This window comes from Hemiscyllium ocellatum, chromosome 45, assembly GCF_020745735.1.
Source record: "Hemiscyllium ocellatum isolate sHemOce1 chromosome 45, sHemOce1.pat.X.cur, whole genome shotgun sequence".
Classification (NCBI taxonomy): Eukaryota; Metazoa; Chordata; class Chondrichthyes; order Orectolobiformes; family Hemiscylliidae; genus Hemiscyllium; species Hemiscyllium ocellatum.
The window spans coordinates 16,159,292-16,226,347 of record NC_083445.1 but is presented as its reverse complement, the minus strand read 5'-3'; the positions used below and the strand labels follow the sequence as shown (position 1 = coordinate 16,226,347).

At 41.9% G+C, this 67,056-nt stretch overlaps 1 protein-coding gene and 1 long non-coding RNA gene across 2 annotated transcripts; both read left to right on the top strand.

Annotated features, from left to right (window-relative positions):
- The first annotated feature begins 7,333 nt into the window (after nt 1-7,333).
- Nucleotides 7,334-46,774, top strand: LOC132835873 (adhesion G protein-coupled receptor L4-like). The gene is made up of 9 exons (XM_060854971.1): nt 7,334-7,412; nt 12,966-13,043; nt 15,224-15,282; nt 18,648-18,813; nt 21,332-21,400; nt 29,117-29,298; nt 32,035-32,196; nt 35,990-36,172; nt 46,766-46,774. Exons 1-9 carry the CDS (start codon nt 7,364-7,366, stop codon nt 46,772-46,774), a joined length of 957 nt encoding a protein of 318 aa, XP_060710954.1. The 5' UTR covers nt 7,334-7,363.
- A 7,102-nt stretch (nt 46,775-53,876) lies between these two features.
- On the top strand, nt 53,877-58,829 carry LOC132836042 (uncharacterized). Its single transcript, XR_009647320.1, has 3 exons — nt 53,877-53,958; nt 58,291-58,399; nt 58,709-58,829. It is a non-coding gene; the product is annotated as an uncharacterized LOC132836042 (long non-coding RNA).
- Nucleotides 58,830-67,056: the final 8,227 nt, after the last annotated feature.

Here is a 67,056-nt window from a genome sequence, read left to right as displayed (position 1 = left end):
TATGTGTTGTTCTGCTGTAGGTTTGCATGTTACAAACACAGAAATCTGTTGGTTTGTAGTGATGTCTGCTTCATAACTTATACTGTGTTTCAACTAAACTGGTCCACAAAGTAAATCAGTCTCTAATGAGTGACTGACTGTTAGACCATTACCATAAACACGATAAATCTGCCATACATTTGGAACAATATCGCATTCCTTTCCTGTTGCTAGGTCAAACCCTACATCTCCTCTCCTAACAGCACTGTGGCTGTACCTATCCCCAAAGGATCGCAATGGTTCAAGAAGATAGCTCAAACCACATTCTCAAAGGCAATAAATGCTGCCCTAGCTAATGATGCCAACATCCCATGAACATATAATTTTTAAAAACTCTCGTCTGGCCTACATGTGATTCCAGACCCACAGCAATGTGGTTGACTTTTAACTGCCCTCTGAAATAATCTGGAAAGCCACTCAGTTAAAGGCAATTGTGACTAGCACAAAATTCTAGCCTTACCAGCGATGCTCACATCCCACAAAAGAATTGCTTAAGAAGTGAGAACTGGAGGTCAAATTAGGTAGGTCAAGACATGGCATTAGGAATTGGGTAGCTTCATCCACTGAAGTCAATGATAGGACATCAAGCAAGCTGTCTAAATGCCAGTTGATCAGCCAATGCCTGTTTTGTGCCCCCAGCAATATTGAAATTAACACACATTACACAACTCATCTGGACTGGCTTTTATACATCAACACTAACAAATTCATCAAACAAGTGAGCAGCTGACTTATATTTGCTCTAGACGTTCAGCAAAACTGCAAACTTAAAATTCTTATCCTTATTTTCAACCCCTTCCATGAACTTGCTCCTCCCTATATCTGTAAGTTACTCCTGTCCAACAATTCTCAGAATCTCTGCTCTCCTCTCGCTGAACTTTCTTGGCATTCACAGATTTAATCACATCACCACTGACAGCTGTACCTCCAGGTGCCTGAGAACTAAGCTCAAGATATCCTTCAGTGGCCTTCTGCATGCTTTCTCCTTAAAGCCTTTCTCTTCATTGAAGCATTTGGTCATGACTCATTAGGTAATGACTTATTAGGACTCACACTAATGAGTCATTACCTGCCTCTATCAATTTTTTAAAAATTCATTCACAAGATGAGGGTATCACTGCTTAGGTCAGCATTTATTGTAGGAACATAAAAACAGGAGGCTGCTTGTGAGCTCTTAGATCCTGTTCCTCCATTCAATGAGATCATGGCTGATCTTCGGTGTAGCTCCATATACCTGCCTTTGAACCATACCCTTTAATGTCTTTGCCTAACAAGAATTTATCTATTAGGAGAAAGTGAGGACTGCAGATGCTGGAGATCAGAGCTGAAAATGTGTTGCTGGAAAAGCACAGCAGGTCAGGCAGCATCCAAGGAACAGGAGAATCGACGTTTCGGGCATGTGCCCTTCTTCAGGAATGAGGAAAGTGTGCCAAGCAGGCTAAGATAAAAGGTAGGGAGGAGGGGCATTGGAAATGCGATAGGTGGAAGGAGGTTAAGGTGAGGGTGATAAGGTGAGGGTGATAGGCCGGAGTGGGGGTGGGGGCGGAGAGGTCAGGAAGAAGATTGCAGGTTAGGAAGGTGATTCTGAGTTTGAGGGTTGGGACTGAGACAAGGTGGGGGGGAGGGGAAATGAGGAAACTGGAGAAATCTGAGTTCATCCCTTGTGGTTGGAGGGTTCCTAGGCGGAAGACGAGGCGCTCTTCCTCCAGCCGTCGTGTTGCTATGGTTTGGCGATGGAGGAGTCCAAGGACCTGCATGTCCTTGACAGAGTGGGAGGGAGCTCCTCCCCCCACCTTGTCTCAGTCCCAACCCTCAAACTCAGCACCACCTTCCTAACCTGCAATCTTCTTCCTGACCTCTCCGCCCCCACCCCCACTCCAGCCTATCACCCTCATCTTAACCTCCTTCTACCTATCGCATTTCCAACGCTCCTTCCCCAAGTCCCTCCTCCCTACCTTTTATCTTAGCCTGTTTGGCACACTTTCCTCATTCCTGAAGAAGGGCTCATGCCCGAAACGTCGATTCTCCTGCTCCTGGATGCTGCCTGACATGCTGTGTTTTTCCAGCAACACATTTTCAGCAAGAATTTATCTACCTCAAATTTACAATTAACAACTGATCCAGCATCCATTGTCATTTGTGTAAAAGAGCTCCAAACCTGTACCACCTTTTGTACATAGAACTGCTTCTTAACATCTCTTAACACTCTTGCCTAATTCGCAGACTATTCTCCCTAGATCAAGAATTTCCAAACAGTGGAAAAGCTATTTTTATCTGCCTTGTCTTTCCCTGTTAATATCTTGAAGACTTCGATCAGATCACCCCTAAACCTTCTAAATACTACAGAAAATAGGCCTAATTTGTATAATTTTTCCTCATAACTTAACTCCTGAAGTTTGGGTATCATTCTTGAAAATTGTCCACCCCTAATTGTTCTTGAAGAAGCACTGGCGAGCTGCCTTGCATTAAAAGAATGACTTGATTTAGTCATGATCCCAGCTAATGGTAAGTCAGACTGTGAAACCTGACTTAAAAGATCATAAGATTTATTTTTGCTCCTTGGTTACAATGGTAGCCCATCATTGCACATATTCGCACAATACTGTCAATTTAGTTTTTAAAAAAAAGAACAAATAAAAAAACTATATATGTGCATGTATGACAATTTGTAAAGAACTTACCACAAATGGAAAATGAAAGAGTCAACACTTTCTCTCAGCAATATCCTTTACAAACACTCAAACCCAGTGAAGTGTCATTTCTATTTTCATTGTAATCTTACTGAACTGACAAGGTTGCAAACTTTTTTATTTGGTACCTTTATACATATCAGCTAGATGTGATTCTTCCCATTACTTTCTGTCCACGAGACACAAAGATGGGCTAACTAATCGACTTTGACCACTTGGAGGCTGTTAAAATGGCTTAGGACTTCTTTCTAGCTCTGAGGCCTGAAGGGATCTACAAACTCAAAATTGCTCTTCTGCTGGAATGAATTTTTCTTCTGAACTCAATTTCCTTGTGGCTTTGGTCAACTATTTTTTTGTCTAGGGTCATAAAACTCAAGCAGCAGCAATTAGCTCAACAAGTAGCTTATTGAGCCATTTAGCTCAAGTCACATGATTCCTTGGAAAGGCTGTCTTTAGCTTAATGTTTCAAATAATTTTATGATTATTAAAAAAAATAAATCAGACTCCACAGCACTGAAAATCAAAAATACATTGACTTAAAATAAAGAATCAAGTTCTCAAACAATAACCACACATCATAAACTTTCATTACACTATATTTTTCATAAAATAGTTAAGAATTAACAACATTGCTGTGCGTCTGGAGTCACATATTGGCCAGATTTGATAAGGAAGGCAGATTTTCTTCCCTGAAGTACATTACTGCTTTCATGGTCATCATTATTACTACAAGCTTTGTTAATTTCAGCTTTACAGTTAATCAGATTTATTTAATTCCCCAGCTGCCATGGTAGGATTAAAATTCATGTCTTCAGATTTTTGGTCCAGGGCCATGGGATTCTACTGAAATACCTAAGGAAATACTGCATCATTGAAAAGATAAGCATTAAGCAAACTCTTAAAGGAGGATTGTGGAGTTGGAAAGATTTGTGCTTCTTCCAGAAATAGATAATTTCTCTTTCCTTTTCCCAAAAATTTTGTCAGGTCTTAACTCAAATTTCTTTATTCCCACCAGACAGAACAATCTCATATTAAGTTGGCAATTATTGACAACTTTTCAACTTCCAACTAAAAGCACAGCTTTTGTTTCTTTTGGCATTCCTGATAGAATGATGAAAGTACATTAGGCTCAGGATATAGACTGTAGGGAAATAGATGGTGACATCTTGCAAAATGTCCAAATTACAGAGGAGGAAGTGCTGGACGTCTTGAAATGGGTAAAGATAGATAAATCCCCAGGACCTAATCAGGTGTACCCGAGAACTCTGTGGGAAGCTAGAGAAGTGATTGCTGGGCCTCTTGCTGAGATATTTGTATCATCGATAGTCACAGGTGAGGTGCCGGAAGACTGAAGGTTGGCAAACGTGGTGCCACTGTTTAAGAAGGGTGGTAAGGACAAGCCAGGGAACTATAGACCAGTGAGCCTGACCTCGGTGGTGGGCAAGTTGTTGGAGGGAATCCTGAAGGACAGGATGTACATTTATTTGGAAAGGCAAGGACTGATTCAGAATAGTCAACATGGTTTTGTGCGTGCAAAATCATGTCTCACAAACTTGATTGAGTTTTTTGATGAAGTAACGAAGAAGATTGATGAGGGCAGAGCAGTAGATGTGATCTATATGGACTTCAGTAAGGCATTTGACAAGGTTCCCCATGGGAGACTGATTAGCAAGGTTAGGTCTCATGGAATACAGGGAGAACTAGCCATTTGGATACAGAACTGGCTCAAAAGGTAGAAGACAGAGGGTGGTGGTGGAGGGTTGTTTTTCACACTGGAGGAGGGTTGTTTTTCACACTGGAGGCCTGTGACCAATGGAGTGCCACAAGGTTTGGTGCTGGGCCCTCTACTTTTTGTCATTTACATAAATGATTTGGATGAGAGCATAAGAAGTACAGTTAGTAAGTTTGCAGATGACACCAAAATTGGAGGTGTAGTGGACAGCGAAGAGGGTTACCTCAGATTACAACAGGATCTTGACCAGATGGGCCAATGGGCTGAGAAGTGGCAGATGGAGTTTAATTCAGATAAATGCGAGGTGCTGCATTTTGGGAAAGCAAATCTTAGCAGGACTTAGACACTTAATGGTAAGGGCCTAGGGAGTGTTACTGAACAAAGAGACCTTGGAGTGCTTCTTGAAAGTGGAGTCGCAGGTAGATAGGATAGTGAAGAAGGCATTTGGTATGCTTTCCTTTATTGGTCAGAGTATTGAATACAGAAGTTGGGAGGTCATGTTGCGGCTGTACAGGACATTGGTTAGGCCACTGTTGGAATATTGCATGCAATTCTGGTCTCCTTCCTATCGGAAAGATGTTGTGAAACTTGAAAGGGTTCAGAAAAGATTTACAAGGATGTTGCCAGGGTTGGAGGATCTGAGCTACAGGGAGAGGCTGAACAGGCTGGGGCTGCTTTCCCTGGAGTGTCGGAGGCTGAGGGGTGACCTTGTAGAGGTTTACAAAATTATGAGGGTCATGGATAGGATAAATAGGCAAAGTCTTTTCCCTGGGGTCGGAGAGTCCAGAACTAAAGGGCATAGGTTTAGGGTGAGAGGGGAAAGATATAAAAAAAGAGCTAAGGGGCAAATTTTTCACGCAGAGGGCGGTACGTGTATGGAATGAGCTGCCAAAGGATGTGATGGAGGCTGTTACAATTGCAACATTTAAGAGGCATTTGGATGGGTATATGAATAGGAAGGGCTTGGAGGGATATGGGCCGGGTGCTGGCAGGTGGGACTAGATTGGGTTGGGATATCTGGTCAGCATGGACGGGTTGGACCAAAGGTTCTGTATCCATGCTGTACATTTCTATGACTCTATGACTCATGGTGCATGGGATTTTACATGCGATTTAAATAATTTATTTGCATAAGAAACAACTTCAAATTTCGTGTTTTCAGATTCAGCCATTGTTTTTATACTAAGATCCTAAAGAGCAAATAAAACCCCTCTCTGCAAATATAACTCCAATTATATCATGTTGATATTTTATTCTGAAACCTATGACATTAGATAAATTACATTTTCCTAGAATTGCCTGCTTTTTTCCAGGGGATTTTGGAGAGATTATGTAAGTCAATTATCATAATGTACATTACACTAGAATTAACATCCCAGAGACCTTTAAGACCTGGCATGAGCCTACTGCATCACACATAACCAACTTTAGATGTCCATTGCAAATCTTGAAAGCCATTTCCACCAATGTCTCAAAGGAACTCAAAAATATTATCACTGTTAGACTAAGTGCAAATGAGAAATAATAAAATATCCCTGAAGTGGGTATCACAAAGTACAACACATTCAACAGCAATAACTATTGCCAAATGTCCCTTTGTCAAAACCCCGAGTGCTGCTACTGACCAAAGTCACAACTGGACCACTCATTTAAGAACAATAGCTATAACAGTGGAAAGAGGCTGACAGTGAATACAGGTAGTTCTCTTAGAATGTGGTAGTTGCATTCCTGTGCAAAACCGTATTATAGAAAATCGTGCAATATAAATAATGGCATCTATGGGAAAAACAGAGTTAGGGACAAACCACCAAAAGTATCAGTAAAAGTCAAAGCAAAGAAAAAGTTATTAGCCTAACACAAACAAAAGCACAGTCAAGTTAATCTTTCTACAATTCCCAGTTTCAAGCTAAGTTTCAAGGCTTGCAGTGCTGATTGTATTCCTGCTTTAGCTGAACACACTTAATTTGCATTTTGCAAACAGAGAATCCTAAGACTGGGTTTTGCTGTTCTGGTAGTGCCAGGGATGGAATCAGATAACAGTGAATGGGAGTTCACTTTATAAAAAAAAAGTTCACAATTCACAAATTGCGTCATAGCCAAATGCATTTAATAAGCATGCTTTGTAGGAGAACTACCTATAACTGTTTCCCCTCACTCTCCAAAACCTGTCTATCATTTACAAGGCACAGGAAGCATAATCAAATATGAACATATGAAGTTGGAGCAATAAAGCATCTTGTGGCACAGAGGTAGTGTCCCTACCACTGAGGCAGGAGACCTCAGTTCAAGTCCATCTAATTCAAGGGTTGTGTTGGAACATCTCTAAACATGGTGAGTAAAAACATCTGACGTTGAGCAGTGGTCCTTCTGGTGTCATGAAAATGTCCCTAACTCTCAGCCAAGAGGCCTAGAGTCAAGTTCCACCTGCACCAGCAATGTGCAATAACATTTCTGAACAGGTTGACTTCAAACAAAAACGGAAGTTGGAGCAGGTGAGAGTTCTTGTGACACAGTAGCAGGGTCCCTACCTTGAGGGAGGAGACCTGGGTTCAAGTCTCATGTGCTCCAGAATTGTGTCATAATACATCTGAACAGGTTGTTGAAAAATATCTGAAGTAGGAGCCTGAACCATTTAGCCCCTTGAGCCTGCACCATCACTCAACAAGATCAAGGCTGATCTGATTTGTCCTTATTCCTGCCTATCCAAAAATCTTTCAACCACTTGCATATCATGAATCTAGTTCCACTGGCTTAACAATATTAAAAGTCTCTGCTTCTACTACCCTTTGAGGAAGAGAGTTTCAAATTTGTGGGGTGTGTCCTGGTGTCATATTTATCAGTTGCTCTGTAGTTAAAGAGAATATCAAGTACAATGTGCAGTTATAATCAGTGAGTGCCAAAGATGCAGGGTGAGGTAACCATGAAGTCTCTATACCTTTCTGTGATACTGGGTAAGTGATAATATTTAGCAAGTCATGGCAAGTGTATCATTCTTAACCTTTCAGACGGATGGTTCTCAATTGGCAGGGCATCAACACAAACTAAACATCAAAATGAACTTTTCCAAAGGTTTAATCGAGAAAGTCTGCATGAAAAAGGAAGTGTGGCTTCAAGGTGAAAAGCTAATGTGATCTACGAAGCTTTCCCATATTTCCAGAGACACAGAATATGTGAAATTTGAATTCAATTTTTAAAAACCTGAAATTAAAAGCGAGCCTAATGATGACCGTTTAACCATTGTTGATTGTCATAAAAACTAATCTGGTTCACTCATGTCCTTTAGAGAAGGAAATCAACTGTGCTGAACTGGTTTGGCATACAGATCACTCCGGTTCCCCAGTATTATGGTTGACTCTTGATTGCCCTCTGAAATGGCCCTAGAAAGCCATTCAGTTCAACGGCAACTAGGGATGGGCAACAGAGGCCAGCCTTGCCAGTGACCCCCACATCTAGACAGAAATAATTCAAAACGGCAGAATGGGAAAAGGTAATATGTGGCTTCACTTGAAGAGCTAATATCGGTTTAAGTCTGAAATGTTCCTATACTCCCAGTGGGATAGTGGGGAGGAAAGGGTATGGGATAGAAGATCAGGCATGATCTGTTTGAAATGCAGTATGATTGACTTAATAGCTTACTACTGCTCCTATTTCCTTCAAGGAATTAACATACCTCCTTCTGTTGTTCTGTGTAAGGGCCCTTGGATTATCTGTTAAAGCAAATATTGATGATTCCCGAAACAAGAAACAAAAGTAGAAACTGCTATACAGGGAGTAAACCATTTTTATGATTGGAAAAAACAAGTACTGCAACAGAAATGAATGAGGGCTCATATAACCCTCCTTACTGATCTAAAATGGACACTTGTTGAGAAGTATTCATAATGACATTCCACCTGTGTGAATACTGGAACATAGACAGCATCAGTAAAACCAGGGAAAGTCTAAAACTACCAGAGTTGCCAGTTCTTCAGGATTGTGCTGGGGTCTCCATGGATTAAAGAATGGCCTTCAAACCCTGCTGCTAGCAATAGCCAGGAGGAATAAAAGGGTAGTAAATCAAAATAAAAGTGCATTGCTATTTTAACTTTTTTTGAACGGCTATATTTACTAGTCATAGAAACATTTGAATTTGAGTAGGAAATGTGAGAGAAAAGGGCTGTTTGGTTGGGTAAAGCAGTTGAAAGCAGGAGTCATGTGTTTGGACCTTCAGGAATGCTAGATGTCCAATGAGATATGGTGACTGTGGTGCCCAAGACAGGAGAAAAGCAGAGGACATCGAAAATGAGATTTTAAAAATAATTTAAGTTTCACTGGCTAAGTTTCTGTAATTTCCTCTAGATTGTTTTTGGCTTTTGGTTCTATTGTTCCAACATTATTTCTCATTGAAGTTGTTGTTGGTTTGCCGAGCTGGTTGATTTTCTTCCAAACATTTCACCTCCGTACTGGGTGACATCTTCAGTGCTGACATCTTCATCTCCAGATGAAGTGCTGTCATTGTGATCTGCCCAGAATTTTTGCGGTTCTATCTGTCATGGCGAGTGGTTCTATTTCCAGTTTTGTATTGTAATGGTCTGTAGGTGAGGTCTATTTCAACATGTTTGTTTATGACACCTGTGGATGAATACCAGGCCTCCAGGAATTTCCAAGCTTGTCTTTATTTTGGCTGTCCCAGTACCGTAACGTTGTCCCAGTTGAATTGATGTCTTCATTGTCAGTGTGTATTGACAATGGCAGAGAACTAGTTGTGTTGCTTTGTTGCAAGCTGCTGCTCATGAATTCTGGTAGCGAATTTCCTGCCCATTTGTCCTATGTAATGTTTCTCGCAGTTGCTGCATGGTATTTTGTATATCACATTCGTCCTGCATGTTGTGGGCTTGGGGTCTTTTGTCTTCGATAGTAGCTGGCGAAGTATGGCTATTGGTGTGTGTACTGTCCTTATTCCCAGAGAACACAGGAGTCTTGTAGTCAGTTCTGAGACATTTCTCATATACAGTAGGCTGGTCAGTGTGTTGAGGCACGCACACACACTCGTTCACACTCTCTCTCAAGCACACACACTCACAGAAATGCTCTCATACTCAGTGTCTTCTTGGTGTTGTTTGTATGCCAGGATGAAGCTGTTGGGGTACCCATTATTGGCAAAGACTTTGTACAGGTGTTCCTCTTCTTTTTGTGGAGGTCTGGGGTATTTAAACAGAGTTTTGGCACAGCTCTTTTTGTGGACATTGGGGTGGTTACTGTTGTAATTAATAATCTAGTCTGGATGTGTAACCTTTCTGTACACTCTGGTAAGGAATTAACAGCCACCAAAATACATGAGCATCAGCTTTTAACAAAACGACATGACCAGTTCTTCCTCATGTCAGTACATACTGACAATGAAAGACACCAATTCAACTGAGACAACGTTACGATACAGGTACAGCCAAAACAAAGACAACCTCAGCAATTGCTGGAGGCCTGGTATTCAGCTACGTGTACCATTAACAAACATGCTGAAATACATCCCATCTATAGACCATTACAGTACAAAACTGGAAATAAAACCACCTGCCAGGACAGAGAGAACCGTATAAATTCTGGGCAGATCACAGTAACAGTGCTTCATCCAAAGGCTACAGAACAACTGAAGATGTCATCCCGTAGGGAGATAAAACATTTGCAAGAAAATTAACTAGCTCAGTGAACCAGCCAACAACTTCAATCACAACCTGAACTATAAATTTTCACTAAAACATTGTTACTCATTGATTCATCTAGTCTTTGGCTGCAGTTTGCCCTGTGGAGAGGGACATTCCCTGACGGGTGGTGAGAAGCATTTTGTTTGTCATTGCAACTGGAAAACTGCAAGTTTCCGAACAGAAATATGCACACATTTTCTGTCCAATACGGGGAACTTAAGTTAGCACCTAAAAGAATAAAGTCAAAAATCACATGACACCAGGTTATACTCCAATAGGTTTATTTGAAACCGCAAGCTTTCAGACCGATGATCCTTCCTCAGGCAGCTGGTGAGAGAGAGTACATCCAACGCAGAATTTATAGTAAAATATCACTGGGTCATACAATTTATGCAAATGTACTGAACAAACCTAGATGGCTATTAAGTCTTTAAGCAGTTAGAATGGAGGTGCAGGTTTCGATTGATTAATATGTAAATCCCTGCCCCAAGATAACTTCACGTTTTATCAGAATAAAGGTGACACCTTAGGCCAGACAATGCACTTTAGGTGTGATGCCATGTTTCAAGTCAGTTTGTATCTCATCCTGGACCCTCTCTCAAACACACACACTCGCAACTCACAAAAGCACAAAATCTGTAGACAGTCAGTCAATGTGGCATTTTATAAATGCCTATTTTGGAAATAAAACCAGTCTGGCTCTGATACAAACAGACTTGAAACATGGCATCACACCTAAATGCTTTGTCTGGCCTTAAGATGTCACCTTTATTCTGATAAAAACTGAAGTTATCTTGAGGCAGGAATTTACATATTAATCAATCGAAACCTGCACCTCCATTTTAATTGTTTAAAAACTTAACATCTACGTTTGTTCAATACATTCACTTAACCCTTTGATCTTTTACAAAAAATTCTGTGTCCGATCTATTCTTTCTCTCTAGCTTCTTGAGGAATGAGTCGGGGGCTCTGAAAGTTTGCAATTTCAAATAAACCTGTTGGACTATATCTCGGCGTCATGTGAGTTTTGACTTCGTTCACCCCCCGTCGAAAACCAGCACCTCCACATACAGTCATACAGTCACAGTGATGTACAGCATGGAAACAGACTCTTCGGTCCAACTCGTCCATGCTGACCAGATATCCCAACCCATTCTAGTCCCACCTGCCAGCACCCAGAACATATCCCTCCAAACCCTTCCTATTCATATACCCATTCAAATGCCTTTTAAATGTTGCAATTGTTCTAGCCTACTTCCTCTGGCAGCCCATTCCACACATGCACCTCCTGCATGAAAATTATGCCTAAAAGAATAGGCATTCCATCGCTGAACTTATAGCTTCATTTATTACTCAGCTGAATTGTGAACATCACTAAAAAGGTAGCATTTAGTGCTCATATGTACCTGCCATTGACAAGGCAGTGGTGAACTGTCATATTGAACTGCTGCAGTCCATGTAACGTAGGAATACCCACATGCTGTTAAGGAGGAAGTTCCAGGATTCTGACTCAGTGATAGTAAAAAAAAACAGATGCTATAGTTCCAAGTCAGAATGATCTATGGCTTGGAGGAAACTTGCACATTGTAATGTTCATGCCTCGTCTTTCTTGTTAGTTGAGGTTGTAGGTTTGAAAGATGCTGACATAGAACATATAGAACATAGAAACATAGAACATAGAAAAATACAGCGCAGTACAGGCCCTTCGGTCCTCGATGTTGTGCCGACCGAAGCCTACCTAACCTACACTAGCCCAATAACCTCCATATGCTTGTCCAATGCCCGCTTAAATGACCATAAAGAGGAAGAGTCCACCACTGCTACTGGCAAGGCATTCCATGAACTCACAACCCACTGAGTAAAAAATCTACCCCTAACATCTGTCCTATACCTACCACCCCTTAATTTAAAGCTGTGTCCCCTAGTAACAGCTGACTTCATTAGCGGAAAAAGGTTCTCACTGTCAACCCTATCTAAACCCCTAATCATCTTGTACACCTCTATCAAATCTCCCCTAAACCTTCTTTTCTCCAATGAGAGAAGCCCCAAGTGCCTCAGTCTTTCCTCATACGATCTTCCTACCATGCCAGGCAACATCCTGGTAAACCTCCTCTGCACTCGTTCCAATGCCTCCACATCCTTCCTATAGTATGGCGACCAAAACTGCACACAATACTCCAGATGAGGCCGCACCAGAGTCTTATACAACTGCAACATGACCTCAGGATTCCGGAACTCAATTCCTCTACCAATAAAGCCCAGTACACCATATGCCTTCTTCACAGCACTATTTACTTGGGTGGCAACTTTCAGAGATCTGTGTACATGGACACCAAGATCCCTCTGCTCATCCACACTACCAAGTAGTCTACTATTAGCCCAGTAATCCATCTGACGAAGGAAGTTTGAACTTTTCTTGCACTGTATCTTGTAAATGGTACACACACTGCCACCAATGTGCACTGGTAATGGATTCAGTAGTGCTAATGCCATTGGATTTCAACAGGAGATGGTTAGATTCTCTCTTACTTGAGGTGGTTATTTTCTTGTGTGAATGGTACATGACACCAGTCAGACAGAGACTATTCTCTATTAATGTCTACTTGATCTGTGATCCATCTCATGAACAAAATTCTTCTGGAGTCTCCTTCACAAAAATTGAAATGAAGAATCTATCTAATTTATCAGCCACACTAGGACCAACTGGTTTTCACAGTTTATTCTTGAATAGACACACTTATCCTTCAATAATATTCATTAAACTTGAATACGTGCAATGCTTCAAATTAAAATAAATTAATTGTGCCTGCTTTTTCTTTCCAGCAATGTACTGTAGTCATTACTGGAATCAGTTTTCAATCTTAGCCCAAACCAGCCCTGACCAGACTGAGCCTTGCAAAGGTGAGTTACTGTGTGGGAGAAATGAACCTTGGTGGGAATGGGGACTATTGTGATATTTACAGACCATATTTCTTTCCCGGACACATCCCTCATTTCAACTCCAACTACAATTCCAGTCCACCGTGATTTTGTTTCCATGTCTTGTAGTATTCAAAGTGTTGCTAGCTTCAGTTATCTTAAAGATAGAAACCTTTAGTTTATTTTTTTTAGATTAGATTACTTAGATTAGATTACTTACAGTGTGGAAACAGGCCCTTCGGCCCAACAAGTCCACACCGACCCGCCGAAGCGCCACCCACCCATACCCCTACATTTACCCCTTACTTAACACTACGGGCAATTTAGCATGGCTAATTCACCTGACCCACACATCTTTGTGACTGTGGGAGGAAACCGGAGCACCCGGAGGAAACCCACGCAGACACGGGGAGAACGTGCAAACTCCACACAGTCAGTCACCTGAGGCAGGAATTGAACGCAGGTCCCTGGTGCTGTGAGGCAGCAGTGCTAACCATTTTGTAGATTGTGTGGACCCACGTTCTAGCCACTCCATAAATTTAAAGTGTGCTTCCTGGTCCTCTTCTACATGAGATATTTCACCAAAATTCCCATTTACTCTCTTAGTGTGCCATTATAATTGAATCCAATGGCACCATTCTGAAGAAGAGTTCTTCAAAGTATCCGAACAAATACTGATTCTTCCACCACCGTCACACCAATAGATGATGTTCTCACTAACACATCACTGCTTGTATGACCTTGCTGTGCAGGTAGTGGCTCCTTTGAGATATAAGTCTGTCATTCTCAAATATATTTAACAACCCAGCCTTAATAGCCCTCTGTAGCAAAGATTTCCACATATTCAGTACCCTCTGAAAGAAGTGCCTCCTTATCGGTCTTAAATGGCAACACCCTAATCTAAGGTCATGCTCTCTGGTTTCACGCTGTCCCACAAGAGGAAACAATATTTCCGGGTTTACTCTGACAAGCCCTGCTAAATCTCCCTTAACAAGGTGATGATGAACTGGCTGGACAAACTGGAGTAGATCAGATATCTTTATCATAACACTTGGTTTTGGTTTGCCTTACTTGAGCAAACCAGAGCGGCATTTTTCAGATTATTTTCCGGTAGTTCCATTGGAATGTGGTGAGAGAAATGAAAAGCGTCCAATTAAGATATTTGCGTCAGCATGCACGTGGAACCGAGTGATGGACCAGTCAATGTTTGAACCCCCATGTTTGGATGTTCTCATGCTAAGAAGGCAGTGTGCAATTTAATAAATCTGAAGGGACGCTCTGAGGCATATGAAATCTCCAGGCGTGATTATACTTGTATCATGCAGAATGTTTAAATTAGATTCCCTACAGTGTGGAAACAGGCTCTTCAGCCCAACCAGTCCACACCAACCCTCCGAAGCGTAACCCACCCAGACCCATTTTCTTCTGACTAATGTATCAAACACTATGAGCAATTTAGCATGGCCAATTCACCTAGCCTGCACATCTTTGGATTGTGGGAGGAAACTGGACCACCCAGAGGAAACCCACGCAGACATGGGGAGAATGTGCAAACTCCACACAGACAGTCACCCGAGGCTGGAATTGAACCTGGAACCCTGGTGCTGTGAGGCAGCAGTGCTAACCACTGAGCCACCGTGCTGCCCCATACATTAACCAGGCTTTCACTTTTTAATACATCCCATCTATTTTTTATTAAACAACCTGCCTATCACACTGTAATGAATCCCAGAAGAATTCATAGATTCCCTACAGTATGGAACAGGCGCTTCGACCCAACAAGTCCACACTGAAGGTGAAGCCACCCAAACCCATTCTCCTACCCTATTATCTATATTTGCCCCTGACTAATCTAACTGACATGCACATTCCTGAACATTCTGGGCAATTCACCTCACATCTTTGGATTGTGGGAGGAAACCGAAGAGGAAACCCATGCAGACACAGGGGAGAATGTACAAACTCCACACAGACAGACAGTCGCCCAAGGCTGGAATTGAACTCAGTCCCTGACGCTGTGAGGCAGCAGTGCTGGGACCTGGGTTCAATTCCAGCCTCGGTGGTACGAATGTGGTACTAAAAGTTGAGGCAATTTGCTTCTGGGCTCCAGAATTACAGTATATTGAGCAATCTAACATTAATGTGTTCAATTTTTGTTGCAGTTGAACATGAAGATCATTTTGAAGCCAGAGTGCAGTATTATGGAAACAACTCCATTCAAGTAAGTTATAAATTGCTCCCAGTTTTATAAACAACTACAATGTTCCAGATCTGTATTGAGTTAGTAGATCCTACCAGAACCAGCTACACAATGGTGAATTGCTCAGAATTACGAAATGGAGGCCACCAGTCCCAAATGAAATATTCCAACATTTATACTCTACATATGCCTTCACCCATCCTTTAATTTTATTCTAATTGCAGCTCCCTCTATTCCTTCCCCCCCCCATGCATTAGCCGAGCTTTATCTTAAATGTATCCATATTATTTACCTTAACCATCCTCTGTTGTAGCAAGATACCTTCTCATTACAACTTGCTTCAGTGCATGTGCATGTGAGGGAGGGGACAATATCAGCCAGAATTCCTCACCCAGATTTCTAATGTGATGACTACTACAAATTAGTGCCTACATAAATGGATGAGAGTTGAAGGTCAGATATAAAGAATAGTTGGGTGCAATACTGGAGGACCAGGAGTATTTATTCCAGAATAAGTCAATGGGTCAGTGGTCAATGGAGAAATGAGTCAGCAAATGTATTAAGCAACTAATCACACTGAAGTTTTCTCACAGATACCAAATTAGTAAGTTAAAAGTGATGTCCTTCACCTTTAACTTAAATGTTCATACTAATAATTATTAAATCATACAAACAGTAATTTTTAAAGAAAGGTATGAAACAATACAAATTATTCTACATATTGTGGCCATTCTTGAGTGGAAGGAATGTATTTTGTTTATGCACCAGTTGTTTACCTCTGTGGCCTTGAATTTATTAATAAAAATATATTTGCCACACCCTAGATCCGCTTTAATTCCAGAGGAATCTTATACAACATTCCCAAGTCAGGTGGCAACACGGCATGAAATGTGTCAAAGAATGAAAAGGGTGCACATGCAGAAATATAAGAAACATACTCTGATTTGTCTGCTAAAAAGATCAACCATGGATAGGGAAACTATGGCACAAATCCAACAGTAACAGTTTCATTGTCTGATTAACTTAAATCAAAGCTACTGGGTAGTGTAAGATGAACCTGTTTGTGATGAAAGGAATTGGGGAATATTTGCTTGTGGTGGAGGGAACAGGAGCTGATGGCCAGGTCGAGAATAAAAAGCTCTGTCCAGGATGCCTTGTAGCACAGGGAGTCTCTACATCTAAGCGAGAAGGTCAGTTCAGAAATTCGACTCCCTGTCTCAGATTTGATGGCTATAGAAGATGCATTTGTAGCATGGTCAATTAGATTGATTGTCATCTGTAAATCTTTCTAATACATCAGAAGCAGGTGGTAAAAGTAGGAGGTTTCCTGGTCAGCAAGAACCATGCAGTAGTTGCAGTACAGCAGCCTCCCCAAGTTAAAAGATTCCAACCACAGGTTCTGTGGCAAGTGTCCTCCTTGCTTTGAGGGGTTGCTGGAGACAGAGAGAGAGAAAGAATTCTGTAGCAAATGCAAAGCTTTATGTTACACTCCATGGAGAGAACTGCAAATGATGTGGACAAGGTATGTATAGAGAATTTTTTACTAGAAAATTGACTAATCTGGAACAAAGTACAATTATGCAGAGATTAGGTGGATCGGATGCAATCAACATACAATCTCAGAGGAGTTTTAAAAGAAAGAGATTATGGAGGAGAAATTTACACATTGCAAAGAAGTTATGAAATAGTTCGAAGGGCTGGTGTATTATTTTTCATCACGTGTGAAGATGCAAATACTGTATTTGCTGCTCATTTCTGAAAACTGTTAGTATCAACTCATAAAAGAAAATATTGTTTCCTGGTTTGCAATTCAAACAGATTAGGAATAAACCATAAACAAGCTGGTTGATTAATTTATCAAGTAATGAAATCAATTTGCCCTGAATAGTCTCTACATCCTGATAGTAATGCAAATGATGTGAGGAGTCCTTAGGCGCACAACTTGGGGTTATTGTGAAAATGTTGGCTCAGAAATGAGTACTTTACTGACAACTCTCCTGCTTCATACTAACATTTAGAATTATTTAAGTCATTGCATGGGGCACTGGGCCTTATGGCTCTTCTGAAAGACATAAACAACATTGCAGCATTTCAATCTTCAAGTCTCTTATGAGTGAGAAGTAAACCTATGGCCCCAAAATTCCTATCATCTGAGCAATGGCTGACAGGTAATGCAAAACAGAAATTGGTGTCAGATTCCCTTCTCTAAAAGATGCTACTTAGAGTCATAGAGATGTACAGCATGGAAACAGAGCCTTCGGTCCAACTCGTCCATGCAGACCGGATATCCGGCCTAATCTAGTCCCATTTGTCAGCACTTGGCCCATATCCCTCTCAACCCTTCCTCTTCATATACCCATTGAGATGCCTTTTGAATGATGTAATTGTACCCATCTCCACCATTTCCTCTGGTACCTCATTCCATTTGCAGTGACCTACAGTCATCCATGGTTTTAGTGCAGATGGGGTGATCGTCTAATTCTTCCCTTTGTAGGGTTCTAATGGACCACATCACCTGTCCATCACTGCAATGTAAAGATCATCCCCAACTTTAACTCTGCATTATGGTTAATCAAACCAGTGTTCCAACCCCATCCTATTCACTATCCTCATCGGGATCTGTGAATTCAAACCTACCCAGGCTCCTCGGTGTGGAAGCCACTCTCTTTCAACAGAAGTCCTACCTCCAACCACTTAATGCTGATCAATGCTAATGGGACAACTGTCAAGATGGCAAGTGAGTTCACCCTGACTTCTAAACTTGGTGGGGGTGGTAGTGGTTCTTGTTTGAGGACCACAGTGTCTAATACAATCCAACCCATTCTGACACATAAGGAGACCATTCAGCATACCAAGTCCATGTTAGCTCTTTGTAGTGAACTCCAGTCCTAAACCCCCAGTCATAACACAAAGCTCTGAAAGTTTATTCCCTTTGAGTATCCATTCAACTTCTATTCAAAATCATTGATTCTTTTTCTGCTTCCAGCAGTCTCACAAGCAGAGGGGTCTAGGTCATTACCATTTTCTCTGAAAAAATGCTCTGCTTCACAATCAGCTGCATACCTTGCCCAAAACTTGAAATTAATGGGAACAGCTTTTCTGTGAAGCTCATTTAAACCTGACATAATCTGGTCCACCTCAATCAAATCACCCCTCGATTTCCTTTGGTTCAGGGAAAACATTTTCTACAGGAGCTAAGATCACTCATCCCTGGAATAATCTTGGTAAATCTTCTATAGACCCTCTCAAGAGCCTTCATGAATTTCTCAAAAGTGTGGTGAGCAAAACAAGATGCAATACTGAAGTCATGATCTAACCAGAACATTACAAACATTCGTACCTAACTGTAAAACTGATTGATTTCCTTTATCAAACTTGTGCCACAGGACCTGGATATTCTAGAAAGTATTGTAGGAGACCTTATAGCCAAGAGGATGTTTGCCTCAGATCAGCAAAGAAATGAATCCAAAAGGTTGGGACAGATTTTGAAAATTGCTGGACTGAACACTTGCATCAATGTGTACAACTACAGACTCTCAACAACTTATTTTGGTAACTAAATGAAAGTTTATTTAACATCACTAGCAATTTCATGTGTTCACATGAGCCAAATGGTACCTTCATTCATCAGGTGTATTTAAGTAGCATTTAAAACATTGAATTTAAAATGTCATACACAAACGTTTGAACTCTGAGTAAATCTGCAAGGAAGGGAATAATGTGGGAAGCATGTTTAGGGAGATGGTCACACATTGGTTAGGAGCTAAGTGGCTAAGAGGAAATGAGTGACAACCAGGTTATCTAAGTTAGTAGTACCTAAGATAATCTGGCTGGCAACATAGGAATACCCAAACCAATCCCACTCACTAACAGGTCTTCTATTTTGGCGACTGGTGAGGGCCAAATCGATGGTATTATTGGTGGCTTAGATGCTGAGGGAGCAGGGACGAAGAGGGGAAGAAGTGCAAAAATTAAAGGGAATTCATTAGGGATACAGATAAGCATTACTGTGGCCAGCAATGTGACTCAGGGGTGGTAGGCTGCTCCTTGACACCAGGAATACAGCAGCTGCAAGCTATTGATATGGAGGAAGGTGAACAGCTAGAAGTCATGGTCCACATTAGCACCAGTGATAAATATAGGAAAATAGATGAGGTTTTGAAAGCAGACTATAGGGAGTTGGGAAAGAGTTTAAAAGGCAGGTCCTCGAAAGCAACAAAGTGAGAACTGTTCTCAGTGCCGAACACTTGAGAATATAGGTATGAGAGGATTAAGTGATTAAACACATGTCTGAAGAATTAGTTTAGGACAGAGCAGTTCTGGAGCAGATAGCTGGGTTGCACCTTAGCAAGACTAGGACTAACATCCACGCAGCAAAATTTGTTGCTATTGTTAGAAGTGTTTAAACTAGATTGACAGAGATAATTCCTAACAGGGTATTCAGATTGGAGAAAAGTAAAACTTGTAAGTAGTAAAGAAGCTTAAAAAAAATTAGAAGACATATGAAGAAAAGTTGAGCATCAAATTGAATCAAAGTTAAGGGCACTCTATCAGACCGCTTACAGAATTCATACCAGGTAGATGGTTTGAAGGCATAAGTAGGCATAATTTAATTGTCATTACAGAGATGTGGTTACACAATGCTTAAGACTGGGAGCTGAATATTTAATTATATACTTTATTTCATTTAGGAAGGCTAAAAAAAAGTCACCATAGTCCCAGAGGACCATAGGCTGCTTGCCCATTACAGACTGGTGGTAGTTTCACCTGAGGGTCACCATGCATCAGGCCAATGGTGAGGTTGAGTGAATGAGACCTTCATGGTAACCTCAGCCTGTATGGGAATTGAACCCATACTGCAGGCATCATTCTGCATCATAAGCCAACTTTCCGTCGGACCTAAAGGCTAAGTGAAAAGGAAAGAGTGGAGGTGGTGTTGTTAATAGGGATGATTTAATTCATTAGATAGGATCTTAGATTGAAGGAGCTAGCTGGAGAATTAGTTTCGCATAGTTAGAGACAAAGGGCAGAAAATATTATTGAGAAGTGTGTATAGACCACCAAACTATGGCTGTAATGTTGGGCACAGTGTAAAACAGGAAATTAGAGGTACATGTAACATAGGTAATTCAATACCAGTGGACAACTTTAATTTACTTCTTGACTGGGTTAACCTAATCAACACTAATGCTGTAGAAAATGGACAAAGTTAAAAATCGCACAACAACAGGTTCTAATCCAACATGTTTATTTGTAAACACAACCTTTCAAAGCACTGGGTCTTCATCAAGTGGTTGTGGAGCAGGACCGTAAGACACAGAATTTATAGCAAAAGGTTATAGTGTCATGTGGCTGAAATATATTAAAACAAACTTAGATTAAATCTTTCATCTTTTAGAATGGGGTTTCCTAGTTTTTGTTTATTAATATGTAAATACCAGAACTCCTTTTAAGTCACGTTCTCAAGATAACTTCAAATTTTCTCACAAAAGGTGTCATCTCAGCTCAGACAATGCACTAAAGGTGTGAAGTTAAACAGATTTTAACCTCACATCTTTAATGCATTGTCTGAGCTGAGATGACACCTTTTGTAAGAAAATCTGAATTTCTCTTGAGACTGTGACCTAAAACAAGTTCTGGAACTTACATATTAATGAACCGAAACTAGGAAACCCATTCTAAAAGATGAAAGAGTTAATCTACGTTTGTTTAGTATATTTCAGCCGCATGACACTGTAACCTTTTGCTATAAATTCTGTGTCTTACGGTCCTGCTCCACAACCACCTGATGAAAAAACAGCATTCCAAAAGCTGGTGCTTACAAATAAATCTGTTGGACTATAGCCTGGCGTGTCCACCCAGTCCAACACCGGCTCCTCCAAATCATGATTGCTGTAGAAGATGGATTCCGAACGCAAATTGGAGTTTGGTTTCTGATGTTGTACTTCGCAGAATGAACTGTGAATCAGGGTCAACTGGGTTTAGTATTGAGTAATGAGGAAGGGCCAATAACTAGGCTGTACAGGAATTTTTGCTCACATCCAGAATTTTGGTTATTTTCCTATCTTAGAACTTGAAGTTCAAGTTATGAGATTCAATGCTGATCAAAATGTCAGAACAGCAACACTATCTGCTCAAGGTAACCTTGTGGAGATTCCTTTGGAAGTGGAAAACGGTCAACCAGGTTTTGATAAATTTCTTTCTTATTCATATTTATTTCTATGAGTTTAAAAGTTTCATCTGAACTCTTCTATAGCACATCATGATCACCATTGACTAGAAAATTTACCAGTCCAGCTGTATAAATATTGTTGCTACAAACCAGGTCAGGGGATAAAATGCTTGCACAAGTAACTTACCTCCTCTCCCTGACAAAGGCTGTCCACCAGATAGTGATCAAGCTGAAGTCAGGAATGTGATGGAATACTTTCTACTTGCCTGGATGAGTGCAATTCCAAAGACAGATAAAAAAAACTCCAATTCCCTCCACAACAAAGTAGCCACTTGATTAGTACCCAATCCACTATGCTACACATCCATTCCCTCCATCACAATGGCAATTCACCAAGCCCCTCCATCAGTACCTTCCAAACCAGTGGCCACTACCACCCGGAAGTACAAAGAGAGTATTCACATGGGAACATCACCACCTACAAATTCCCCTCCAAGTCATACAGTATCCTGGCTTGGAACTACAATGGAAGTCCAATAGAAAGTGGATCAATATAACTTTACCAAGGTAGTCTTGTGGCTCCCAATAAAGGAAAATCTTAACTGCCTTATCCCACCCTCAGCACTACTCCTTGCTCCATACTTCATGGCCCCAACATTCCCCCACAACTGCCTCTCATCATCGGTCCCAATCCAATTCAACACCGCTCCCACTCATTGCCCTCACCACCCCTACCACCCCAATAACCTCAACCAAACACATTCCTGACCAACCCCTCAACTCAACTTTTCTTTGCTCACATAGCCACCTTGCCTCACTCACATACATCACTCACAGCATCTCTTGTAAATTTTCATATTTATTTTTTCCATGTTAGATTGCATATATAGAGTAACAATGATGTAGGCACGAACACAGCAATTTATATTTGCATAATGTATTTAATGATGAACAATGTTCTTTTGAATATAATTTTGTTGACGATGTAAGATTCCTCTACTGTGTGACAGATACAGGAATTGTTCATGTAATAAATAGGCAAATAATAAATGCTGTGAATGAGTTATAAAGAATGAATCAATCATGGTGTTTGGAGTTTAGAAGACTACAAGATGATCTTGCAAGCTGCTTGCTCCCCTGGCTGGAGAATGTGAACAACAGTCTCAAGATAAGGGGTGCTGTGAATGCTCACTTAGCCATAGTCACAGAAATGTACAATGTGGAAACAGATTATTCAGTCCAACTCGTGCATTATGACCAGATATCCTAAACTAATCTACAGCCATTTGCCAGCACCTGGTCCATATCCCTCTAAATCCTTCCATCATTCCATAAACACACAATTTGCGTGAAAAGGTTGCCCCTTAGATCGCTTTTAAATTTTTCCCCTCTCATGCTAAACCTATGCCCTCTAATTATAGACTCCCCCACCCCAGGGAAAAGACCTTGTCTTTTCACCTGATCCATGTCCCTCATGATTTTATAAACCTCTATAAGGTCACCCCCTCAGCGTCTGACGCACCAGGGAAAACAGCCCCAGCCTATTCAGCCTCTCCCTATAGCTCAAACCCTCCAACCATAGCAACATCCTTGTAAATCTTCTCTGACCACTTCCAAGCTTCACAACATCCTTCCGATAGGAGGGAGACCTGAATTGGACACAATATTCCAAAAGTGGCCTAACCAATGTCCTGTACTTCCATAACATGACCTCTTAACTTCTAAACTGAATGCTCTGACCAGTAAAGGAAAGCATAACAAATTCCTTCTTCACTATCTTATCTATCTGCAATTCTACTTTCAAGAAACTATGAATCTGCACTCCAAGGTCTCTTTGTTCAGCAATATACTCTGGGACCTTATGATTAAGTGTCTAAGTCTGCCCTGATTTGCCTTTCCAAAATGCAGCACCTCACATTTATCTAAATTAAACTCCATCTGCTATTCCTTGGCTCATTGGCACATCTGATCAAGATCCCATTGTACTCTGAGGTAATCTCCTTCACTGTCCACCACACTCCATTTTTGATGTCATTTTCAAACATACTAACTGTACACCCTCCTCCAAATCATTTTTATAAGTGACAAAAAGCACTGGACCCAGCACTGATCCTTGTGGCACACTACTGGTCACAGGCCTCCAGTCTGAAAGCCAACCCTTCATCACCACCCTCCGTCTTCTACATTCGAGTCAGTTCTGTACCCAAATGACTAGTTCTCCCTGTATTCCATGTGATCTAATCTTGCTAACTAGTCTACCATGAAGAGCCTTGTCAAACGCCTTACTGAAGTCCATATAGATCACATCCACTGTGCTGCCCTGATCACTCCTCTTCGTTATTTCTTCAAAAAGTCAAGTTACTGTGAGACATGATTTCCCATTCACAAACATATGTTGACTATCCCTAATCAGTCCTTGCCTGTCCAAATACAAGTAAATCCTATGCCTTAGCATTCTTACCAAAACTTGCCCACCAGCAATGTCAGACTCACCAGTCTATAGTTCCCTGGCCTTTCCCAACCACCTTATGAAATAGTGGCACCATGTCAACCAATCTCAAGTCTTTCGGCACCCTACCTGTGACTATCAATGACACCAAATATTTCAACAAGGGGCCCAGCAATCACTTCCCTAGCTTCCCACAGAGTTGTAGGGTACATCCAATCAGGTCCTGGGGATTTCTCCACATTTATGCATTTTAAAACATCCAGCATGTCCTCCTCTGCAATATGGATTTCACCTGTCATAGGAACATAGCAATAAACAACACAGGAGCAGGCCATTTGGCCTGTCAAGCCTACTCCACCATTCAATGTGATCATGGCTGATCACATGACTCATAACAGTCCTACAGCATGCAGACAGTCCTTTTGGCCCAAATTAGTCCACTCAGACCAAAATGTCCATCAACACTAACCTCATTTCCCTGCACTTGGCCCATATCCCTCTAAACCTTTCCTATCCATGTATTTGTGCAAATGCTTTTTAATAAATGTGAATATAACCACCTCAACCTTTTCCACTGGCAACTCATTCCACATGTCCACCATCCTCAGTGGAAACAAGTTGCCTCTCAGGTTCCCTTTTATTTTTTCCCCTCTAACCTTAAACGGATGCCCTCTAGTCCTCTATGCCCTCTAGTCCTCGATTCCCTAACCCTGTGAAAAAGACTCAGTGCATTCACCCTATCCATGCTTCTCATGATTTTATACACTTTGAGAAGATCCTCCCTCACCGTCCTACATTCGAAAAAGCTCCTAGCTTGTCCAACCTCTTCCTATAACTCAGACTATTGAGTCCTGGCAACACCCTTGTAGATTTCTTCTGCATTCTTTCCAGTTTAATAACATCCTTCCTACAGCAAGGTGACCAAACTGAACACAGTGCTCCAAGTGCAGCCTGACGAATGTCCTGTACAACTGCAACAAAATTTTCCAACTTTCTTACTCAAAGCCCCGGGTGATGACAGCCAGTGTGCCAAAAGTCTTCTTCACTACCCTGTCTACCTGTCACTCCACTTTCAGAGAATCATGCACCTGAACTCCAAGGTCCCTCTGTTCCACTCATTCCTTAAGGCTAAACCATCCACCACAAAACTCCTACTTTGATTGGACTTTCCAAAATGCAAGACCTCACACTTATCTACATTAAACTCCATTTTCCATTTCTTGGCCCACTTCGCCAGCTGATCGAGGTCCTGCTACAATTTCTGCCAACCTTCCTCACTGTCCACGATACCTCTTACTTTAGTGTCATCTGCAAACTTATTAATCATGCTTTATACGCTTTCAATCAAATCATTGATATAGATAACAAGCAGCAACGGGTCCAGCACCAACCCCTGAGGCACTCCACTAGTCACAGGCCTCCAGTCCGACAAGCATCTTTCCACTGTTATCCCCTGTTTCCTATTGTGTCTCCCTATCAATGACACAAATATCTCAGTAAGGGGCCCAACAATCACTTCCCTAGCTTCCCACAGAGTTCTAGGGTACAGCTAATCAGGCCCTGGGATTTATCTACATTTAGCATTTTAAAATATCCAGCACCACCTTCTCTGTTATATAGATTTCACCTGTCATAGGAACGTAGCAATATACAACACAGGAGCAGAAGCAAGCCATTTGGCCTGTCAAGCCTGCTCCAATATTCAATGTGGTCTAGAGTCCTACAACACGGAGACAAGCCCTTTGGCCCATTCTTGTTCATCTTGGACCAAAATGTCCATCAACGCTAAGCTCATTTCCCTGCACTTGGCCTTCTCAATCTTTCCTATCCATGTATTTGTTCAAATGCCTTTCAAATGTCAATATACCCACCTCAACCACTTCTGCTGACAACTCATTCAGCATGCATACCACTCTCATTGAAAAAAACATTGCCTCTCAGGTTCCCTTTTATTCTTTCCACTCTAACCTTAAACTGATGCCTTCTCATACTCAATTCCCTAGCCCTGGAAAAAAAGACTGAGTGCATTCACCTGATCCATGCTTTTCGTGATCTTATACACTTCTAGAAGATTCCCCTGTCTCACTATCCTACATTCTAAAGAATGGATTCCATGCGATCTAAACTCCAGAGAAACCTTATCAAACGGCTGATTGAAATCCACACAGACTACATCAACCACCCTGTCCTCATCAACCTTCCTCGTCACTTCATCAAAGAACTCTAACAGATTTGAGAGGCATGGTCTCCCATGCACAAAGCCATGATGACGATTCCAACTTTCTTACTCAAAGCTCCGGCTGATGACGTCAGTATGCCAAAAGTCTCCTTCCAAATTAAACACTGCCTTTCCAAATGCATGTATACCTTATCTTGCAGAATATTCTCAAATAACTGATCTACCACAGATGTTTGGCTTACTGGTCTATAGTTGTCAGGTTTTTCTCTGCAGCTCTTCTTGAATAAGGACACAACATTCGATACACTCCAATCTTCCAGAACCTCACCCGTGGCTAACAATATCCAAAAAATCAGTAATATTTTCTCCAGCCTCTTGCAGTGTTCTTGGATATATCTGGTCAGGACCAGGAGATTTATCCACCTTCGTATATTCTTATACATCTCACATCTTCTCTCCTGTGATATAGACTATTCCCCAAGATATCAGCACTAACTTCCCCAAATTCCCAAGTTTTCATTACTTTCTCCACAGTCAACACAGAAAAGAAATATTCATGGAGGTCCTTGCCCATCTCCTGCAGTTCTACACAGACAATTTCACAATGGTCCTTGAGGGATCCTATTCCATTGCTAGTTATTCTTTTTCCGTTAAAATACTTGAAGAACCTCTTTGTATTCTCCCTAATCTTCTCAGCCAAGGATATCTCATAGTCCCTTTTTCATCGTATTTATTTCCTTCTTCAGTAAACTCCCGTACCCCCTATATACTTCCAGAGATTCCCTTGATCCCAGCTGCCTGTACCTGAGCCATACCTCCTCTTTTTCTGGTCAAAGCCTCTTAACCTCTTGTCATTCAGGGTTCCCGATTCCTGTCAATCTTGCCTTTCAGCCAAACAGGAACATATAGACCTTGAACTCTAGCTATCTCACTTTTAAAGTCCTCCCACTTGCTGGTGGTCCCTTTGCCTGCAAAACAAATTTCTCCAATCAACCCTTCAAGATAATTCCATCAAAATTCATCTTGACCCAGTTTAGAACTTGAACCTGTGGACCAGTTTTGTGTCACTCCATAACGATTTTAAAATAACTGAACTTTGGTCACTGATACCCCATTGCCACCTCCGTCACTTTCCTGCCCTATTTCCCAAGAGTAGGTCGAGCTTTGCCTCTTCCCGAGTAGGACCCTCTATATACTCCTTGAGCAAACGTTTCTGAGCTCACTTAATAAATTCCATCCCATCTAAACCTTTAACTCTCTGGCAGTCTCAGACTATGTTAGGAAAATTAAAATTCCCTACTACTGTACAACTCATCCAACCCAGTTTCCACTTTCTTCCATATCTTTTGATCCCCACTAATCCTAAGAACTATATCTAAATCTTTCTTAATAGTCTTCAATTTTTTTGGCCTCAAGAGATTCCTGTGGCAGAAAATTCCATAGGCTTACCACTCTCTAGGTAAAGAAATTCTTCTTCATCTCAATCTTAACTGGCCGGACCTCTTATCCTTAAACTAGAACTCTTGGTCTTGGATTCTCCAGTTATCAAAATATTCTTTCTGTATCTACCCTGTCTAGTTTCCCCCCCCCCCCCCCCCCCCCAAACTCTAGCGAATGTAGAGTCATGGAGTAATTTAGTATGAAACAGATCTTTTGGTCCAACTCATTCAGGTCAACCAGATATCCTAAATTAATCTAATCCCATTTGCCCGCATTTGGTGCGTAACTCTCCAAACCCTTCCTATTCATGTACGCATCCAGATGTCTTTTAAATTTTGTAATAGTACCAGCCTCTACCACTTCTTCTGGCAGCTCATTCCATGCATGCACTACGTTGTAAGGAAAATAAAAATTACCCTTTACATCCCTTTTAAATCTTTCCTGTCTCAGCTTAAACCGATGCTCTCCAGTTTTGAACTACCCTATTCTGGGAAAAAAGGCCTTGGTTATTCACCCTAACAATGTCCCTCACAATTTTATAAACCTCCATAAGGTCACCCTTCAGCCTCCAATATTCCAAAGAAAATAGCCCCAGCCTCTCCCTATTGCTCAAACTTTCTGATCCCAGCAACATCCTTGTGAATCTTTTTTCAATCCTTTCAGGTTTAACATCTATAGGTGAAGGGGTCACTGGAGAAGGGGTCTGGGTGGGTTGTGCTTTGGCGGGCCGGTGTGGAATTGTTGGGTGGAAGGGCCTGTTTCCACACTGTAAGTAATCTAATCTAAAAATAATAACAGGAAGACCAGAATTGAATGCAGCATTCTAAAAGTACCCTAATCAATATCCTGTACCGTGTGGAAGTGCCAAGTGGTGGACTGGGGTGCACAAAGTTAAAAATCACAACACCAGGTTATGGTCCCACAGGTTTATTTGGAAGTACTAGCATTCGGATCGCTGCTCCTTAATCGGGTAACAATCCAGGTTTGTTAAATGTATTATTTTAGTTGCATGACACCAGGATCCTTTGCTATACATTCTGTGTCTTATGATCCTGCTCCACTATGAAAGCTAGTACTTTCAAATAAATGTGTTGGACTATAACATGGCACTGTGTGATTTTTTTTAACAATATCCTGTACATCAGTAACATGACTCCCAACTCCGATACTCAATGCACTGATCAATAAAGGCAAGCATACCAGACTCTGTCCACCTGTGGGTCCACTTTCAAGGAATTATGAACCCGCACCCCAACTTCACTTTGTTCAATAACACTAAGTGTGTAAGACCTGCCCTGATTTGCATTACCAAAATGCAATACTTCACATTTATCTAAATTAAATTCCATCTATCACTCCTTGGTCCATCTGATCAAAGTCCTGTCTCTCCCCATTTGCCATCCACGAATCAGTTTACATATTCAAGGCTGAGATTGATAGATTTTGGATCTAAAGGGAATCAAGTGACATGGGTATAATGTGGGAAGGTGGATTTTAAGTAAATCTCCAACCATAACTTGACTGAATGCTTGAACAGTGTTGATACTAAATGGCCAACTGCTGTTCCTGGTTTTTGTCCCCTGTTAAAATGTCTGTACTATTGAATTACCCACAGATCTCGTTGCTGTGGCCTTCTTCTCATACAACAGCACTGACCCTAAAGGCGTAGGTTTGGACATGCAGGACATAAAAAAACCAGAGATCACAATAATCTTTGATATAATCACAGGCATAAAAAGGGCAAAATGCCTGAGGAAACCTTGTGAACTAATCCGTTTTATCTTCCAAAATAATCAGGTTTGTCAAGTTATATTTTTCCTGCAAAAAGTGTTCAATTAACATGTACAGCCAAATGATTCAATATAATGGCAAATGGCAATAATCTATAGAAGATCTACTCTACTTTCAGCAGCATGAGCACAGATAATGGCCAACAGTTTATAAAATTTTTAAAAATTGTATTTACATGACACTTTTCACAAACTCAATCATCTCAGGATATTTTGTCAACTTTGGAAATGTAGTCATTGTCACAAAGTAGAAATATAGCTGCTAATTTGCACTCCCACTAAGAGCAATGCAATAACCAAATAATCTGTTTCAGTATTGTTAGTTAAGGGATTAATATTGGCAAAAAGATCAGGAGGGGAGCTCTTCTGTTCTTTGACAACTATAGCCAAAGCATCTTTTATATTCACCTGTCAGGGAAGCCAAGGTTCTGGATTAAAAATCCCATTCAAGACACGACATTTCAGATCAGAACTGCCTCAGTACTGTGCTGGAATGTCGACCTAAAGTACTTACTTTCAATGTCTCAAGTAATTACGAACTCAATACGCTCTCACTCAGAGACATAGTGAGCTACACTGCAATGGGCATCACAGTGGTTCATTAGTTAGCACTGCTGCCTCACAGAGCCAGGGATCCAGATTCAATTTCACCATCAGTCAACTGTATGTGTGGGTTTCTTCTGGGTGCTCTGGTTTCCTGCCACAGCCAAAGATGCGCAGGTTAGGTGGCTTGGCCATGCTAAATTGCACCTAGTGTCCAGGGATGTGCAGACTAGATAGGCTAGCCATATGCAGGGTTCCAGAAACAGGGTAGGGGAAGGGTTTGAGCCGAATGCTCTGCGAAAGATTAATGTGACTTGATGGGCTGAATGGCCTGCTTCCAAACTGTTGAGATTTGATGATTAGATCAGATATCAAACTACTTGGTCAAAAAGGAATCTTTTGAATTAGCATGGTGGTACAGTGGTTAGCACTGCTGCCTCACAATGCCAGGGACCTGTGTTCAATTCCAGTCTTGGGTGATTATCGTGCAGAGGTTGCATGTTCTTCTCATATCTGCGTGGGTTTCCTCCAAGTGCTCAGGTTTGGCAGACCGGTCATGCTAATTTGTCCCATAGTGTCCAGGGATATGCAAATTAGGTGGATTCGTCAGTTACAGGAACAGTATGAGATGCTCCTCAGAGGGTCAGTGAAGGATTTATGGGCCAAATCGCATCTTTCTGCACCATAGGAATTCTGTTCTGTTCAAACTACCACCACTGAAAAAGAAAATTACCACAGCCCACATGGACCAATATACAGAATTACAGTACAAGTGAGGCAGTGCTGGAATAAGTGGTAAGTCTATATGTACAGGTAAAAGTGGCCTTGTGACTCAATGGTAGTGTCTTGCTTCTAAACAAGAGGCCCAGGTTCCAGTCTGACCCGTTCCAAAGGCTGACTTGTAAAATATGACTCAGATAAAAGAGAGTCATTTTTAAGGCCATGGGACATGAAGGGATTGGGGCGATATTAGCATAATGCTGTTATGGGCTTAATGTCATATATTCCTTTATGAGGAAACTGTCTAGAAATCTAAAGGCTCAGACTAATGTTATGGGAACATGGGTTCCCATGCCACCAGAGCACCTGGTGGATTATAATTTAAATTCAATCAATAAAATCTGGAGTCGAAAGTTACTAACAGTGACGGTCACTAAACCTATTATCGAGTGTTGTAAAACCTACTTGGTACACTAACGCCCTTAAGAGAAAAGATCTGCCATCTTACCTGGTCTGCCTCTATGCAACATTTAAACTGTTCTCTGGAATGAAGTAGCTAGTCACTCAGTTCAGAGCAAATAGGGATGGACAACAAGTGCTGGTGTTCCTAGCGATACCTGCATCCCTTGAAAGAGCTTATTTTTCTCCTTTTCTGAGAGCAATGACTGTTTGAAGGTAACAGAAAAAGTTTACAAGGATTCTGATAAATGCACGGTGCGTCATTGGCTTTTCAAATAGATGTGTAGAGTATAAACAGAATGTTGTGCTAAACCTTTCTGTTAATCACTGGTTAGACCTCAATTGGATTACTTTGCATAAAAGATGTCAAGAACTTGGAAAGGATGGAACAGCCATTTATTAAAATTATACCAGAAATGAGGAGCTTTATCAATATGGAGAAACCAGAGAAGTTGGGATTTTTCACTTCAGAGAAAAGAAGTTTAAGAGGATAAACAGGTCAGATGCTGGGAATTCACTTTCTCACTTCTAAAAGTCTGTCCGCCATTGGCAAGGCATAAGTCAGGGCTGTGTTGGAATACTCCCTGCTTGCTTGGATGGCTGCTGCTCCATTAACTTATTACCGACACACAGTGGTAACAGTGTACTATCTATAAGATGCATTGCAACCACTCAGCAAACCTCATTTGAATGCCTCCAAACTTTGAACTCCACAACCTAGAAGGACAAGGGCAACAGATATATTGAAACACAAATTCCCCTCCAAGCCACACACCATCCTGACTTAGAATCTTATTATCATTCCTTCAGTGTTACAGGGTCAAGATCCTGGAACTCCCTCCTTAACAGGACTTCAGATGTACCCATGCCACAGGGACTAAAGCAGTTCAAGGAGGTGGCTCATCACCACCTTCTCTAGTACAATCATGGATGGGCAATAAATGTTGACTCTGCCCACATCCCACATGATTAAAGAAAATTTTAAACACGTTTTATGTTACTTTCTTCTTCTTTTAACCAGAGAACTAATGGATGTAATGGATGTGTCAAATGTGCATACTTAAAGAGTGGAATGGACAACAACAGTGCATCTTTTGAAAAGTGTGACACAGAAAATTTCAACGAGACCCATACCGAATGCAAGTGTAATCAAGTGTCTGATTTTGTTGCACTGGCAAAAATGGTACAGTCCACAACTAAATTAATTCAATTTCAAATAGGGGATGAATTGACAACTTCTCATCATAAATTAAAACTGTGTATTTTCTAAAGGTATTCTTAATTAAAAAAGGAAATTCAGACTTTGATCCTAATGTATGCAATTGTGAATGTCATCTTCTAAGGAAAGTAGGTTGGTGGTGAATTAGTTGAGATGGCTAGCTCGTAGTTGAAAAAATAGAGGGTGAGCTCAGTTGCATGGAAAATTATAAGATCAACGGTAAAGCAGAAGATAGAATTGCAGATGTTATCGATTGTTATCAGAAAACAAAAGGAAGGTGCATAATGTGTGAATGTCATAATGTACCAAGGAACCATAAAATTGTCAGGAAATTCAATAGTAGAAGGCTTTGTATTTAAATGCATAAAGGAGTCAGAATGAACTAATGGTGCAAATCGAAGTAAATGAATTTGATCTATTGTCATAACAGAAACATGGTTACAAGGAGATAAAAACTGAGAACTCAACATTCAGGAATATTTGATCTTCTGGAACGATAGGTGGGATGGAAAAGGTGATGGGGTAGCCCTGGTAATAAGCAATGACATTTGGACAGTTGTGAGAGATGATCTAGGCTTACATGATGTGGACTTTATTTGGGCAGAGGTAATAAAAAAGAACGAGTGAAAGATGGCATTAGTAGGAGCAGTGTGCAGATCTCCAAATCGTAGACGCTCAGTGGGAAAATCTAAAAATCAACAAACAATACCATGAAAAAAAGAATCGAGCAATAATTATGCGTGATTTTAATCTTCATGTTAATTGACTTAATCAAATTGGCAAGGGTAGCTACTACAATAAATTCATAGAAAATATTACAGATAGTTTCTTAGAGCATTATGTCATGGAGCTAAACAGGGAACATTGTTTAACTTAAATAATGGCAATTACAAAATGAGATATAGTTAGCTAAAATGAACTAAGTGAATAGATTAGCAGGGAAATAGTAAGTAAGCAGTGGCAGTCATTTAAGGAGGTATTTCATGGCTCTTGCAAAAATACATCCCAGTAAGGAAAGATTCTCAGAGAAGATAAAACAGCCATGGCTAACCAAGGATGTTAAAAAGAGTATAAAGTTGAAAATAAAAACCAATAATGAGGCCAAAGTCAGTGATAGTGCTGAAGACTGGGATAATTTCAGAATTCAGCAAAGGAGAACCACAAAGATAACAATCACTGAGAAAATAATCTATGAGGCCAAGCTAGCAAGGAATATTGAAACTGACCATAAGAGCTTCTTTAAAAATATAAAAAAGAAGAGAGAGATCAAAGTGACTATATGCCCCTAGAAAATGAATCCAGGGAGATGATTTTGGGAAACAAGAAAATAGCAGAGGGGTTAACCAGATATTTTGCATCAGTCTTTAGAGGGGAAGATACTACAAACATTACATTTATATTGAAGAATGTGGGGAGGAACTAAACACCATCACCATTAGTAAAGGTGTAGCATTAGACAAACAAATAGGCTAAAGGCAGTTAAGTTCCCTGGCCCTGATGGCTTGCATTCTAGGGGCAGCTACATAGATAGTGGATGCATTGGCTATAATTTTCCAAAATCTGCAAAAGGATCAGCTATTGTGACAACTATATTCAAAAAGGGCGGGGTGCAAATAGCATGTACAATTGGTTCTGCTAATAACAGGTTTTCCTTCAACATAAATTGGTTTAACACGATTGAAGAGTTTAGACCATTGTTTATAGAATGCGAACTTTTTTTTTTATCTGTATTGGCTATAACTCGATTCTGGCCCCATCGGTTTAAATGGCGTGGCTAATGCGTGATTTTCTTGTAGTGCGAGATCGCATGAGAACAGAACTATCACAGCCAATAGTAATTACAGGCCGATTATCTTAACATCTACTGTTGGAAAAGTACTGGAAGCAATTATTAAGGAAGTAATAGAAGAACATTTCGAAAACCATAACCTAATTAGCATGGCTTCATGATAGGGAAATTGTATCAGACTAATTTCTTAGTATTTTTCAAGGAGGTCTCAACCAGAATGGATAGAGAGGAACCAGTATGTGTTGTATATAGTCTTCTAGAAGGCTTTTGACACAATATCTTACAAAAAGCTAAGTAATAGGAGAGGCCCACATTGCTGGAGGTAATCTTTTACCATAGATAGAGAACTGGCTAAAGCACAGGAAATGGTGAATGGGTATGAGGGATTCTTTCTCAGGTTGGTGGCTCATGACCAATGGGGTTCCACAGTGCTCAGTGCTTGGGCTACAACTGTTCATAAAATATATCAATGACTTGGAAGAAGAAAACAAATATACTGTAATCAAGTTTGCAGATAACACAAAACAGATGGAAAGGCACATTGTGAGAGGGAAACAAACAGTTTACAGAGAGGTATTAATAGGTTGACAAATGCAGTTTAATGTGTGAAAATGCGAAATTGTTCATTTTGGAAAGGAGAACAGAAGAACAGAATAATAGAATATTATTTAAATGGAGAAAAGTTGCAGAAAACTGCAAAACAAATGGACTTGGAGGGACTCGTTCACAAAACACAAAAGCTAGCACATAAGCACAGCAGGTAATCAGGAAGGCTAATTGAATATTGGCTCTTACTTCAAGGAGGCTGAATTATAAGAATAGGGAAGTGTTACTGCAATTGTACAAGATGCTGGTGAGGCCACTTCTGGAGTATTGTGAGCAATTTCATTGCATATTTAGGGAAAGATATTACTCTATTGGAGACAGTTTAGAGAAGGTTCACTAGGATGATTCTTGGTTTGGAGGGACTATCTTATGAGCAAAGGTTAAACAGGTTGGACTCTACTCATTGGAATTTAGAAGAATGAGAGGTTATCTCACTGAAATATACAGGAATTTTTAAGGGGCTTGACAGGATAAATGCTGTGATGATGTTTCCCTTCATGAGAGAGTCTAGGACCTGGGGCGTAATCTCAAAATAAAGGATCACTAAGGAGGAGTTTTTACCGTCTTATGGTTATGAGACTGTGGAATACCTTGCCACTGAGAGCTGTGGGCCAGAGTCCTTATGTAGTTTTAAGGCTGAGAGAGACAAATTCTTGATCATAGGGGAATCAAAGGAAAGTGGACGTAAGGAATTTCAGATCAGCCATGATCTACTGAATGGCACAGAATGTTCAAGGGGCCAAAGAGCATTTTCCTGCTCTTTTTTCTGATGGCCTTACGGTCTTAATGAAAACAGTGTAGGTTAAATGTCCCTTCCAGCTCTTGGATCTTGCCACCTTGCTTGTCCAATGCTACACCAGCAACTGTCTCTCACTCTTTGTGTGACAGAGAGAGATGTCTACAGTCTCTCGAAGCTAAATACCTACGCATTTAGAGAAATAGATAGTGACCCCTGTCCCCCTCATCACAACAACAACTTGCACTTTTAATAGAGAAGATCAACACAAGGAACTTAGCACAGCTGCAGGAACCACAGAGACCAAGTCTAATTAGGATAGCTGGGGTGGGTTTTAGGGATGCATATTTTAGGAGGAGAGGCAGATGAGAGCTGGAGGGAATTTCCAGGAGTTAGATGTGGGTGGACATCCCTTTTGTGCTCCACTGGTGCATCAGTTTAGATTTTATGCCAAAGATCTAGCTGGCAAGGGATTCAATGCACAACCTTCAGACTCAGGTCAGAGTGTTATACCCATTACGCCACATCACTAATCACTTAATAGACATTCATTAACCCAGTACAGGTGATAGCATTGCAACACAACTTACTTTAGACTGAAGGTATTGTTTAATATTTTGTTGCAGAGTTGCTGTTCATCTATACTAACGGACATCGGGATCTTTGTGACATTGGCATGTATGGCCATCACACTATTTGCACTGGCAATCTGTTCAGAGAAAAAAACAGTCATCTTCCTAAGTCTGTTGCTGGTGGAGCTGTCTGCCCTGACAGGTTTCGATGTAGTTGGGCATGTATTCGGCTTCAGGGTGAGATCATTGAATTTATAGACAGTAGAACTTACAAACTGAGTCAAGGTTACAGAATGCCCAATGATTAGATTGCTGGCCAGAATCCAGAGTTATATCATTGGGTCGGCGCTCAAGAAGATACAAAACTTATACAAAATACAAGTCCTGCTGCTCTGTCAAGCCTATGACAACACCTTTACAAAATACTTCCTCTTTCTCATTGCCTTTCCTTCCCAGCCAAGTAATCTGATGGGAAAAGGGTTACCAATCCTCCAGGATTGGGACGAGAGTCTCCAGGATCCTGGTGGATGCAACTGTGGAGAAAAGTCATAGGCACACTGAAAAAGAAATAGTGTTTTGTTGTTGTTTTCTTTGAATATTTCTCATCACCAATTATGAAGTACGGAAATCAGAGAACCAAAATCTTTTTTCTCACCAATGGTCAAGCATCATCAAATAGATGATCTATGGCTTATTTTGCTTTCTAATTGGCAGAGGAAGACAGTGTGTTACACACAGCATATTGGTCAGCTGAAGGCTGGAGCCCAGCGCAAGTTACATCCAGGAATATGTTTTATCACAGTCAGCAACCTATCGAGGAGCAGCAAAACAAAGTAATCAGTGATGGTAAAGGAAAACATACTGGAAAATTTCTCTCCAACACCCTTAGGTGATCAAAACTGATCCAAGAGATCACAGGGACCAAGAGTGACCTGTAAAGATAGTATATTGACTTTCTCTCTCATATGTTCTTATTGTGTAATATAATGTTCCCCAAACTATTTTCTGATGTGACCCCATTTTTATTGACTCAGATTTTGTATGACTTCCCAGGTGAAAATGTAGCAGGTAGGGAAGTACATATATAATTGAGTAGGGGGGAGGGGAGATGCCCCCATTTGCCCATCCATCCGTTTACCAACATTTCATCCCTACATCTTTCACTGCCAAACCCCGTTTTACCCTTTCTTTTATTAGTCTGACCACCACCTTCCCCTGATCTCCCATTCATGCGGTAGTTGATAAAAAGACAGGCAAAATGGACACCTAGCTCTTCACACAGCAGAAATCAGGCCTCACTGAGCATTCATTTAAGTCACACACTCCAGTGGAGAAATAGTGAGATATTAAAGGAGCCGCGCTGTGGTCAGGCATCAATCAGAGTTTCACAACAACCCTGGTTGAGAAGATTAGGGTGAATCCAAAGAGGTTCTTTAATTATATTAAAGGAAAAAGAATAGCTAGAAGAGAATAGGACCCCTTAAGGACCAAAGCTGACATACACATGTGGAACCGGAGGAGATGGTCAAGGTCTTCAGTGAATATTTCTCCTTTATGTTTACCGTGGAGGAAGACATGAAGACTCGGGAACTTGGAAAAGTTAGTAATCACATCTTGGAGTCAGTCCATATCACAGTAGAGGTGGTGTTGGATGTATTAGAATGGATGAACATGGATAAATCTCCTGGTCCTGACCAGATATATCCAAGAACACTGCAAGAGGCTAGAGAGGATATTGCAGGGGCTCTGGCTAATACTTTTGCACCATCATTAGCCACTGGTGAGGTTCCAGAAGTGTATAAGATCTTGGGAGGTATGGACTGGGTGAATGCACTCAGTCTTTTTTCACAGGGTTGGGGAATCAAGGACTGAAGGACATCAGTTAAGGTTAGAGGGGAAAGAATAAAAGGGAAACTGAGGGGCAACTTTTTTTTTACATAGAGGGCGTTGCACATGTGGAATGAGTTACCAGCAGAAGTAGTTGAGGCAGGTACATTAACAACATTTAAAAGGCATTTGGACAAACACATGGATAGGAAAGATTTATAAGGATATGAGTCAAGTGCAGGGAAATGGAGTTAGCATTGATGGACATTTTGATCGGCATAGACCAATTTGGGCCAAAGGGCCTGTCTCTGTGCTGTAAGAATTTATGAGTCGATGACTTTGAACAGCCATTGCTGCTTCCGATCTCACGAACCCAAAGTCTTGTTTTACAACTCTACTAGATATACTGGCTTGCATTCGTATGAATTGACAACATAATTTTTCCCAAAATAAAAATATTCCTGTAATTTAATACTTTTTTTATCATTGCTTTGCAGAATCATTTTGAAGATACTCAATCGATAATAACAATCACATGTTTAATTATCTCGGAGGTGTCTCTCATGGTCATGATCTTCATTTTTACACATTGTTCCTTAGCAAAGACACATGTTAGCAACTCTCACATTCATCTGTGTCTGAATTTGTTCTTAGCAAACATGCTGTTCATAACTCAAAGTGACAGAGTTTGTAACAAGGTAAGACAAATCCTCCACACCAAGCGGCAATTCCGTATCTAAAAACAACAATGAAAAGCTAAACCTCTCAATGGTGTCTGCTAACATAGCAGATAAAAGAACTGTATGACAATCAAGTAAATATTAATGTATTGATCATTACACAACGTCATTTCAAACTGAATGGAACACAATCCAAACTCTGCCTGTTCAAATGAAATTGAGATCACTGACTAAATCTAGAAACACAAATGGTTACATTTGGCCCCTTATGTCTGAAGTGTCTCACAACTCATACCTCAAGCAATTTAAAATTAAATCCATTGTCCTACCCTCTTTACCATAGTTCTAAAGTGCCTTCTGCTTCAAATTACTATTCCATTATCACTTCACTCCATTTAGGTAATAAGCTTCTTTCTTATTCTTCCTTCCAAAATGGATAATTTCACATTTATCCACATTATACTCTATTTGTCACATATTTGCCCACTTACTTAGCTATCTATATCTTTTGTAACCTCCTTGTGTCCTTTTGACAATTTACCTATTTATTGTTATGCCATCAACAAATTTAGTAACCACATCTGCCATCCCTTCATCCAAGTCATTTCTCTGAATTGTAAATAGTTGAGGACCAGCACCCAGACTTGTGACACCATTATTCTTTAATTTTTTGCCAAACTTAAATGATTTATTACTTCAAATCGGTTTCCTGTTCAGTGGCCAATCTTCCATCCATGCCAATAACCCTTTACACCATCAGCTTTTAATTTTCTGCAAAAAGCTTTGATGTGGCACCTTATCAAATACATTCTAGAAATTTAACTGTGGCACATCCACTTGTTCCCTTTTATCCAAAGCACGTGATACTCCTTTAAGGAGTCCAGTAGATTGATCAAACAGAGTTCATGTTTCCATGTGAAAGGGAATTTCTAGAATGTTTTGTTTCTATCTTTCATTGCTAAAGCTGATTATTTGCTTATTGCAATTGTGGGACCTCGCTGGCTGAAAATTAGCTGCTGTTTCCTCCAATACTGTCAACCCTTCAAAAAGGACCTCATTGGCCCACCTCCCACCACCAAACCATCATCTCCCAGACCATCCAGGACCTCATCACCTCAGGGGATCTCCCATCCACCGCCTCCAACCTCATAGTCCCACAACCCCGCACCGCCCGTTTCTACCTCCTGCCCAAAATCCACAAACCTGCCTGCCCCGGCCGACCCATTGTCTCAGCCTGCTCCTGCCCCACCGAACTCATCTCCCAATACCTCGACACGGTCCTGTCCCCTTTAGTCCAAGAACTCCCCACCTACGTTCGGGACACCACCCACGCCCTCCGCCTCCTCCAGGATTTTCGCTTCCCCGGTCCCCAACGCCTTATTTTCACTATGGACATCCAGTCCCTGTACACCTCCATCCCCCATCACGAAGGACTCAAAGCCCTCCGCTTCTTCCTTTCCCGCCGCACCAACCAGTACCCTTCCACTGACACCCTCCTTCGACTGACTGAACTGGTCCTCACCCTGAATAACTTCTCTTTTCAATCCTCCCACTTCCTCCAAACTAAAGGAGTTGCCATGGGCACCCGCATGGGCCCCAGCTATGCCTGCCTCTTCGTAGGATATGTGGAACAGTCCATCTTCCGCAACTACACTGGCACCACCCCCCACCTTTTCCTCCGCTACATCGATGACTGTATCGGCGCTGCCTCGTGCTCCCACGAGGAGGTTGAACAGTTCATCAACTTTACTAACACCTTCCATCCTGACCTGAAATTCACCTGGACTGTCTCAGACTCCTCCCTCCCCTTCCTAGACCTTTCCATTTCTATCTCGGGCGACCGACTCAACACAGACATCTATTATAAACCGACTGACTCCCACAGCTACCTGGACTACACCTCCTCCCACCCTGCCCCCTGTAAAAACGCCATCCCATATTCCCAATTCCTTCGTCTCCGCCGCATCTGCTCCCAGGAGGACCAATTCCAACACCGCACAGCCCAGATGGCCTCCTTCTTCAAGGACCGCAGATTCCCCCCAGACGTGATCGACGATGCCCTCCACCGCATCTCCTCCACTTCCCGCTCCTCCGCCCTTGAGCCCCGCTCCTCCAACCGCCACCAAGACAGAACCCCACTGGTTCTCACCTACCACCCCACCAACCTGCACATACAACGTATCATCCGCCGCCATTTCCGCCACCTCCAAACGGACCCCACCACCAAGGATATATTTCCCTCCCCTCCCCTATCAGCGTTCCGCAAGGACCACTCCCTTCGTGACTCCCTTGTCAGATCCACACCCCCCACCAACCCAACCTCCACCCCCGGCACCTTCCCCTGCAACCGCAGGAAATGTAAAACTTGCGCCCACACCTCCACACTCACTTCCCTCCAAGGCCCCAAGGGATCCTTCCATATCCGCCACAAGTTCACCTGTACCTCCACACACATCATCTATTGCATCCGCTGCACCCGATGTGGCCTCCTCTATATTGGTGAGACAGGCCGCTTACTTGCGGAACGCTTCAGAGAACACCTCTGGGCCGCCCGAACCAACCAACCCAATCACCCCGTGGCTCAACACTTTAACTCCCCCTCCCACTCCACCGAGGACATGCAAGTCCTTGGACTCCTCCACCGGCAGAACACAACTACACGACGGCTGGAGGAGGAGCGCCTCATCTTCCGCCTGGGAACCCTCCAACCACAAGGTATGAATTCAGATTTCTCCAGCTTCCTCATTTCCCCTCCCCCCACCTTGTCTCAGTCGGTTCCCTCAACTCAGCACCGCCCTCCTAACCTGCAATCCTCTTCCTGACCTCTCCGCCCCCACCCCACTCCGGCCTATCACCCTCACCTTGACCTCCTTCCACCTATCCCACCTCCATCGCCCCTCCCCCTAGTCCCTCCTCCCTACCTTTTATCTCAGCCTGCTTGGCTCTCTCTCTCTTATTCCTGATGAAGGGCTTATGCTCGAAACGTCGAATTCTCTATTCCTGAGATGCTGCCTGGCCTGCTGTGCTTTGACCAGCAACACATTTGCAGCTGTAAAACACTTTAGGTTGGTTTGAGTTTATAAAAGCTCTATTGAATGACATTATGATGTTCAAAATCTCTACTATGTCAGTACTTAGTCCTTGTGCTCCAAGTGAATTATCTCTTAAATTTAAAGTTGCTCCTTCCCTTATAACTATACTTTCCCATTTCTATCCCATATCCCATTTCATTCATTGTATCAACTGGAAGAAAATCCTTATAAATCAAAATGCAGATGTCCATCCACACATTTGTTTTAAATGGAGCATTGAGATTGTTGACAAACTCCCGAAGGAACTCTATTTGCTTGCAAATGGTTTCTTAATTTTAAAAAAAGGCAGTAATTTTGCAAAATATGCCATGATCTTACTAAATGGCAGAGCGGACCCGATGGGCCGATTGGCCTACTGTGCTCCTATATCTCAAGGTCTCATGTTTAAAAAGTTATTGTTCAATTAGTTCACCCCTTTCTATGACTTACCTTTGAACAGTAAAAACATTGGGACTGAAAATGATCAGTATTATTTTGTTTTCAAACAAGTCTACCATATTATCAATGCAATCAAATATTTTCTGATTTTTGTGTGAAATTCTATGGCCTTTGTGGCTTCAGCAAGGTAAAAAGGTCGCTGAGAGATGGGCATTCATCCACTCTTCAGGGTCATCGAATCTTCCATTAACACATTTTGTCCTCTTTCCCGATCCATGCCTCAAAGGCAGTTTTATTAACTTCATGCTGTCATTATTGTTAACTTTATACTGCTTGAGTAATGCCTTACATTTACAAACCAACATGGCTTAGAACATAGAACACTGTAGCACAGTACAAGCCCTTTGGCCCTCGATGTTTGTGACGACCTTTTTACCTACTCTTAAGATCAAGCTAACTGACATACCCTTCATTTTACTATCATCCATGTGCCTACCCAAGAGTCGCTTAAATGTATCTAATGTGTCCAACTCAACTGTCACTGCTGGCAGTGCATTCCACAAACCCACCACTCTCTGTTTAAAGATCCAACCTCTGACATCCCCCTCCAACTTTCCTCCAATTACCTTTAAATTCTACCCCCTCCTGATAGCCATTTCTGCTCTGGTTAAAAGTCTCCAACTATTCATTCTATCTATGCCTCTCATCATCTTGTACACCTCAACTACCACCCTGTCTCTTCTATGGGCCAGCCAATTCTGTATCCAGACAGCCAAATTTCCCTGATCCCATGCTTATGTACTTTCTGAAATGAGCCTATTATGGGGAACATTATCAAACGCCTTGCTAAAATCCATGTTCACCACATCCAGTGCTCTACCTTCATCAATGTGTCAAAGGATTCAATAAGGGGCATGACCTGCCCCTCACAAATCCATGCTGACCATCCCAAATCAAACTATGCTTTTCCAAATAATCATAAATCTTGTCTCTCAGAATACTCTCCAATAATTTGCCCACCACAGATGGAAGACTGAATGGTCTGTAATTCTCAGGTTTATCCCTATTCCCTTTCTTGAACAAGGGAATAACATTTTTTGCCACCCTCCAATCATCTGGTAATACTCCAATGTACAGTGAGGATGCAAAGATCATTGCCTCAACAATTTCTTTCCTCACTTCCCCTAGTCACCTTAGGTATATCCCATCGGGCCCACGGGACTTATCTATCCTCGTGTTTATCAAAATTTCTGGCACATCCTCATGCTCAAACAGGTTGATGTTAAGAACATCAGCTTGTTTCACGCTGTCCTCACAAACAACAAGGTTCCTCTCACTAATGAATACTGAAGCAAAGTATTCATTAAGGACCTCCTCGACCTCCTCCAACTCCAGGCACAAGTTTCCTCCACTATCCCTGATTGGCCTTACATCGTCGTCTTCACATTAGTGTAGAACGCCTTGGGGTTTTCCTTAATCCTACCGGCCAAGGTTTTCTCATGCCCCCTTCTCGCTCTCCTAAGTCTATTCTTCAGCTTCTTCCTAGTTATCTTGTAACCCTCTAGAACCCTGTCTGATTCTTCCTTTCTCAACCTTAAGTAACCTTCCTCCTTCCTCTTGACTAATTATTCCACATCTCTTGTCACCCAAGGATCCTTCATCCCATCATCCCTTCCTTGCTTCAGTGGGACAAACCTATCCAGCAAGTGCTCCCTGAACAACCTCCACATTTATGGCGTGCATTTCCCTGAGAAAATCTGTTCCCAATTTATGCTCCACAGTTTCTGCCTAATAGCATTATAATCCCTTCTCCCCCAATTAAATACTTTCCCATACTGTCTACTCCTATCCCTTTCCATGACTATAGTAAAGGTCAGGGAGTTGTGATCACTATCACCAAAATGCTCTCCCACTGAGAGATGTGACAACTGACCTGGTTTGTCGCCAAGCACCAAATCCAATTTAGTTGGCCCATCTACACAGCCTAGATTAGAGTGGGGCTGGAAAAGCACAGCAGGTCAGGCAGCATCCGAGGAGCAGGAAAGTTGACGTTTCATGCAAAAGCCCTTAATCAGATGGTGCCTGACCTGCTGTGCTTTTCCAGTACCACACTAGTCTAGACTCTAATTTCCAGCATCTGCAGTCTTCACTTTGTCTACTTTGGCCTCTCGACATACTGAGACAGGAATCCTTCCTGGACACACCTGGCAAAATCTGCTCCATCCAAACTATTTGCAGGAAGAAGGTTCCAATCAATGAGGGAAGATGAAGTCACCCATGACAACAACTCTGTTACCTTTGCACCTTTCCAAAATCTGCCTCCCAATCTGCTCCTCTCTGTCTGTGTTGCTACCGGGGGAGGGGGGGGGCATTATATAGAAAACTCCCAATAAAATGCCGTTCCTTTACTGTTTCTGACCTCCACCCATACTGACTCAGTACACAAACTCTCCTTGGTAACCTCCCTTTCTGCAGCTGTGATACTATCCCCAATTATCAATGCCACTCCCTCACCTCTTTTACTCCCTCCCTATTCCTTTTGGAATATCTAAACCCTGGAAAATCTAGCATTCATGCCCCCATGATACCCCAGTCTCCGTACTGGCCAGGACATCGTAATTCCAAGTACTGATCACCCTTACTCCTGACACTTCTTGCATTAAAATAGACACACTTCAACCCATCATATTGACTGCAACTTTGCCCTATGAACTGTCTATCCTTGCTCAGACTCTCTACATGTAATATCTGGCTGTTTACCAGCTACGTCATCCTCTGAACCATCCCCAAGCCAAACTAGTTTAAACCCTCAAAAAGAGCTCTAGCAAACCTCCCACTCAGGATATTAGTGACCCTCAAATTCAGGTGCAACTTGTCCTCCTTGTACAGGTCCCACCTTCCCCAGAAGGTATCCCAATGATCCACATAACTGAAGCCTTCCCTCCTGCATCAGCTTCTTGGATTTTATCATTTGAAGCAGCAGCTTCCAGTGTCATCCATCTTGATGCAGGCCATAACAGTGACATGCTCCGCTCTTCGTTTTCAACCATGACACTCTTCAATAGCAAACAACAAAATGGGAGAAGACAGGGAAATTGTCCAGTTTTATCTGTGTAAAATGTCTACTGCTGCATTTGCCTGAGGCTTCATGCTCCAGCTTGGTATGACTCCACTCCAATTAAGTTGCCACAGTTTTATGGCAAATGTGCATGACTTCAGGTGACTCAGTTACCAGTCTGGTACTTTTGCTTATCGCAGGTACTCTTCCATTGGATTTTCTATCCTGTTGGTGTGAATGGCTGACAACTTCATCAAAACCAAAGTTTGGTGTTAGCCAAATTTGTCTCTCATAATTTCACTGTTAGCAGAAATGTCAAATAATCTACCAATTTGGCTGTAACATATCAATTCATATCTTCCCTTGATTTTCAGACAGTGTGTAGAATCACTGCTATCGGGTTACATTATCTCTATTTGACGGTGTTCGCTTGGATGTTTCTGGAGGGACTACAACTTTACCTCATGTCAATTAACCTGAAGAACATGAGGGTTGCCAGTTCTACCACCATGCAAAAATTCAAGATCCCATTGTGCTATTTATTCCCTGTTGTGTTCGTGGTGCTTTCCGCAACAACATGTCCAAATGCATGTGTATCAGATTATCAGTGAGTATTGGATATCTTTGTTTTACTTCCAACTCCACCCCCACCACACCTCCTTTCCAAGGATTTTACCTTGAAAACCATGTCATAGTTTTTGTATTATAATTGCCTCCTGGACTTATCCAATGCCAAGATCTTCTCTGTTTTCTCCCTTCATTTTCTGAACGAGCAGCAGACTATTCTGGTCTTAGTCATGTTGCCTTTGGAAGTTTGCTACGCTGTGCAAACTGGCTGACCCATTTCCTATATTAAAACTAGGAGGATTCAGTGGTGGATAGCTTTCCTACCTCTGAATCCTGAGGCTGTGAGCTCAAATCCAACTCCAAGATTTGAGTCCATAACTCAAGCATTTGAGGGAATGCTCCACTGTTGGAAATACCTTTCAAATGAGATATGGCTACCTTAGGTGGGTGTAAAATATCAAGAGGACCTAATTTGCTCAAATGCACTTTAGGAAGCCCTGAGGTTGTGAAAGTTTCTGCATCATTTTAAGTTATTTTCTTTCAAAAATACTCACAGAAACATCAGGAGAAAGGATGTGCCTTTGCATCAACAATTAATGAGAGTTTCATGAACTGTCACAGAAGGAAGAAAATCAAGGTTCTGCTAAAACTTGGTGTGGAAAATAAAACCACAGCAGATAAACTTAATAAATGCTTTGATCCTCCATAATGAGATCCCCTTGTGGCTACATGGATAAATCCTTCTGAAGATTGTCATTTAAAATAATTAAAGAAATATTCCAAACCAAGACTTAATTGCTTGGTTATGGAATCTAACTGCATGCCCATATATCACTGCATTGGAACTAAAAGCATTTGAATCATTGAGCAACACAGCATTTAAAAGGTCATTTATTCAACTGTGCTTGTGCCATTTCCAACTTATTCATACTCCCCATCTGCCTGAACTTTCTTTCCTTTAAGTCAAATGGCTTTTCCAAAGGTGCAGCTAAATCTGCTTCTACTACCCTTTCTGGCAGTGCACTCGAATCATAGAACGACGTGAATCTGTGTTTTAACCTGTGATTAATACCTGCATATTTTGTTTCTTCCACTGCAGCTGCTTTGTAGACAAAGAAAATAATTGGTACTTCTCCGGACCTGTGCTTCTGATAATTTTGGTAACTAAATCCTTGTTTCAATTTTTGCTGCTTTGTTAGTGTTCTCTTTTCTTTTACTCTTTTCACAGACGAGTTGAACATGAATGTAGCTATCAGGAAAAAAATCTGCCATTTACCTTATTGGTATTCAGTAGTGGATAGCCTTCCTGCCTCTGAATCCTGAGGCTGTGAGCTCAAGTCCTACTTTAAGATTTGAGCCCATAACTCAAATTTTTGAGTGAATGCTCCACTGTTGGAAATACTATCTTTCAAATGAGGTATTAAACCAAGGCTATCTCAGGTGGGTGTAAAATATCCTGTGATTTCATCTCAAAAAGTAGCAGTGGACTTATATCTGGTATCTCACCCACAGTTACCCCTTTAGCCATTGCTAATAAAACTGATTACTGTTACAGTCCTTGCTGTGTGAAAACTGGTTGCTGTGTTTCTTAAAATTCAATTGTGACGACAGTCCAAAGTACTTCATTGTCTGGAAAGCATTTTAGAATGTCCTGAGATTATGGAAGGTGCTATATAAATGCAAGTCTTGCTTTCATTTCTAATAAGCTTAGGGTTTCATACTATTTCACTGCTCATCATAAACAAGTTTAACTTTCCAGGGCTAATGGCCGTCTCACATTATATGTAGGAAAAGACTCATTTGTAGGGCTTTGGAATGATTCAATGTTTGATCCAGGCAGGACAATGCTAGTTGAGTCAAACTTAAATATAACAGTGGCATCAATTGAGGGTTTCAGCTGTGATTGGGTGGTAGGGTAGTGATGGAAACCCTAACAAACAATGAGAAATGTTCTGAATGTAAGGTGAAAAGTTGAGCTCAGTGTGAAACAAGATGGATGGAGCAAGATGAATTCTAAAGAGGTATCTGGGGGGCAATGTGATTGAGGGCAACCAGAAGTACAGAGATAATAGGAGACATAATGATGGATTTTGGATGTGTTGGGATTCACTGGGAAGAAAACTTTGACTCAATTAACTCTTGAATTCAGATGCCAGAAAACCTTTCTTGAGACAATGCTGAGGGGGAAATGGAGGACTTTGTTGTCATTGATGTGACCTCCAAGAGGCAGCACATAAATGTTTACCGGGGGAAAAGAAGGATGGTTTCCTAAAACACACACTTTGCTGGAAAGAATTGGTGAGGATCTGTTATTGCCTAGTCAAGTTGGGTTGTCGGACTCATAATCCATTCCATAAGGAACACTTGGTTCTGTACTAGCCATGAACATTATGTTTTTGGATTAGTGATGCTGGAAGAGCACAGCAGTTCAGGCAGCATCCGAGCAGCAGCAAAATCGACGTTTCGGGCAAAAGCCCTTCATCAGGAATAAAGCCTGAAGCATGGAGAGATAAGCTAGAGGAGGGTGGGGGGGGTGGGGAGAAAGTAGCATGGAGTACAATAGGTGAGTGGGGGAGGGGATGAAGGTGATAGGTCAGGGAGGAGGGTGGAGTGGATAGGTGGAAAAGAAGATAGGCAATAAGTCCAGTCATGGAGACAGAGCTGAGCTGGAAGTTTGGAACTAGGGTGAGGTGGGGGAAGGGGAAATGAGGAAACTGTTGAAGTCCACATTGATGCCCTAGGGTCGAAGTGTTCCAAGGCGGAAGATGAGGCGTTCTCCCTCCAGGCGTCTGGTGGTGAGAGAGAGCAGCGGTGAAGGAGGCCCAGGACCTCCATATCCTTGGGAGTGGGAGGGGGAGTTGAAATGTTAGGCCACAGAGCGGTGTGATTGATTGGTGCGGGTGTCCCGGAGATGTTCCCTAAAGCGCTCTGCTAGGAGGCGTCCAGTCTCCCCAATGTAGAGGAGATCACATCAGAAGCAACGGATGCAATAAATTATATTAGTGGATGTGCAGGTAAAACTTTGATGGATGTGGAAGGCTCCTTTAGGGCCTTGGATAGAGGTGAGGGAGGTGGTGTGGGCGCAGGTTTTGCAGTTCCTGCGGTGGCAGGGAAAGATGCCAGGATGGGAGGGTGGGTTGTAGGGGTGCCTGAGCAGGTAGTCACGGAGGGAACGGTCTTTGAGGAAGGCAGAAAGGGGTGGGGTCTTTTTGGAGGTGGCGGATGATTTGGTTTATGCGAAGGTTGGTAGGGTGGAAGGTGAGCACCAGGGGTGTTCTGTCCTTGTTACGGTTGGAGGGGTGGGATCTGAGGGCGGAGGTGCGGGATGAGGACGAGATGCATTGGAGGGCATTTTTAACCACATGGGAAGGGAAATTGTGGTGTCTAAAGAAGGAGACCATCTGGTGTGTCCTGTGGTGGAACTGGTCCTCCTGGGAGCAGATAAGGCGGAGGCATTGGGAATACGGGATGGCATTTTTGCAAGAGGTAGAGTGGGAAGAGGTGTAATCCAGGTAACTGTGGGAGTCGGTGGGTTTGTAAAAAATGTCAGTATCAAGTCGGTCGTCATTAATGGAGATGGAGAGGTCTAAGAAGGGGAGGGAGGTGTCAGAGATGGTCCAGTAAATTTAAGGTCAGGGTAGAATGTGTTGGTGAAGTTGATGAATTGCTCAACCTCCTCGTGGGAGCACAAGGTGGCGCAATGCAGTCATCAATGTAGCGGAGGAAGAGGTGGGGAGTGGTGCCGGTCTAATCACGGAAGATCAACTGTTCTATGTAGCCAACAAAGAGATAGGCATAGCTGGGGCCTATACATGTGCCCACGGCTACCCCTTTGATTTGGAGGAAGTGGGAGGATTCGAAGGAGAAATTGTTACGGGTGAGGACCAGTTCGGCCAAACGAATGAGTGTGTCGGTGGAAGGGTACTGTTGGGGACGTCGGGAGAGGAAAAAACGGAGGGCTTGGAGGCCCTGGTCATGGCGGATGGAGGTGTAGAGGGATTGGATATCCATGATGAAGATGAGGAATTGGGGGCCGGGGAAACAGAAGTCTTCGAGGAGATGGAGGGCGTGCGTGGTATCTCGAATGTATGCGGGGAGTTCCTGGACTAGGGGGGATAGGACAGTGTCGAGGTAGGTAGAGATGAGTTCAGTGGGGCAGGAGCATGCTGAGACAATGGGTCAGCCAGGTGGTCAGGCTTGTAGATCTTGGAAAGGAGGTAGAACCGGGTAGTGAGGGGTTCCCGGACTATGAGGTTGGAAGCTGTGGGTGGGAGATCTCCTGAGGTGATGCAGTTCTGTATGGTCTGGGAGATGATGGTTTGGTGATGGTGGGTGGGGTCATGGTCGAGGGGGCGGTAGGAAGAGGTGTCCTCGAGTTGGCTTTTGGCTTCAGCAGTATAGAGGCCAGTGCGCCAGACTACCACTGCGCCCCCTTTATCTGCTGGCTTCTGGTGAGATTGGAATTGGAGGGCTACGCATTGTGAGGGTGAGAGGTTGGAGTGGGGGAGGGAGGTAGACAGGTTGAGTCGTTAATGTCCCGGCGGCAGTTGGAAATGAAGAGGTCGAAGTGGAGTAATAGGCCAGCGCGGGGTGTCCAGGTGGATGCAGTGTATTGGAAGTGGGCGAAGGGGTCCTCGGAAGGTGGGCGGGAGTCCTGATTGTGAAAGTAAGCTCAGAGGTGGAAGAAGTGTTCGACGTCACGGTGTGTATTAAATTCATGGATGCGTGGACGGAGGGGGATGAAGGTGAGCCCTTTGCTGAGGACTGATCGTTCATCCTCAGTGATAGAAAGGTCTGGAGGGATGGTGAAAACTCGACAGGGCTGGGAGATGGGACTTGGTGTGGATGTGGAGCTGGGAGTGGGGGCGGAGCCGGTAACTGGAGTGGGTGTGATGGTGGGGGGAATGGGGAGGTGGAGTCATAAGCAGGGGTGGTGTTCCCCTCAGGGTTCTGGGGGGCCGGGAATGGAGACAGTGGGATATGTGGGGGGGGCGTGTCAGCAGAATGCAGGTGAGTGGCTTTGGTGGGGGTGGAAGTGGTGGCAGACACAGCATTAGGGGTGGCGGAAGTCACTGAGCGTGTGACATCAGCGATGATGTGAGGGTGGAAGTGATGTCATGTGTGATGTATGAGGAATTGTGAGGGGCAGAAGTGGTTGTGGAAGTGGCCATGATGGAGGCGGAAGTGACATCGTCAAATCAGCATGATCATTATGTTACTGGACTAGTAATCCTTAAGCCTTGCTTAGCCACCCTGGAGACGTGAATTCAAATCCCAACACCACAACAGCTGGGGAATAAAAATTCAACTCATGAACTAAATCTGGAATTTAAAAAAAAAGTAACCATGAAACCATTGAATTGTTATAAAAATCCATCTTATTTGCTGATGTCACGAAATAGAGGATCTGCCAACTTACTAGACCTGACCACTACAGAACACAAGACCCAAAGCAATATAGTCATCTGACAGGGCATGCAAATCACTTAGTTTTAATCAAGTAGGTAGCTCATCACACTCTTCTCAAGGGCAGTTCAGAATGGACAATAAATAAATAATTGAAGTGATGAAGAGTCATCTACACTCAAAGTGTTAGCTTGCTGTCTCTCTATGGATGCTGTCTGACCTGCTGTAATCTTCAACATTTGTTGTTTTCAATTGAAGTGAATCCCATATTTCATTAAAGAATAAAATAAAAACAAATGTATAGCCAGTAGGAAACCATGTAAAAATAAGTACATATTCATGTCAAAATCTTTCTATTAGGCATCTTAAGTTGTTATACTAATTTCCAATGCACTTTAGGGTGTTTCTCATGCGAACTTGCTTATGTTTTATATGCCCTGGAAAAGCTGACTGATTATGTTAAGATCCAGATATTCTAATTGTCCTGCAGGTTAATATTGTCATGTTCGGTAGAACATTCTGGATACTGACTGAGCAGATTTCTAAACGCAACACTGAAATATCACAAATCAAAGACTCCAGGTGTGTTGAATTACATTAATGAATATTTTCCCAACTCCAAGGAAATGCATCTAAGGAGGTAGAATGGGTGTTATAGCAAATCAGCTGTCTGAGTGAGGTGCCTGATGGCTGGAGGGTGGCTGACATTGAATCTTTGTTTCAGAAAGTTTGTAAGTCTACAGGAACTGTAGACCTGTGAGTTTGACTTTGGTTGTGGGTAAATTGTTGGAGGTGATGATAAATGTTAGGATTATGGATAATTAGAGAGAAAAACTAAAGCATGGTTTAGTGTCAGGAAAATTGCGTCTCTCAAACTTGATTGAGTGTTTTGAAGAGGTTACCAAAAGGGCTGATGGCAGAGCAGTAGACACTGTTTATTGTAGACTAATTAGTAAAGTTAGGTCGCATGGGATTCAGGGTGAGCTTGCTAATTGATTACATAATTGCTTTATGTCAAGGAGTAATGGTGAAGGGTTGTTTTTGACTGGAGGCCTGTGATCAGCGGAGTTCAAGCCAGGGATTGGTTCTAGGTCCTCTTTTGTTTGTCAATTATATAAATGATTTGAATGATAATATAGAAGGCATGGTTAGTAAGTTTGCAGATGACACCAAAATTGATGGCATTGTAGACATTAAGAAGGTTTTCCAAAATTACAATCGGCTGAAAAAACGGCAGATGGAGTTAAATCTGGTTAAATTTGCACTTTGCTATAAACAAACAAGGGTAGGGCTTATATAATTAATGGTAGGGCCTTGGGTAGTGTTGTAGAACTGAGGGATCTGGGGTGCAGGTACATAATTCTTTAAAGCTTGCAACAAATGTAGTCAGGGCGGTTAAAAAGGCGTTTGGCACCATTGCCTTCATTGCTCAGTCCTTCGAGCATAGGAGTTCAGACATAATGTTGAGGTCATACAGGACATTGGTGAAGCTCTTCAGGAATACAGTGTCAAGTTCTGATTGCCCAGTTATAGGAAGGATATTATCATGAAGGAGTGGGTTCAGGAGAGATTTACCAGGACATTGCTGGGTATGGAAGGTTTGAGTTACAAAGAAAGGCTGGATAAGCTGAGACATTTTTCCACTGGAGCATAGGAGGTTGAAAGGTGACCTGATAGAATTTATAAAATAATGAGAGGCCTTAGTGAGTTTTGAGAAGATTTGTAGCTCAGGATGAGGTTTTGGATGTAGGTTTGCTCACTGAGCTGAAAGGTTCATTTCCAGAAGTTTCGTTACCTAGTAAGGTAACAAAACATCTGGAAATTAACCTTTCAGCTCAGCGAGCAAACCTACATCCAATATGGAGAGGTATAGATAGGGAAAGCACAACTACCATCTACTCTAAGGTGGGGAATTCCAAGACGAGGGGCACATTTTTAAGGAGAGGAGAGATTTTAAAAAGACATGACAGGCAAACAGTTGTGGAATGAACCTCCTGAGGAAGTGGTGGATGCATGTACCATTACAACATTTAAAAGACATTTGGATAGATACATGAATAGGAGAGATTTAGCGGGATATGGGCCAGGAGCAGGCAAGTGGGACTAGTTTAGTTTGGAATTATGTTCGGCATGGACTGGTTGGACCAAAAGGTCTGTTTCTGTGCTGTATGACTCTATGACTATGTTTTACACACTATTAACTTTCTTTTCCAAAAGGTATATCTTGGAAAGTTTCCAGTATTAAAGCATTACTCGATTCCATATTGATTTTTCTATGAAATATTAAATGTCCAGTTTATAAGAACTATGCACTATAGAAAGGCACTTGGGCCATCATGTTCAAGCTAGATATTTGTAAGTGCTATCCAGTTTGTTCCTGTGCAACTATTTCCCCATATTCATGCACTTTTTTCCTCGTGTTCCTCCAGTTCACTTTCAGAGGTTACTGTTGAATATGCTTCCACCACCCTTTCAGGCAGGGCATTCCACTCCACATCACAGTAGTGTGCTGCATTTAAAGACATTCTACTTATCATTGTATTGGCTGTTATTTGGGAGTTATATTAAAACTGTTACCAGTGATTGGTAGTCCCCTAGTTCCCAATCCCCTTGCCAGAATTTCATGTTACAGATAACAAGACCAATTTAATTGAACTCCTATCACCAAGAAGAGTGTGACACTAACTTCAGAAGGGGTGAATGGAAGGCAATATTAGAGGATTTGAGTGCTGGGGCTTGGAGATTTATGAAGCTGAAATTGTTCATATTTAATGGCTTGAGCAAAACTCATCAGCATACTTTAATACAATTTTGTTACAACAGAATCATTTTGTTTCCTTTTGCAGAATGCTGACATTTAAAATACTTTTTCAGCTAATTATCTTGGGATGCCCCTGGATTATTGGATTCTTTGTTAACAAAGGTTCCAGTGAAATATTGGAATACATATTCATTGTAATTATACCTCTCCAAGGCTTCCTGATTTTTCTTATCCTGTGTGTTTTCAGTGCTGAGGTATGGTCTACAATACTGACACAGTGTAACGTTATGCTAAATTTGTATAAAATTTTGCTTAGAGCCCACTCAGAATACTTTGCAGAAATCACACTCGGAATAGGTGGCAATTAGTCACAGTGCCAGGGATCCAGGTCTGGTTCCAGTCTCAGGTGACTGTGTGGAGTTTGCACTTTCTCCCCATGTCTCCAGGTGCTCCGGTTTCCTCCCACAATCCAAAAATGTGCAGGTTAGGTGAATTGGCCAAGCTAAATTGCCCATTGTATTCAGGGATATATAGGTTAAGTGTATTAGTCAGGGGTAAATGTAGAGTAATACAGTAGAGGAATGGTTACTCTTCAGAGGGTTGGTGTGGGCATATTGGGCTGAAGGGCCTGCTTTCACATTGTAGGGCTTCTATGATGATGGAATACCTTGCAACGTTTGGGTTTTCATTACACAAAAATGACATAGATGCACGGGGAAAACTAGTTATAAGGATGATAACACATCTGAGAATTTTAATGGTACAGCTGATTTCTCTAGATAACAGGGACAATTTTTTATATTAGATTAGATTACTTACAGTGTGGAAACAGGCCCTTTGGCCCAACAAGTCCACACCGACCCGCCGAAGCGCAACCCACCCATATCCTGACATTTACCCCTTACCTAACACTACGGGCAATTTAGCATGGCCAATTCACCTGACCCGCACATCTTTGGACTGTGGGAGGAAACCGGAGCACCCGGAGGAAACCCATGCAGACACGGGGAGAACGTGCAACCTCCACACAGTCAGTCACCTGAGTCGGGAATTGAACCTGGGTCTCAGGCGCTGTGAGGCAGCAGTGCTAACCACTGTGCCACCGTGCCGCCCACATTTTTTAAAATTACGAAGAGGTTTGTGATGAAAAATTCAAAGGTATTTCCATTTGTAGAGAGTTCAAAACAAAAAGCCATACATATGTGAAATGAGAAACAGCGTCATGAGGGCATAAATAGAATAGTGTAGGCAGAGTTGGTTAGATCAAAATAACCAATCAAGTTCTAGGAATAATATCTTACCAAAGTGACAGTATTTTTAGAATCTGGTACATTTCAGATCATCATGCATACATATATAGTGGTAACATACAGTAAAGAAGATGTGAAGAAGCCTAAACCTAAGCAAGAAGATACTTTTTTTTTTAAAGATATTTTTATTAGAAATTTAATATTTTGACAGATTTACAAAAATAAACAGAACTTTCAAGCACAAACATTAATATAAAAATAGATCTTAAATATATAATCATCAAAATTCAAAGGAATGATACTAAAGAAGAAAGAAAAACAATGAAACTCAGTTAACTACTAATCTAATCCACAATTATCCAGAGTGTATAGTTGAGTCACTTACATCCTTCAAACAAGAGAAAATGTTCTCTAATACACTCGTAACAGTATAATAAAAAGGAAACTATTTCCAAACAATAAGAACAAAAAAAATAAAACATGTTTGAATGGAGATCCTCCCCCTTGTTCTCAGGGGGCCTTATTTCCTTTCTAAAGGTCCACCATATCCTCTCCCAAACAGTGTCCCACCCTTAACCCGGGCGCTCCTTAATAGGATTTAGATATAATACCGAGCTAGAGTTGACAGTGAGCGCCCCACCCCCACCCCTCCCCACCCATACCTGAGTATATCTGATAGCATCAATGCCACGTACAAACACACATAACTATAAAATTACAACTCCAACAAATTACAGTTAAGTATAATAACATAAAATAGCAAGAGAAGACAACCCTGCTCCCAGAAGCAAAAGTAAAGTATCCATTTCTCCCCACGGAGTGTGGAAGAGGCAAGCCAACATAAATTGTCTCTTACGATTTATTTAAACGAGTCTAAAAGTTCCTTAGCCTCTTCTGGTGATCTAAAATTATACTCGGATCCTTCGTGGTTAAAGCATAACGTCGCTGGGTAGCGTAAGGTGTATTGAATATTTAAGTTCCTTAGACATTTCTTCACCTCATCAAACGCCTTCCTCCTTCGTGCCAAAGCCGGGGAGAAGTCCTGAAATAACATAATCTTGGATCCTTCATGAATCATAGCTTTAGGATCCTTTCCAAGCTTTCTGGAGGCATCCAGGAGTATCTGCCTCTCCCTATAACTCTGCAGCTGGAACAGGACCGGGCGTGGGCGCTGGTTTGGGCCAGATCCGCGTACTGCGACCCGGTAGGCCCACTCCACCCTTACCCGGTCAGTTTCAGCCCCCAGGTTTAAAAGCTTGGGCAACCATCGCTCCAGAAATACTGCTAACTGTCCCTTCTCTTCTTGTTCAGGGAGGCCCAGAAGACGGATATTCTTTCTCCGGTTTCTATTATCCAGGTCATCCATGTAGATTTCAAAGGCCCGGACTCTCTGCTCCAGAGCTCGCACCTGTTCTGCAGCTGTTTGTGCTGCAGCCTCGGAGGTCGTGGCCTTTAGCTCCGCCCCCTCCACTCGGCCCTGTAATTCCTCCAGAGCCTGGCTGTACTTTTGTAACTTTTCTTCGAATGCATTCCATCTCTGTCTGGATTCTGCGATGAAATTGACGAGTGTCGTTTCCAGCCTGGCAATCATCTCTTCAAGGCCTGTTTTTACATCAGCTGCAGCCGGAGGAGGAGAGGAGGGTGGGGGAGGGGTCTTTGTTTTCTGAGAGCTGCGGGATCCCTTTGGTTTACTCATTATCCACTTAATATTAAACTGCTTAAATATAATAGTAAGCAGCTAATTAAGGTTAGAAAATTTTTTTTTTTGGGTGGTTTGGTAAGTGTGGTGGGGGTGAGTAACTCACTTTACCCAGGTTTTGGGAAGAGCACTGTAAACTCAGACTTGCTGAGTCGCCGCCATCTTGGATCTCAGCAAGAAGATACTTGTTGGTCTTGCCTTCTCCTCAACCAGCCCTGTCTTGAACTTAACACCTTAGATAGATGTGGGCATAAAACTGCAAGATTGAAAAGGGGGTTGGGGGCAATGTTTTTTTTGATTCTTGGCAATCTCAGTGAAGCTTTACTTTAAAGCCATCTATACTTGTCAGGGAGATGGTGGCTCACTGGACCAGAAATCCAGCCGAACAGTCGGAGTTCAAATACTACCACAGCAATTCAAATTCAATTAATAAAAATTTGAACTGAAAGCTAGTCTCAGCAATTGTAACCAAGATCATTAAAAAGTCCACCTGGATCAGTAATGCTCCTTTGGGAAGGAAATCTGCTGTCTTGCATGGTTTGACTCCAAATCCATGAGTCAAATCTATGTGACTCCAAATCCACACTAGCTACCCTATGAAATAGCACTAGCAAGCCACTCGTTCAATATCAATTAGGGAGGGCAACAAATGCTGGCTGTCCAGCAAGAGCTACAGCCCATGAAAATTATTATATCTACAATTATTTGATGTTGGCTGTTATTGACCAGTCCAAACCCTCTCAACATATATTAAGAAGATAACCAAGACCCAAACGTTTCTTATTTTCAAAGGCAAGTATAAGGCTGTGTGTTCGGGATGTAATTCAGTTGGTCAAACTACCAGGTTTGAAGCAAAACACACCTTATTCTAACACAATACTTAAAATACAAAGGAAAGAAAATTTGAAATAACCTAACTCTACTAGAAAATTTAACACAATATTAGATTATTTAAATACTAAACAGCACTGTTCCAATATAGTAATGTCCCATAAACACACATTTGGCAAAGGCAAATTCAACAAATTCAGTCTTAACCTTTCATAAAAAAACATGAAAAATACACCTCTTAAAGCTGTAGTGTTATCACAGATAACATCTATCTTCAACAGGAGATGTTTTATTCCAATAGCATCCTTCCAATTTGAAGAGCAGGAAGGGAAGCGATAAAGAAAAACATAATTTCTGGATCAAATACAATAAGTGAGCAAGGTGAAAATTTCAAGATGTGCAAACTTTATAAAGTAATAAGCGATACAGACAGAGCTAATGGTAGATGTCTTTTGCCAAGGATGGGAGATTTCAAGACTAGGTAAGAAGAGAGAAATGAGAGCAAATCATTTATACAGAGTGTGGTTTGCGTGTGGAATGAACTTCCTGAGAAAATAATGATGATGAGTACAATTACAACATTTAAAAGATATTTGTATAACTATATGAATAGGAAAAGTTTAGAGAGACATGGGCCAGTAGCAGGCAGGTGGGATTAGTTTATTTTGGAATTATGTTCAGCATGGACTGCTTGGACCAAAGGGTCTGTTTCCATGTTGCATGACTCTGTGCTTCTTCGACTCTGTGTCTCAAATCAATAACCACAGCATCTTTTTGAAATCTCTCTATGATCTTCTTTCTCAAAGGTGAGAGATGAATTTAAGAAATGGTTTCTGGGAGTTATGCAAAAGCACAAAACATCCACCTCAACAGTTTATTCTGATACCACCCAATCCAAATCAGTCAGTCATGTGGGTAAGTCTGCAGTTTCCAGTTGTTCTGCAGTTGAACAGCAGGGTGAATGTTTCTCACATCCATAAAAGGGTTTTCCTTAAACCTAAATAATGATCAACAGGTGGATTTTATCTGTTGCAGAACTAAGACACGTTGTATTAGGTTGCAATATATGGACAAAGACCCCAGAGGCAGCAACAACTTGGGATGCTGAAAAGACCTTATTGTCCCTTACCCTATTTATCGTGAAATGTCGTCTGCTGTTACCACAACGTCTGAGAGATTAAGCAGACCAAAAAGCTAAATAATTTTTCTTCTTTTTCTCCCCAGAGTGAAGCCAAAATATAGGCTGAAGCATAAACTACAAGACGTACAATTATTTCGGAATTTTACTGGTTCTTAATCCAGTATCAAAAAAATTCTTAGTTCATTGAGAAATATGAACTATATTATTGAGAATTCTTAGTTCATTGAGAAATATGAACAAATATAGCTAATTGTTTGTTTTGTGATCAGTTTATTATATTTTGATTGAAGATAAAAGTGAAAGGTGTGATTTTCTTTTTCATTAGCTATCAAGGAGATGTGGATAACACCAAGATGAGATTTATTTCCTGTTCTATATGTTAAGAACAAATCATGATTCTACTTTTTATGTCTTTCTCTGATTCTCCTTATTGAGAAAAAAAAATCAACCTGAGAAATCATCTCACCAAAAACTGTAGCAAAGGCAGTTCGCCAAGGCACTATTACCTGTATTTTGCTGTGTATTTTTTAATGGATAGATGAAATCAATTATATTGCATTCATGCTCTGCTAGGTTTTCACATTTCATGTTCCTCTCTAACTGTAAATAAAATAACATGCATAATTTAGCTCACACTGTGTGTTTTGATGGCAAATTATGTTTCCAAATTCTGATTTGAGAGACACTTCAGTGGGCAACTCACATGTAGTCCAATGACTGAAGCAGAGTTGAGCCTAGAATAAGTGAAAAAGCAGAACTGTGGATGCTGTAAGTCCGAACCAACAACAGAAATTGCTGGAAAAGCTCAGCAGATCTAACAGCATCCATAGAGCGAAATTAGAGTTAACGTTTCAGGTCAAGTGACCCTTCCCTCAGAACTGACCCATAACTGCAGAACTTTCCCAGCAATTTCTGTTTTGGCTTATGTTGAGACTAGACTAATCTCACCAATACCTTTAACAAAATAAAGATCAAGCTGATTAGTGGTTCTAGCTGCCATTGGCACCTGTAATTTGGTCATGAAAATGAAAGAAGTTTCAGAAATAACCCAGAACACAGCAGTATATAAAATAATATCATTTATATCTATTCTGACATCCAGAAATGACACAGTCATTTTTATTAATAATGATTATTAAAACTTAGGATAGAAGGAAGCCATTCAATTCATCAAGCCTGTTCTGTGCAAATCATTCAATTATCCCTAATCTATGGGTTAACTATTTACCTCACCTCGGTTCTATAACTCTGACTACTCTTGCCAAACATGAACATTTTAAATGATTTAATAAAATGAACTAGAAAAGCATGTGGCAAATAACACAGATGTCACAATATATTATCAATGGTTTATTTGGGCTGTGATGGTAGTGATTATAGCTTATAATGAACAAAATGACCCTGAAAAATGGCCTTCTATCAAAATGAGCCTGGTGTAAGAATAGATTGTAAGGCACGTCAGGAGTAACCTGCAAATAACTGTTTCCCATTCCAAGATCATCCTTCTTCCTCACTATCTCAGGAGTCACAATTCATCCTGAAATCTGAACATTTCAAAAACTCGTTTGAGTTTGATCACTGTGAACGATCCATTTTCTTTGTCAATTTCCATCCTCAGAGTCCCTGACAGATCCAGAGTCCAGTACAGGATATACTGGAGAACTTTTATGATACCCTTCTACACAAAACACTCAAGCAGAATAACCACGCCTGTTAATTTGCTAGGTCTTCCATCCTCCCCAATCTTCTCTGTCCTTTGAGGCGGCCTCTGACTAATTTCCCTCTCTTTGACATTATTAATCCTAGCTCGAATTCTGGTTAGTTCCTGTCCTGAGATAGACTTCTGCTCTTTTTTTTCTACATGGGTGCTGGCAGATGGGACTAGATTGGGTTGGGATATCTGGTCGGCATGGACAGGTTGGACCGAAGAGTCTGTTTCCATGCTGTACATCTCTATGACTCCATGTCAATAGACAATAGACAATAGGTGCAGGAGTAGGCCATTCAGCCCTTCGAGCCTGCACCGCCATTCAATATGATCATGGCTGATGATCCTTAATCAGTATCCTGTTCCTGCCTTATCTCCATAACCCTTGATTCCACTATCGTTGAGAGCTCTATCCAACTCTTTCTTAAATGAATCCAGAGACTGGGCCTCCACTGCCTTCTGGGGCAGAGCATTCCACACAGACATCACTCTCTGGGTGAAGAAGTTTCTCCTTATCTCTGTCCTAAACGGTCTACCCCGTATTTTTAAGCTGTGTCCTCTGGTTCGGCACTCACCCATCAGCGGAAACATGTTTCCTGCTGCCAGAGTGTCCAATCCTTTCATAATCTTATACGTCTCAATCAGATTCCCTCTCAATCTTCTAAACTCAAGGGTATACAAGCCCAGTCGCTTCAGTCTTTCAGTGTAAGGTAATCCCTCCATTCCAGGAATTGACCTCGTGAACCTACACTGCACTCCCTCAATAGCCAGAATGTCTTTCCTCACATTTGGAGACCAGAACTGCACACAGTACTCCAGGTGTGGTCTCATCAGGGCCCTGTACAACTGCAGAAGCACCTCTTTGCTTCTATATTCAATTCCTCTTGTTATGAAGGCCAGCACGCTATTAGCCTTCTTCACTACCTGCTGTACCTGCATGCTTGCCTTCATTGACTGGTGTACAAGAACACCCAGATCTCTCTGTACTGCCCCTTTACCTAAATTGATTCCATTGAGGTAGGAATCTGCCTTCCTGTTCTTGCCACCAAAGTGGATAACCATACATTTATCCACATTAAACTGCATCTGCCATGCATCTGCCCACTCACCTAACTTGTCCAGGTCACCCTGTAATCTCCTAACATCCTCATCACATTTCACCCTGCCACCCAGCTTTGTATCATCAGCAAATTTGCTAATGTTATTGCTGATACCATCTTCTATATCATTAACATATATTGTAAAAAGCTGCGGTCCCAGCATGGATCCCTGCGGTACCCCACTGGTCACTGCCTGCCATTCCGAAATGGAGCCGTTTATCACTACCCTTTGTTTCCTATCAGCCAACCAATTTTCAATCCAATCTAGTACTTTGCCCCCATGCGCCCTAATTTTACTCACTAACCTCCTGTGTGGGACTTTATCAAAAGCTTTCTGAAAGTCCAGGTACACTACATCTACTGGATCTCCCTCGTCCATCTTCAGAGTTACATCCTCAAAAGATTCAAGAAGATTAGTCAAGCATGATTTCCCCTTCATAAATCCATGCTGACTCTGTCCTATCCTGTTACTACTATCCAGATGTGCCGTAATTTCATCCTTAATAATAGACTCCAGCATCTTTCTCACCACTGAGGTCAGACTAACTGGTCGATAACTTCCTGCTTTCTCTCTCCCACCTTTCTTAAAAAGTGGTATAACATTAGCCACCCTCCAATCCTCAGGAACCGACCCCGAATCTATCGAACTCTGGAAAATAATCACCAACGCATCCACGATTTCCCGAGCCACCTCCTTCAGTACCTTGGGATGTAGACCATCAGGCCCCGGTGACTTATCAACCTTCAGATCTAACAGTCTCTCCAACACCAAATCCTGGCAAATATAGATCCCTTAAGTTCAGGTCCTTCAGCCACTGTTACCTCAGGGAGATGGCTTGTGTCTTCCCCAGTGAACACAGATCTGAAGTACCCATTTAATTCTTCTGCCATTTCTTTGTTCCCCGTAATATATTCCCCTGTTTCTGTCTTCAAGAGCCCAATTTTAGTCCTAACCATTTTTTTGCCTTGCACATACTTAAAAAAGCTTTTACTATCCTCCTTTATATTATTGGCAAGTTTACCTTCGTACCTCATTTTTCCTCTGCGTATTTCCTTCTTAGTAATCCTCTGTTGCTCTTTAAAAGCTTCCCAGTCCTCAGTTTTCTCACTTATCTTTGCTATATTATACTTTTTCTCTTTTAACTTTATATGTTTCTTAACTTCCTTCGTCATCCACGGCCGCCCATGCCTCCTCCTGGGATCTTTCTTCCTTTTAGGAATGAACTGATCCTGCAACTTCTGCATTCTACACAGAAATATCCGCCATTGTTCCTCCACGGTCATCCCTGCTAAGGTATTGCACCAATGAACTTTGGCCAGCTCCTCCCTCATAGCTCCATAGTTCCCTTTATTCAACAGAAGTACTGTCACTTCCGACTGTTCCCTCTCCCTCTCAAATTGCAGATTGAAGCTTAATGTATTATGGTCACTACTTCCCAATGGCTCCTTCACTTCGAGGTCTCTGACCAATTCTGGTTCGTTACACAATACCAGATCCAGAATTGCCTTCTCCCTGGTCAGCTCCAGCACCAGCTGCTCTAAGAATCCATCTCAGAGGCACTCCACAAAGTCTCTTTCTTGAGGTCCAATACCATTCTGATTCTCCCAGTCTACCTGCATGTTAAAATCCCCCATAACAACTGTAGTAACATCTTTGTGACAGGCCAATTTCAGCTCCTGATTCAACTTACACCCGACATCCAGACTACTGTTTGGGGGCCTGTAGATGACTCCCAAGAGGGTCTTTTTACCCTTAGTATTTCGCAGCTCTATCCACACTGACTCTACATCCCCTGACTCTAGGTCCCCCCGTGCAAGGGACTGAATATCCTCCCTTACCGACAAGGCCACCCCACCCCCCTCTGCCCGTCAGTCTGTCCTTATGATAGCACGTGTAGCCTTGAATATTCATTTCCCAGGCCCTGTCCACTTGAAGCCACGTCTCAATTATCCCCACAGTATCGTATCTGCCAATTTCCAAAAGAGCCTCAAGCTCATCTATCTTATGTCTAATGCTTCGTGCATTCATATATAGTATTTTTAATTTGTTATTGCTCTCACCCTTCCCATCAACCCCTATTTCACTCAACCTTACAGCAGGTTCCCTTTCAGAGTTTTCTGCCTCATTGATACAGTTGTCTTTCTTGACTTCTCTTGTTCTAACTTTCCCTTCAATTTCCTTTTTAAACATTCAGTTTGTGTCTCCCCCCCCCCCGGCTACTTAGTTTAAATGTAGCGGTGTTGCAGTAGAAAACCTGCCTGCCAGAATGCTGGTCCTTAACCTATTAAGGTGCAAACCGTCTCTCTTGTAGAATTTATGCTTACCACAAAATATACCCCAGTGATTCAAGAACTTAAATCCTTGCTTCCTGCACCAGTTCCCCAGCCACGTGTTCAAGTCCATTATCTCCCTGTTTCTGGCCACACCAGCCCGAGGAACTGGAAGCAAACCAGAGATAACCACCTTGGATGGCCTGCTTTTCAGCCTTCTTCCTAGTTCTCTGAAGTCCCGCTGTAGTATGTTCCTCCTCTTCTTCCCGACATTATTTGTGCCGACATGTACCACCAACTCTGGCTCTTCACCCTCGTCCTTGAGGATTTCCTGAACTCTGTCCACGATATATTTCACCCTGGCACCAGGAAGGCAATACACCATCCTTAAATCCCATCTGCTGCCACAAAAACCCCGGTCAGTTCCTCTCACGATGGAGTCCCCTATTACCACGGCTCTGTGCGATGTCCGACTCTTCCACTCTGCCTCTGCGCCAACTTTTGATTGACAGACCTAGCCACCTTGTGAACTGGCAGTGTCATTAGTCTCTACTGTTTCCAAAAGCTTCAACTTGTTCCTGACAGGTACTTCTCCCGGGGTCTCTTGCACCTGTCTCCTCTCTGCCTTCCTCATCGTCTGCTCTCTTCTGGCATGATTGGTGTAATAACCTCGCTGAAGGTCTTGTCCAGAAAGATCTCATTCTCTCAGATGAGCCTAGGGTCCTCAAGTTCTTTCATCAGCGCTTCAATATGCTTGGTCAATAGCTGAATGTGCACACACCTTCCACACATATACGAGCCAGACACACCAGAGTCATTCACCTCCCACATCAAGCACATAGCGCACTCAGCCATGTCCTCTAGTTCATTTAGGGCTATCGTGCTCTTCTGGAAGAGGTGTAGATTCTACTGAAGCATTACCTTTGACAGGAAAGGACAAAAAATATACCAAACTGGAGATGTCCCCATCTTATTTCAGTTCTTATGTCCCTTTACACCATCATCACTTGTGCAATTTAACTTTATGCACTCCACCTGATCTCAAATCTTACCTTATGACTTTTTGCCTTTGTCTTCCTTCTCTCTGCTTGATTAAAATCTGTTGCTCCTCTACAGTGAACTACATAAATAAAGTGCTGTCCAGTATTGACTACATACAAACCACAAATCCCTCCAGCAGTAACTATGCTTGAAAAGTAGAATTACTTCTTTGGTTGAAAAGTGCTTTGGTATCTTTTGGAGGCTGTGAACAATTCACATAATTACATTTCCTTTTTAAATCAGTCTTTTTGTGCAAGAAACTCATTCACAATATATAGGCTGAACTGTAGAAAACTTAAAGTTAAAACCACTTATTGACAAATAAACTAAACCATAATACCATTTCTGTGGAACAGCCTGATTCAGATCATACAGACAATATCCCAGACACCACTATCACCATCTGTGGATTTGTCCTGTCACACCAGCAGGACAGACCCAGCAGAGGTGGCAATACGGTGGCATACAATCAGTATGGTGTTACTCTGGGACACCTCAACATTGATTCCAGCCCTGATGAAGTCATATGATTGCAGGAGAAACATGGGCAAGGGAACCTCCTGCTGATCACCATGTACCGTCTGCTTTGGCTGGTCAATCAGCACTCCTCCATGTTGAGCAACGCTTGGATGAAGCACTGAGAGCAGCAAGGGTGTAAAATGTACTCTAGGTGGGGATTTCATGCCCACAACCAAGAACAATTCAGCAGATGCACTACTGATTGAACTAATTGGGTCCTAAGGGACACAGCTGGGTCTGCAGCAGATGGTGAGGAAACCAACAAAATGAAAAAAACATACTTGACCTTATCCTTACCCATCTGCTGGTTGCAGATGCATCTGCCTATGACAGTATCAGTAGGAAGTGACCACTGCACAGTCTTTGTGGAGACGAAGTGCTGCCTTCATTTGGGAATCCCCTCCATCCTATTGTCTGGCACAGTCACTGTCCTAAATGGACAAGGTTAAAAATCACACAACCCCAGGTTGTAGTCCAAGGTTTATTTGTAAGCATTAGCTTTCGAAACACTGCCTCTTCACCAGATGATCGTCAACAAATAAACTTGTTGGACTATAAACTGGTACTGAGATGTGTTATGGACCAGCCCAGACCACCTCAAAACATTTCAAAAAAGTAGCCCATGACATCAAATACACTCAATTGAGTGTGACATTAAGGAACCCCACCAAAACTGGAATCAATTAGTGTCATGGAGAAATCTCTCAGCTGGTTGTAGTCATACTTGGCATGAAGCCAATTCAATTGACTGAACATGATATCAGTAACAATGACAACTGTACTGAAGACTTCTGTTCCAGATCGTGTGACTCCCCTAGCCAAGCTCTTCCAGTACAGTTAGTGGCATCTATCCAACAAGGTGAAAAATTTCCCAGCCATATCCTGTACACAAAAAGCAAGAAGAGTGCAACCCAGCCCATTACGACCCAATCTGTTTATCTCAATCATCAGTAAAATGATGGAAGGTGTCATCAACAATTCTATCAAGCAGCATCTGCTCAGCAATAACCTACTCACAGGTGCCCTGTTTGGGTTCTGCCAGAGCCACTCCCTGACCTCAGTGTTGCCTTGATTCAGATATCGACAAAAGAGTTGAATTTGAGAGGTGAGGTGGGAGTGACAGTTTTTGACATCAAGAAGGCACTACCAAAACTGGAATCAATGTGTGTTCAGAGGGGGAGAACTCTCTGCTGGTTGGAGTAATACTTGGCATAAAGGAAGATGATTGATCTCCAACAACCACAATCATCTCAGCTCTAGGATAGTCATGCAGGAAGGAGTTCATCAGGGTCACATCTGAGGCCCAACTACCTTTAGTTGCTTCATCAATGATTTTCATTCCATTATAAAGTCATAAATTGGCATGTTGGCCAAGGTCTGCATAATGTTCAGTACTAATTGCAACTCCTCAGGTACTTAAGCAGTCCATGTTCAAATGTAACAAGATCTGGACAATATCCAGACTTAAACTGACAAGTGGCAAGCAACATGTGCATCATATAAGTACCAGGCAATGACAATCGCCAACAAGAGGCAATTTAACCATTGCCTCTTGACATTCAATGGTATTACCTTCACTGAATTTACCACATCCTGGGGGTTACTGTTGACCAGAAACTCAACTAGATTTGCTACAGGAGGTGGTCGGAAGCAAGGAATACTGCAGTGATTAACTCATCTTCTGACTCCCTAAATTATGTTCAGCATCAACAGGTTTTACGAGACAGGGTAAACCCTCCTGCTTAATTTAAACCAGCAATATAGAAAAGATTTAACCCGTGCAGTAATCTGT

What these genes read in the sequence shown, in the direction of transcription:
- LOC132835873 (XM_060854971.1), top strand. Translation starts at nt 7,364, where the DNA reads ATGCAGGGTGAGGTAACCATGAAGTCTCTATACCTTTCTGTGATACTG. An exon ending in ATACCTTTCTGTGATACTGG is followed by an intron (nt 7,413 to 12,965) that starts GTAAGTGATAAT and finishes TTTTCTTTCCAG; the next exon opens with CAATGTACTGTAGTCATTAC. An exon ending in AGCAACACTATCTGCTCAAG is followed by an intron (nt 21,401 to 29,116) that starts GTAACCTTGTGG and finishes AATTACCCACAG; the next exon opens with ATCTCGTTGCTGTGGCCTTC.